The sequence below is a fragment of the Vitis vinifera genome, chromosome 12, assembly GCF_030704535.1.
Source record: "Vitis vinifera cultivar Pinot Noir 40024 chromosome 12, ASM3070453v1".
NCBI lineage: Eukaryota > Viridiplantae > Streptophyta > Magnoliopsida > Vitales > Vitaceae > Vitis > Vitis vinifera.
The window spans coordinates 22,738,064-22,794,492 of record NC_081816.1 but is presented as its reverse complement, the minus strand read 5'-3'; the positions used below and the strand labels follow the sequence as shown (position 1 = coordinate 22,794,492).

Here is a 56,429-nt window from a genome sequence, read left to right as displayed (position 1 = left end):
TTTTAAAACAAAAAAGAATATTAATCCTGATAACTACCGAGTTTTTATATTCTTAATATTTTGTAAAAAGTTAAATTCTTGTAAGCTTAATTTCCTTGGATTACTATATTGAACTTAATTAATTTGATCAAGTCTAATCCGATCAACTTAAACTTAATCGATGTTTAATTCGATCAATTCGAATTCAACTCGAGTTTAGAAACATGAGGTTGGTTGGACTTGACTTATGTATCTCGAGTTCTTGGTCAATTGGATTGCGTTTAGGTTGATTGTTTTTTAATTCAGATAGGGATCAACTTAGCTGTCTGAATAATCATCCAAATGGTTAGGTAGAGTAATTAAAGTAGATACTCCTACAAAGAATATACCCCTAATTTTACTTAAAATTACACTTAATGCCACTAAATATACAAGTATGAGCTTTCTAATTGTGATGAAATGATCCATGGAGTAGGTTTACCAATTATTCATATGACAAAAATGTTCTTTAAACTAACTCAAAATTACATCCAATGCCATTCAATAATATACCTGGCAATTTAGAATTTCAAAACCACCGTACGTACGGTCATGTGCTCGCGTGACCATAGCATTCAATTACAATTGGCATTGGAATAAATTATTAAAATCAAATTCATTTGTGTTTAAATTTAATCTTTTAATTTTTTTATTAGACAATATTACCCTTAAAATTATGTTTAAATATCAAATAAACTCTTCTTTTTAAATTTTCCTTTTAGTTGATGAAAAAAAATTATATGACATATTATGTAAAATCTTAATTTATTTTTTATTTCCGTAAAATTTTTTATAAGAAAAATAATTTTGTCATATTTAATTATACCATAAAAGATAAAAAAATATTAAATATAATTAAAATTGGATAAAATTTATGTATTTTTAAATTATTTAATCTTTATATAAAAATTTAAATTTTATGAGAATAAAAAATAATTAATAAAATAATTTACTTAATATTTGATATTGATATTATTTAAGAAAAAATAAAGTTTGGCACCAAATTAATTAAAGGACAACAATATAACGATGATTATTATCGTAATTTATCCTTAATTACAGTAAAATGATTTGTGATTTGTGAAATATTTAAAAACACTTCTTTTTATTTGTAAATATTTTAATTTATTTTTAAATTATAAATATCCAAACATCAAGGGTTGTTTGGTAATTGTTTTTGAAAATAATTTTAAAAAATAGTTTTTGAAAGCTGTTTTATAATGTTTTATAAAATAAAAATCTTTTTGAAAACTTAAAATGTTTTAAGCCTATTTTTAAAATTTTTAAATATGTTTTAAAAATAATTTTTATATTTTAAGTTTTATTTCTAATTATTTTACATATTTGTATAATAATTTTAAAAAATAGTTCTTAAAAAATAAATGAAAACAATCGAAAATAATTAAAATATATTATTTGAAAACATTTGATTTTTTTTTTTTGAGAATAGAAAATAAAAAATAGTTGAAAAATTCAATAATTAATATATTTTTTAAATTTAAAAAATCTAAAAAAAAAAATATAAATGTCTATTACTGGAGGTATGACTCAAGCATGTGACATATAAGAAAGCTACGTTGAGAGAGGGTGATATGGAGGTTGGGATGCTACTGAGGATGCTCAGTTGGAGAAACAGAGGGGCAATTTGGGCACATAAAATGGAGTCGGTTCAGAGTGCACAAAAATGATAAAACTTTTCATATTAAAAGTTGATTGTCATATTTCCCATTGTTGGGTTTTGAAAATGCTATTATGTTGGGATGGGAAACCCGAAGCACAACTTTCCCAATGAAATAAAAAAGAAAAAAAGGAAAGAGAAGGATAGTTAGGACCAAGGTTTGGGGTGAGTCTGGTGATAAAATGTTAGGCAAGACCCTTTGTCCATTCCACGAGGGTTAAGACTCTTTAAGCCCAGTTGTGAGCATATAAATGCAAGTTGTGCATTTGCTATTAAGAGATAATAGATTTTTTTTGTGTTGTGGGGATGATGTTGAAGAAATTAAGACATGATATAGTTTCTTAAGAGCACAAAATTGATGGAGAAATGAGTGATTTTTCTTTCCTCCTTTGTGAGGATACTAGGTGATTGTTTTCACAAGTTTCCTCTTTGGTAGAATATTAATATTATTCATTTCTAAAATTGAAGAAATGTTTTTTTCTAAAAGAAAAAAGATGCATTTTCATAATAGACTAATAAGGTTAAGTTTCTATTTCTAAAAATTAGGTTTAAGGAAGCCAATAGTAGTATGGTGGGATAGGAAGTTTGGGTGGTATTAGTTAGGTGAGTTACCATATTAGTAGAAATTGAAAAGAAAAATAGAATTTTCTTAGAAATTGAAAGAAAAGTAATCAAGTTGATGATAGAATTATCTAGGGAAAGAGGGTTACCTATGTTGAGTTCTAATCATGGTAATTTTTTTAGATTATGGTGACAGAAAGAGTGATTAAAGAGCTTGCTAAAAATTGGAATTTGTTAAGATAAGGATAATGGTTATTAATTCAAAATATTGAAAATTATTCCTAAAAATATAGCTACATGGCTAGAGTCAGTTTGATAATTATCAAACAATTTCCTTAATTAAAGCCATTTGAATTTTGAATTGCATATGTTATAATTATTAGTGGGACATTCCCTTGTCAGTCTAGTTCTTATTTTACTAGGTGAATGGCATGCATGGAAGGCCAAGGGTCAAACATGGGTCTTTCGTGTGCATGGAGTGGCCTTTTGGCAGTAAGCCAATTACAATTTTGATTGAAACATTTATACTAGTACCTATCTAAACCTAAAACATTATATTTGTGAGTGTTTTAGATAAGTGGATGATTTTGAATAAAAATTCCTAAGTGTCTCCTAACTTTAGTCTTCTAAATCCTTTTTTGAACTACTTAATGAAGATCAATGTGTTAAAAATGCTTAAAGGCTAAGGTATGAGTGGACAATTAAAATTACATTTTCAACCAAACATATTAATGCGATGAAAATGCTTTGACAATCAACTAGTTGTGTGGTTGGTTATTTCATACAAACTTTAAATTAGGCTTCAATCGGCTTTCTACCAGGGGCTCTTAAAATTTGGCCCTGTAAGACCGTATCTATTTAGCCTAAGAAGACAAAATTTGCAAGACCATGAATTATTAATAAACAAAGGGCTATATAGAGTTGTAAGGTTCTTCGTGTATTGGCGGCATTCAAACGTGCATTTGAATACTGTAGGTTTACCGATATTGAAACTCATTCTAAATCTCCACTCAAAATATTGGCCAGACCACAAAACATGCCTTCCAATATCATCGTCCAAAGACCAACAATGAATTTTAACACTTTCTGGTTTGCGAAACTCGTTGATAATTCTATATGTATGTTTCGGACTAATCTAATCGACGAATCCCTACTCTTTGTAGCCTTGTAGGGAATTTGCGAAGAGCATTGGAATATGTGAGAGAGTCATCATAAATGATATGAGCAATACCACATTGGTCATGCTTGGATTGGATTTGCCACCCATGCTTGGATTTGATTAATTGTTTCTATGTAATTTTCTCTACAACACCCCTTTACTTATATAGCCCAAAGAAAGTTTACAACTCATATAACACACTTGAATTTAAGATACTAAAACGTTATTTAGGGATTAATGCGAATAAAATGCAATGATAAATTAAAACATGGGGTTTACTTTTACGTTTATGTTTACGTCTATGTTCATTCATTTAATTATTATGTGATTCTTCTTCATTTTTATCAAATTTATATTCATTAATTCCTATTTCGATATATGCCAATTATTGGCCCTATGCTAAACATCAATTTGTTTTTATAATGCTATTTTCTTTGATATTGTACAATTTATGAAAAAGTTAATATTTTTTATAATAATGAATACAAGGATGAAAAATGAAGTAGGTTTAAATGCTTTTGCCTTGATGTATATTTATTCCTACATGAATTACCATTGATAAGTAGTATACAAAATTAATTGATTAATCAAAGTTATAGTAATTTTGTGTTATTAGTGAAGTAATTAAGTAGAAATTAATACTACATTCTTTCAAGTCTCCTCTCTCTCTCTCTCTCTCTCTCTCTCATAAACAATAAGTTTTGCATTCGGTCAAATTCGCAAACTAAATTTTTGAAAACAAATTATAAACCCGGATCATTTTATTTTCTCTCTTTCTCTCGTGGTCTCCGCCTCCTAGGGTTTCTTTCTCTCTCTCTCTAAAATCTCTCGCTCTCATTCTCCAGTCCTCTTCCCCACTCGCGCTCCCATTCTCTGCCGATGTTTCTCCATTTTGCTCTAATTTTACTGTAATTTCAGCTTAATGTGCTGGAAGTGGTGGAGATGATGTTCTTGATGTTGTTTTGGTGGTGGTGGTGATGTTCTGGAGATTTGATGGAGTATGCTTGAAATTGGGGTAATTTAATTATCGGCATTGATTTCTGTGATTTGAGCTTAATGTTGTTGAAGTGATGGGATGGTGTTATGTTTTGAAGGTTTTGGTTCTGGCTGTGAGAAATGTGTGAAATTGGGCTAATTTGGTTGTGAACCTTAGCTTCTCGGGATTTGTCTTGGATTTGCTTAATGTTGTATGAATGGTGGAGGTGATGTTGTTGTTGTGGTGTTTTAGAGATTTGATGAAAAACATGTGTGAAATTGGGATAATTTGATGCTCAATGTTGATTTTGGCTTGATTTTTCTTTAGTTTTAGTTTGTTCATGAATTGATGAACTAGAATTCCACTGTAGTTCGGTTGCCGAGAATTTTTAAAATTATGGTAATCTGATACTCAAAATTCATTTCTCCACCTAAGTTTTGGCTTGAAGTTCTATCAGTTTAATTGGAATTTCACTTCAATTTATGATGTGAAAATGTGTTATTTTTAGGTAATTTCAGCTTAATCTTAATGACGTGAAAATGTGTGACCTTTTGGTAATTTGATCCTCGAGATTCATTTCTGGGGTTTTGGCTTGAAACTATGAAGATAACACTGTTCATGATTTGTGATGTTTCGGAGCTTTGTTTTTATGAAAAATGTGTGAAGTTGGGTTAATCTCATTCTCAACATTTATTTCTCCAATTTCATCTTACTGTTTATTAAGTGATCTATTTATGATTGTGATGTTTTGGTGGTTTGATTCTTTGATTTGGTCCATGAAAAAGGGGTCAATTGGGTCTCAACATTTGTGAATCCACCTAGATTTCAGTCTAAATTTTTATCAATTCCACTGTGATTGCAAATCAATTGTCATTAACTGATGAACCTAGTATTCTTCTTGTGATGTTCAGAGCTCTAATTTAGTCCACAAAAAAAGTGTGAAGTGAAATTTGTTTCTCTACTTTCATTTCTCCTCTGAGGGTTTTAGCTTGTATTTGCATCAATTTTGCTGTCATTTCAGCTTGATTTTCATGACGGGATGAAGATAATACTTTTCATGATTTTTTGCTGCTTTAGAATTTTGATTCAGTATGATGCATGAAAAATTTGTGAAATTGGGGTGATTTTAATGTGAATATGGATATTTTGAGGGAGCATAGCATTTGGATTTGGTGTGGTTCTGAGCTCCTCTTTCTCTCTCTAAAATTCTCTCTCCATATCACCTTTATTCTATATCTTCTCTAGTCACCCTCCAATTGTATCATATCTACTGTAGTTTCAGTTTAATTGTTATGAACAGGTGAAGAGAATATTATTGAGGAATTATGCTGTTTTGGCACTTTCATTCACTGCAATGTGTTTGTGTGTCAATTAGGGGTAATCTTGATTTAAAATTTGCATATTTTTTAGTGGGTGCAGAGTGATGCTAGAGTAATGGCAGTTAAGGTTTCAGCTGAGAAAGCTGCTGAAATTGCAATTGGGTCAATTGGACGGGGGTATGATATTTCGGATGATTTGCGGCTCAAGTATTGTAAGGGAGATTTGGTTGATTCGCGGTTGATTGAGATTGATGAGGAGTCAGTTCGTGAAATTGTGTTGCCTGGTGGGATTTCGATTCCAAATGCATCCAAATCAATAAAGTGTGATAAAGGGGAACGAACCCGGTTTCGGTCTGATGTTCTTTCTTTCCAACAGGTATTAATATGCAGTTTTTTTTCTCATGATTGTCTCTTATTTGGGTTGATTGTGTCGCATAAATTATGGTTCTGTTGCTATCTTATATCAATGGTTTTGTGACTTGTCTGCTCTCCTTTCATACTGCTATTCATGTTTGAAAATGTTTTTGAAACAAATGTTGATTCCAATAGTTAAATATCATCCTATCAGCCTATTTTGTGAACAACTGGTTGTAAATAGGACTCATCAGATGAAGGGTTTTTACTTTTATTTTGTTGTTGCCATGTCTCGGTTGCAAAATTTGCTGGAGAGGACCCAAACTCAGTGAGTTAGGATTTAACTGTTTAATGAATAGGTACAGCTTTATCATATTCTCTCATGTTTAGAAGGTTTGAATTGGAATAATTGTCACCCAAAAAAACTTCATTATAACCAGCATCATCTCTCATGACAAATACTTATTTTCTGTGTCTCTCTATATGTGGTACTGTACCATCATTGATTACTTTGAGTATGATTGCACTATCATTGATCACTTTTAGTATAATGAGTAATTAACTGATATAGTATTTCTAGCACTGGATCTCCAATGAGGTCAGATTGCATACTGCTTAAGCTATCGTGCCAGTCTTTTTTTGTTTTACAGTTAATTCTAGGACAATGTTGATGCTGTAGCATATTAAATTCCTCTTTCATTGATTTCGGGTGCATTGATATTTCTTTACTTTGCTCCAGATGTCAGAGCAATTCAACCAGGAGATATCCTTGACTGGTAAAATTCCATCAGGCCTCTTCAATGCTATGTTTGAATTTTCAGGCTGTTGGCAGAAAGATGCAGCTAAGACAAAAACTCTTGCTTTTGATGGGGTATTCATCACACTCTACACTGTTGCACTAGAGAAATCACAGATGGTACTTCGTGAACATGTTAAGAACGCTGTTCCATCATCATGGGATCCTGCTGCCTTGGCAAGGTAGAGCTTGAATCTCCCAAAAAAAAGAGTATTTTCTATGGCATGATAAAAGTCTGGACATTTTATGTGCAAAGCTAAGTTTCAAAAGCTTCTATTTTTGTTAGGATTCTAGTTATGTATATAATAATTCCTTGGTCTCAAGGAGGTTTCTTGTTTTTAGCTTCTTATTATTTATTTGTTTTGCTTTATTTAATACGGCAATCAAGTCTTCTATAATACTTGTTATCTAGTTTTGATAGTTAATGCATCCGATAAGACTCTCAAGACATGTGAATTTGGCACATATTGTCAGCATAATTTCTAGGGTTTTTTTTAATTAATTAATTTATTTTTATCTAGTAGAATCGAATGCCAAACCCCTTGAAAGGTGTGAATTTCCACATTAGAATATATATATATATATATATATATATGAATTCCACAAGAAAAATTCCATTTTAAACTTATCTTGACAAGAAAGGCACAATCTTAGGTATTCTACTTTCTCAGCACCATCTATCCAAAGTCCAATGGGGCCTGTATGTTAACTCATAAACCTTATCTCTGTAGTACCCTGAGCATTATTGATAATGAATAGAATGAGGGAGGGGTCAAATTATGCATTCTAGGATATTATCTCTTTCTTCTTTCACCTATGTTTGGTGTTGGTATACCATGCTCAAGCTTGAGAACCATAATGAATTTTTGAGATGATTTTCTCTGTAATTCCAGGTTTATTGAAACATTTGGCACCCATATTATAGTTGGTGTGAAGATGGGCGGGAAGGATGTAATATATGTTAGACAGCAGCATGCTTCACCTCTTCAACCTGCTGATGTACAGAAAAGGGTAAAGGAGATGGCAGATAAGAGGTTTGTAGATGCAAGTGGTCAATATGGCATGAATTCTGGACATGTTTATCAGGATGACAAGGTTTGTGAAATTTTCTTCTGTGCTAGACTATGTAAACCTACAATGGAATTTTAAGCATATGAGTTGATGATATATCTGATGCTTGTGTTTTGTGGACTTAAGCAATTGTTCTTATATTAGAAAGGTTCTTTCTGAGTTTAAGATTGGTCAAAAGTTATAATCCAGAAGACATGGGAGAATCACTTCCAGAATAACCTGTGAGCTGACTTATATAAACCAAGCCCCCTCCCTCTCCACCTGTTCTACCCCACAACCCACATCCAACAGAAAACAAAAAAAACAAAAGAATTGTAAAAATCTAATGGGGCTTTAAAGTCGGAAACGGGAGAATGAGGCTCTAGAAAGAAGAGTTGTTTCATTTTTTGTTGTGTGATGTTTTTAACCCAACTGCTAGCTTTGAGAAGAGATGACTAGTTGGTTCCAAGAGTTTCTTAGACCCTGGTTTGGGGGGCCATGTTCACTGAATTGAACTGAAGATGTTTTTTCACTTTGATGAGGCTGGTTTGCTGGGTATGAGTGGCAGTAGCCTGTCTTTCAGGTGTTGGAGACTTGCTGATTATTATCACTTTTCCCATCACTTCTAGGCCTTTCATTCATTATATTCATAAGAGAAGGAAAGCTATGTATCAAATTTGTTTCCAAAAGGGGAAAGCTTCTTTGGTCATGAGATGGCTCTAAAATGTTTGTTCTGGTGCATTTGGATAGAGCATAACTGCCAAATCTTTAATGGTGAAGAGCTGTCAGATCAGAGGTTAAAGGAGAACTTCATTAGAGCCCTCTTGGAATAGATAAACGCTTTGCTAGATTTGGGAATTTTGTCAATGCTTGATTTGTTAAATAGTCTTAGCTGTCAGGTAGCTGTGGTTTTTTTGGTTGTTTTTTCTGTTACCTGTTGGTTTTTCATTGATTGGTTTTTCATTGTTTTTTCGAGTATACTTCCTGCATACATAGGGCGCCCCCCCCCCTTTCTTGACGTTCTTTTAATATATTTGCTTATAAAAAAAATAATAAATAAATAAATTGAAGGTCTTCCCACTATGATAAAGGATTACAAGTGATGTTTGAATAATAGAAGTTGTTGAGAGAGAGAGAAAGAAGAAAAACCTTAATTCTCATTCATTTAATCTCAACTTACAATTGAGAGATATATATACAAGGCTAGGAGTCCTAACTACCATACATGTGACCTATATTAACAAGGAAAGATAATATACTATAAATACATTATATTCAACACTCCCCCTCAAGCTGGAGCATATACGTCATATGCACCAAGCTTGTTACAAATATATTTAATCCTAGGACCTCTGAGAGATTTAGTGAAGATGTCTGCTAGTTGATCATTTGAATTAACAAAACTTGTAGCAACACATCCTGATGCGATCTTCTCTCTAATGAAATGACAGTCAACTTCAATATGCTTGGTCCTTTCATGAAAGACTGGATTGGATGCAATATGTAATGCGGCCTGGTTATCACAGATGAGTTTCATCTGTTCATCATTTCCAAATCTCAACTCCCGAAGAAGATGTCTCAACCATATGAGTTCACATGTTGCCAAAGCCATAGCTCGATACTCGGTTTCAGCGCTAGATCTGGCCACTACATCTTGTTTCTTACTCTTCCAAGATATTAGATTACCTCCAATAAAAACACAGTACCCTGAAGTGGAACGTCTATCTGTGGGTGAGCCAGCCCAATCTGCATCTGTGTAACCAACAACCTGAGTATGACCTCTATTCTCGTACAATACACCTTGGCCTGGTGTACTTTTGATATATCGAAGAATGCGGATTACGGCATCCCAATGACTATCACATGGTGACTGTAGGAATTGACTAACAACACTCACAGGAAAAGAAATGTCTGGACGAGTAATGGTGAGATAGTTCAATTTACCTACGAGCCGTCGATATCTCCCGGGGTCTCCTAAAGGCTCCCCCTGTCCTGGTACAAGTTTGACATTCGGATCCATAGGTGTGTCTACTGGTTTACAGTCTAACATACCGGTTTCTTCCAGGATGTCTAAAGCATACTTCCTTTGGGAAAGGACCACACCAGAACTGGATTGAGCTATCTCAATTCCCAAGAAATACTTGAGTTTCCCCAAGTCTTTGGTCTGAAAGTGGGTAAAAAGATGTTGCTTTAGTTTCTGAATACCATCCTGATCACTGCTTGTAATGACGATGTCGTCCACATAAACAACCAGATAAATACACTGCCCCAAGGAGTTATGATGATAGAAAACTGAATGGTCTGCTGTACTGCGAACCATGCCAAACTCTTGAACAACAGAACTAAAACGGCTAAACCATGCTCGAGGAGATTGTTTCAAGCCATATAGAGAACGGCGTAACCTGCACACTAAACCAGACTCCCCCTGAGCAACAAAACCAGGAGGTTGCTCCATATAAACTTCCTCGGCAAGATCACCATGAAGGAAGACATTTTTAATATCCAACTGATAAAGAGGCCAAGAACACATAGCAGCCATGGAGAGAAGCAAGCGGACAGAAGCAATCTTGGCAACAGGGGAGAATGTGTCACCATAATCAGAACCATAAACCTGAGTATAGCCTTTAGCAACTAAGCGGGCCTTAAGGCGATCAACCTGACCATCAGGACCAACCTTAACTGCATAGACCCAACGACAACCAACTGTAGATTTACCAAAGGGTAAAACAACAAGATCCCAAGTGCCATTAGAGTGCAGAGCAACCATTTCATCCACCATTGCCTGTCGCCAGCCTGGATGGGAAAGAGCTTCATGGGTGCTCTTTGGAAGAGAAACAGAGGATATAGCAGAAACAAAAGCAGAATAGGGTGAAGATAATCGATGATAACTCAAAAAATTGTAAATAGGATGAGGATTACGAGTAGAGCGAGTACCTTTCCGAGCAGCAATGGGTAAGTCATTAGGAGAAGGCAGAGCCGGGGCAGGTGAAGCCGAAGGGATAGGAAGTGAGTGAGCAGGTGCCTCAGCAAAAGGGAGAGGAGCAACGACAGGAGGGCGACGATGATAAACCTGAAGTGGTCGAGGAGGCATAGCATCAGGTGGGGAGACAATGGGAATGGGCAAGACTTCATGGCTTTGGCGGAAAAGAATGGTGAGTCCTCAAAGAAGGTGACATCAGCGGAGATAAAGTATCGATGAGTCTCAAGGGAATAACAACGATAACCCTTCTGAAGTTTGGAATATCCCAAGAAGAGGCACTTCATGGCTTTGGCGGAAAGCTTGTCCTGTCCAGGAGTGAGAATATGAACAAAACAAGTACAACCAAAGACACGAGGAGGAAGGAAATAAAGTGGTTGGTCAGGGAAGAGAAGGGAGTGAGGAATCTGATCGTGTAAAACAGAGGAGGGCATACGATTAATCAAATAACAAGCGGTAAGAACAGCGTCCCCCCAAAAACGAAAAGGAACATTACTATGGAGGAGGATAGTACGAGCTGTCTCAACAAGATGTCGATTCTTGCGTTCAGCTACCCCATTTTGTTGAGGAGTATGAGCACAAGAAGACTGATGAAGAATCCCATGATGAGACATAAACGAAGTAAATGGGGCTGAAAAATATTCTCTGGCATTGTCACTGCGTAACACACGAATAGAAATATTGAATTGGGTTTGGATTTCAGCATAAAATTTCTGGAAAATAGAGAATAACTCAGCTCGATTTTTCATTAAAAATAACCAAGTACATCGAGAATAGTCATCAATGAAAGTGACAAAATACTGAAATCCTAAAGTAGACGCAGTCCGACAAGGACCCCAAACATCAGTGTGGACAAGCTCAAAAGGAGACTTTGCCCGATTATTCAAATGCTTTGGGAACGAGACACTAGTATGTTTCCCAAGCTGACATGACTCACACGGAAGCGACGACAAAGTGGAAAAACGAGGGACCATCTTTTGGAACTTGGAGAGACTAGGATGACCCAGACGATTGTGAATGAGGAGAGGGGCATCAGTGGAAATGCAAACTGCAGCAGATGAATCCGAGGTGAGGTGATAGAGGCCTTGAGACTCACGTCCTATGCCAATCGTCTTCCCCGTACTCCGGTCCTGCAAGGTCACAAATTTATCAGAAAAGGTAATAGAGCAATTAAGAGTACGAGTGAGTTTGCTGATGGAGATAAGATTAAAAGGACATTCAGGAGTATAAAGGACAGAAGTGAGAGGTAGAGAAGGCAGAGGAAGGGCCAAACCAATACCTTTAGCCACAGTTTGAGAACCATTAGCTAAGGTAACAGTAGGTAAAGCAGAGGTAGTAGTAATAGAGGAGAAAAGATCCTTATTACCAGATAGGTGATCAGAAGCTCCAGAATCTAGAATCCAGGGTCCAAGAGAAGATGTGTGGGTAAGGCAGGCAGAGGCATTACCAGGCTGGGCAACAGAGGCAATAGAAGCCTGAGATGCAGAGGAGCTCGGAGGCTGAGGCAGCGGAGAATCAGAGGACTGGGCCATATCCACTTATCTGGAGAATGAAGTATGTTTGGATCGAAGAGAGCCCTAATACGGCTTCAGATTGCGGCGTGGCACCACCGACAAAGGGAGACGGCCTCAGATCGCAGCGTGGTACCACCAGAAAGGTAGACGAACACTTCCCAAGGCCCGTGCAGGGATTGGGATGGAGAAAAAGTAGCCGGAGCTTCGCCGGAAAGACTGTTTGGAGGGCCGACGGAGACAAAAATCCCCAAAAGAGGTACGTGCAGGGCTCGGATGGGAAAACCAAGGAGGTAGGGAGGCTGGTCGGCGTCAGGCGAAGCTGGAGGAGGAGGCGCGTCGCCGGAAAATTCCTCACGCGCCCTCACGCGCCGGCGCGTGAGATGCAGCCGCCGACTGGAAAATGGCGCGTGGCCGGCGCGTGGATGCTCTTTTGGTGCTGGTGGCTTCACAAAAGTTGGAGATCTCCTCCAGGCGCTCCTTTTGGTATGGTCGGTGTCGAAAAAATAGGTCGCCGGAAAATTTCGCCGGCGGTGAGTGGTTTCTAACGACGTTCCGACTGACCGGAAAGTATTGGGAGATGGGGAAGGTGACCGGAATGAAACACGGTCACCGGAAGGTTTCCCGGAGTTGATGACACGGGAAACAGGAAAGAATTAGGTTTTCTTCCCTAGCTCTGATACCATGTTGAGAGAGAGAGAAAGAAGAAAAACCTTAATTCTCATTCATTTAATCTCAACTTACAATTGAGAGATATATATACAAGGCTAGGAGTCCTAACTACCATACATGTGACCTATATTAACAAGGAAAGATAATATACTATAAATACATTATATTCAACAGAAGTGATTTTCTAAATTTCACTATGCTTTTACTCCCTAATAAGCGGGGTGTTTAGACTATGCATAATTTGAGTTCACAGCTCTGATCAAAATTTTTCCCCCTCATATTCATTATGTTAATTTGAATTACTGCAAAACATGAAAATTTGATATCCTAACAACGCATGCTGCCTCTTAACTAGGCAACTTTTTTAGATTTTTAACTAATGTTTAATTGGGATTGCATTGTTATTGCCCAGCCTGCCTGCAAGTAATGACATAATTGATCATCATTTTATGACTACATGTCTATGGTGTTGATTTCTGGTTGTTCAGCTCAAGTAAGTTGCCAAAGTAGTCATTACCTACTTTTTCTATTTTAATCAACTTCATAGAGGTGATCAGTCTTATACTTACTTTTTGTGAAGGATTAAGGACTTCATATGATATGATCTTTTCATGTGTACAAACTTCAAAATAAAGTGTTTCTTTGGTCCAGATATTGTCTACATATTTTTCCTTGGTTTAGAATTACTACAGTAGTGGACTTCGCAGTCATGGTTTGTTGTTTAAAGTTGGTAAGGGAAGGTCTTTTTGTTTCATCTGCCAATTGTGAGCCACCTGGAAAGAAACCTAGCTGTATCTTATCTAATCATTTTTATTTCAGTTTGAAATCAGGGAGCAGCGGCTGAGGTTTGCAGATACCAGTCCGTCAAGTTCTTATTCACATAAGGATGTATGTGTTATCATATCATTTTCTTGAAGTCCTCTGGAAACGTGTTTTAGGAAATCTAGAATTGATATTACCTTTTATTAAAAATTTTCATTTTGTCATTTAATTAATTTAAATGCAGGATATTGTGAGCATTTGCAAAAGGAGAGGTGGAAGCGATAACAAGAACCTATCCCATAATGAGTGGTTGCAAACTGTTCAGTCTGCACCTGATGTGATATCAATGTCCTTTATCCCAATTACCTCTTTGTTGAATGGAGTCCAAGGGAGTGGATTCTTGAGCCATGCCATAAATCTCTATTTACGATGTGAGCAATATCCTTTGGTTGGTTGGTTTATTTGTTGGATTTTGTCTATTATCATATTATATAAATAAAAGTATCTATTCATCCATATCGTTCTTTGAGTAAATTTTTTTTCTATAGTTTGACTAGTGGCACCTCAATAATATTAGATCTGGCAAAAAGGGTGGGTGAACTGGCTGTATGCATGCAAGAGGTCTTATGCAATCTGATTTCCATTGGGCAAAATAAAATAGGGTTATGTTATGAATGTAGGTAAATGCTTAGAACAAGATATAAGACATGTGAAGCGTATTTTAGGATATGGAGTTATGGAAATACAGCTCTTTTAAATGACATAGAACAAGATCTAAGACATGCTATTTATAGACATAGGGTCACTAGTGTGTATGCAACCACCTTTTTTCGGTTCCTTTAATAACCAAAGTTCAGATATGAAGTTCTGGTTTGAAAGGGAAGGATCATTCATAACAAGAGAAAAAATAAATAACACTAGAAGAACGAATTATATTGATTTTATGAAAAACTAAAAATCCAAAAACTTTGTTGAAGAAGAAAAAAAAATGAAAAACTAGACACCCAAAAGCTGAGGAATCTTAAGGGGCATGTAGCCCACTGCAAACAGTTCCATTTAAAAGACCAAATCTCCAGTCTTTTAATTCTTGCTTTTATCATTTGCACCTTTGATCACATTGGAATATTATGAGTGACCTCGTACTCATTTTTCTCTCCAATAATCACATTATAGTTATCACCTTCCAAGTCACTCAAGTTCCTCTATTCTCTGCCAAGCTTAACAGCAGAAGGGGAGGAGGCAACTTTTGCTCGAGATTGAATCTTTCAAGTCGTGATGTTATAGTTAGAATATGAGGAACTATGCGTGGTTAAAATTTTGGAGTGGTTCCTTTGGCTTCAAAACATGAGATTTTGTTGGCTTTGGTGCAATTTCACAATATAAGTGTAGAAAAAGGCAGCGTTCACATTCTTTTGCTTATTGCTGCTGAATCGGTCAAAATCATTTGAACTAACCATCTGTAACATTTTCATTGTCCTTGCAGATAAACCACCCATTGAAGAACTACGCCAGTTTTTGGAATTTCAACTGCCAAGGCAGTGGGCACCAGTGTTCAGTGAACTTCCTCTTGGTCCACAAAGGAGGCAACAAAACAGTGCATTTTTGCAGTTCAGCTTCATGGGTCCCAAGCTTTATGTGAATACCAATCCGGTAAACCTTCTTTTTTCAGATATTCTTGTCCTATTCTTATCAAAAAGAGATTAATCCTGCTATTTTATTCCCTAGTGTTTGGGCTCAGAAGTGTGCTTCTTCTTTATCCATTGATTCAGATTTTGCATCCTTGAGCTAGACTAAAATATGGCCTACCTGACTTTACAATTTGACCTTAACAAATAAGTTGCATATATTGAGACTGAGCAGCCATGCCATCGAGAAAAGTCGTTCTTCTGGGTTTCTGGAGAATTAGTTTCAGGAGATTGTTACAGAAAACTCATGTTACCCATGTTGTTCCAAATTTGAGAAATTGGGATTTCCGAGTACCAATTACGGCCCTAAAAAACTGAGACTTTGTTTAATCAGTTGATCAATCCCTTTACAGGTTGATGTGGGTAAGCGGCCAGTGACAGGCCTCAGGCTCTATCTAGAAGGTAAAAGAAGCAACCGATTAGCGATCCACTTGCAGCACCTCTCTTCCCTCCCAAAAATCTTCCAACTCGAAGATGATCCTAGTGCCAACTTCCGTCATGAGACCTACGACCACAAGTACTACGAGAAAGTTCAATGGAAGAACTTTTCACATGTATGCACTGCTCCTGTTCAGGCTGACGATGACTTTTCTATAGTAACTGGAGCCCAACTACAAGTTGGGGGTTACGGCTTTAAAAAGGTCCTCTTCCTACGACTCCGCTTCTCAACTGTTTCAGGAGCCATGCTGGTAAAGGCTCCAGAGTGGGATGGATCACCGGGCTTGGCTCAGAAGTCTGGACTCATATCCACTCTAATCAGCCATCCCTTCACAACAGTTCAAAAGCCGCCTCCACGGCCTGCTGATGTGAACATAAACTCTGCCGTCTACCCAGGGGGCCCACCAGTGCCTGTCCAAGCACCGAGGCTTCTGAAGTTTGTCGATGCAACAGAGATGACAAGAGGACCACAGGAAACTCCTGGCTACTGGGTTGTTTCTGGAGCAAGACTTATGCTCGAAAAGGGCAGGATCTCACTCAAGGTTAAATTTTCTTTACTAACTGTACTCTTATCTGATGAAGAAGCACCCGAGGAACCCTAGCAGAGTGTACTATCTTCCCTTTTAAACGGCAAATGAGTTTTACATTGAGGCATGGGTGACAAGCATCGAAACTGAAAGCAACATACGGGTGAAGGAGGAGCTTACAAGGTGGGGAAGATGAGGGAGAGAGCTTGGAAGCGAGTCGGAATTTGTTCTGTTGGTTGTGTCAACAGTTTTCATTGTCCTTCATCAGTGTTGGTGGTTGTGTTTGTAACCTTGTGTTTCCATTGTAGATTCTTCGCACTGCTGCCTGTGATTGGGTTACAAGGTATTTTTACACCTTTCTGCATTTCTCCCCGGTTTACACAATTGCAGTAATCCCTGGACTCCCCGAAACTACGATTCGTTGTATCCAGCAGTCCTACCTCTATCCAACCCAACAGGTATGTAAATTGGTCCATGATCACAGTGTTGTTTTGGGTTCATTACTAATAAGATTGATAGGAAAGCCTGCTCATTTTTTTTCCTGGGAACTCTGGATTATGCAATAGCACAAAATTCCCAGATCTCTGAAAACAAAATTTTAGGGTTTTAGGAAACTTGGCTTGTACTTACCATCATCTGGGGCATGATTTTGTTTGTTTGTTTGAACCTTTTATTCTTTTAGGACAACCAACCCTACAGGAGAGGCCTTTAGGCGTAGTTATGAAGCTCAAGGATGTTTACTATCCATTAATGTTGTGAAAAGGTTTTAAGGCTGGTTTGATTGGATTCAATTTTTATTAGTAAAGGGATAAAAGAAACTAAAAGTTGAACCAAGTCTGTCTCATTCGTACTAAGCGAGTTTCCTAAAAAAGGAACTTTGAAAAAAAGTTTGGCGTGTCCTTGGAATGTTCTCCTTATTTTCGTGTTTTCACATTGGTTTTTTGGGAAAACCCAATGAAGTTGTTTGTTTCCTGTGTTTTTTGGTATTGTTAACTAAACAAAAAATCCACTAGAAAAAAAGATGGAATAATTTTGAAAAAGAAAAACGCACATCCAAACACACACCGACAACAAATCCTCAAACCTTTAAGCCTTGCATAATACAAAAAAATTGAACTAAACCCTGAATTCATTTAAGCTCACCATCCTTGTTCGACTATACGGAAAATGGTAACAGTTTTTTGTTTTTCAAAATGATAAAATAGGAAAACACGTTTGATTATTAAAAACTGTTTTATATTTTTAAGAATAGGAAACAAGGTGTTTTTAAAGAATATTTTTTAGTTGTTTTTATTTGTTTTATGAGGTTGTTTAAAAAAATAATTATATAAGTATATAGAATGATTAAAAGTAAAACATTAGACAAAATTATTTTTAGAATATATTTAAAAATATTAAAAATGGGTTAGAAATCTTTTAGGTATCTAAATAAACTTTTGTTCTACAAAATTGACAAAAGTTGTGGAATAAAGGTTGAAAATTTTTTATTCTCCAGAATGTGAAACACGTACAACTTATATAGGAAGAGAGGTGGATATTTACATAAAGAGTCCTACTTCCAGTTTAACTAAAAGGATAAACATTCCTACTTCTAGTTTAACTAAAAAGATAAACATTATAACTGATAAACGTTTACAACAGATGAACATTATCACTTAGTGGCTGAGCATTATCTTTTTTGTTACTTCCCCTCAAGTTGGTGCATGAAGATCTCGAATGCCCAACTTGCTTGATAAGAAAAGGAATTGTTGTCTTCCAAGTGCTTTGGTGAACAGGTTTGCTACTTGTAGCTTTGAAGGAAGATATGTTGTCACTATCTCACCTGATTGCACCTTCTCTCGAACAAAATGACAGTCTATTTCGATGTGTTTGGTCCTCTCATGGAATACGAGATTTGCTGCAATGTGTAAAGCAGTCTTATTATCACAGTATAATTTCATTGGCTTATCATGAAGCACTCCTAATGATGCAAGAAGTGATTTTAGCTACGTTAACTCGCTTGCTGCCATTGCCATGGAACGGTACTCTGCTTCTGTTGAAGATCTTGATATAGTTCCTTGCTTTTTGCACCTCCACAAAATTGGTGATGTCCTAAGTTTAACGCAACATCCGCTAATTGATCGTCTTGTTAATGGACAACTTACCTAGTCCGAATCTGAATAACAATAAAGCTGAAGGTCATTTTCTACTTTCATAACTATTCCTTGACCTGGTCATTTCTTCAGATATCGAACGACTCTATAAGCTGCATCTAGGTGTTCTTCCCGTGGACTTTGCATGAATTGTGACAAAACATGAACAACATACGTCAGGTCTGGCCTTGTTACAGTCAAGTATATCAATCGTCCTACAAGTCGCCTGTACATTCCTGGGTCTTTTAGCAATCTCCCATTAGCAAGTGCTAGTTTGTGGTTTTCTTCCATTGGAAATTCCACTGGTCTCGCTCCTAACAGCCCACATTCCTCTATAATGTTTAAAGCATATTTTTGTTGTGATAAAAATAATCCATCCTTGCCTATTGCCACCTCGATTCCAAGAATGTATTTCAATTGTCCCAGATTCTTGATTCCAAATTTTCTGTCAAGAAAGTTTTTGAAAGCTTCGCATACTTTGTTGTCATTCCCAACCAATATTAAATCATCCACATATACCAATAGGTTCATCACTATGTTTCCACGTCAATAAGTAAAGAGTGAATAATCAGCCAATGATTGTTGAAAACCATATTCTTTCAAAGCTGTTGTGAGTTTCACAAACCATTGTCTCGATGCCTATTTCAATCCATACAACGATTTTTGTAACTTGCAAACTTTGTTCTTTCTAGTGGCCTTGAACCCTTCTGGCAGCTTCATATACACTTTTTCTTCAAGGTCTCCGTGTAGAAATGCGTTGTTTACGTCCATTTGGTGTAATTCCCATCTTTTCGCCACTACTACAGCTAGAAAGCACCTTACACTTGTCATTTTTGCCACTGGAGCAAACGTCTCTTGATAGTCTATTCCTTCAATCTGTGTAAATCCTTGCACCACTAACCTTGCTTTGTATTGCTCGATTGATCCATCTGCGTTGTATTTTATTTTGTATATCCACTTGCATCCTATTGCTTTCTTTTCTGGCGGTAGGTCAACTACTTTCCATGTTTGATTAGTCTCCAATGTTTCAATTTCCTTTGCCATGGCTTCTCTCCATCTGTTGTCTGTAACCGCTTCTTTGTAAGTTCTTGGTTCCTTTTCAATATTTATTGCTGCAATAAAAGCTCGATGGCCAACAAAAAATATTGTATAAGTCACACAATTCGCAATAGGATAAGGCTCACCTGAGGGCACCTTTTGGATTGAGCTTGCCTTGGAACAAAGTGTACTTAAGCTTCTAGCTGAATAACATATATAATCTTGGAGATGTCTCAGTTCTTTGTGTTGTCTATGTCCCCTACCAAGCATCTCCCCCTGGCTTTGATCCTTTCCTATCTCCATATTTTCTTCCCCTTTCTCCCTTTCACTATTTTTCTCACTCTCTCTTTCACATGTTTTCTTTACTATGACATCATCATCTTCAATGTAAGATTCTATGTTCCCATTGTTATGGAATTTTTGTTCCTTATCTCCCTTACTGCTTTGACAAAAAGGAAAAATTGTTTCATGAAATATTACATCCCTACTCTCAAACTGTTCTTTGGTTTCTAGATCGTGAAGTTTCCATCCTTTCTTTCCATAGGGATAACCTGCAAATACGCATCGCCGGCTTCTAGCATCAAACTTATCATTACTACGTGACTTTTTATGGGCATAACACAAACTACCAAAGACTCTCAGGTGCTCATAATTCGGTTTCTCACCAAATAATATTTCATAAGGCGTCTTTCCATCTAATATAGGTGTGGGGGTTCGATTTATCAAGTATGCTGCCGTTAAAACACATTCTCCCCAAAAATCTATTGGTAGACAAGCTTGAAATTGCAATGTCCTAGCAATATTTAATATGTGTTGGTGTTTTATCTCCACTCTCCCATTTTGTTGTGGGGTGTTTACTAGGCTACTCTCCCTTAATATTCCTTTTCTTATAGAAACTCATCATTTGTCCTGAGCAAAATTCTAATCCATTATCACTTCTAATGCATTTAATCGGTTTATCAAATTGCGTTTTGGTCATAAAACAAAAATTTTGTAAAATATATTTGGTTTTGCTCTTTTCTTTCATGAGATATATCCACACCCCTCTACTATGATCATCTACAATGGTAAGAAAATAATGTGCCCCTGAAGTAGTGGGAGTTTGATATGGACCCCATATATCTACATGTATAAGATTAAAAATTTCAGATGCTCTTTTATTACTCGACTGAAAAGAATTTCGTACTTGTTTTCCACGACAACATGAATCACAAACATAGTCCTTAATTCCTTTCATCACATTATTTCCTAAACTATGAATGGAAGCTAAAACACGATCTGAAGGATGCCTTAACCTCTTGTGCCACAATTCGTACTTTTCTTCTACTTTCACTGCATTCACCTTCTCTTCTTGTAATGGCTTGTAGTAGTACACTCCATTCCTCAGCTCACCCACTCCAATTGGATTCCTCGAAGTGCGGTCATGTATCACACAAAACAAATCAGTAAATATGATTATATAATATTTTTCTTTTAATAATTGGCCTATAGAGATTAAATTGCATTTCAAGGTAAGGACATATAGAACATCTTTTAAGCATAAATCTTTAAAGAGCTTCACATATCCCATTTCATTTGCTACGGTTTTTGTTCCATCAGGCAGTCCCACACATGTTGTCTCCCCTTTACGTAGCTAATCGAACAAATCTCTCCTTCCTGTTATATGCATGGATGCATCACTATCCAATATCCATTCTTCCACAATTTTATTCTTATCGATCAGTTTTTCTGCATTACTGCTTCCATTTCTGAGTAGAGCTATGAGTTTTTGGAAGTTGTCATCATTCAGTCCTGGGATCATACTACATTCCACATCATGTCCAACGTACTGTCCTTTTTCTTGCGTTTCTGCTTCAGCAACTGCATTTGCATAATGAACGCGTCCTAAAGTTGCTCATCTTCTAGCATAACTGTTGTGGCCACGTCCATGTCCCCTTCCTCGTCCCATTTGGCGTGTTGGCCACCAGTCGAGGTATCCTTTTAGTTGAAATCAATCTGCAACATCATGTCTCGTCTTTCCGCAATATGTACAACTCCCACTTTTATTTGTTTGTCCTCCAGCTTTCTCTGTCTACGCTGTAAAAGCTGTTATTTTAGCACGATCGGCTCCTCTGGCCATGCTATGATGGCGTTCTTCTTGTGTAACCATTGCATATATTTTTCCAATGTAGGTAAGGCATCAAGGGCTAAGATAGACGATCTCACGGTCCCGAATGTAGTGTCATCTAGACCCATGAGAAACTGATGTGCCTTCTCATCTTCTCTACTTTTCATTATTGCTTGAGCTGCTCCACAAGTGCACTCAGGTATCTCGATGTATTGATTTAATTCATCCCACATGCCTTTTATTTTGGCATAATATGCAGCAACTGTCATTCCTTCTTGTTTCAAGTTCACGATTTCACTTTTGAGTTGATGAACCCTCGGAGCATTTCCAACAACATATCTTTCTTTGAGATCCTCCCACATGTCTTTTGTAGTCAGCGCATAGGCTACACTTGAATGTAAACTCTTGTTGATCACATTAAACATCCATGATATAATCATCGGGTTACATGCTTCCCATGCATTCAATTCGTTTCCATTTTCTCCTTTTGGTTTGTTTACTGTCCCATCAATGATCCCAAGCTTGTTTTTCGCTCTCAATGCATTTCTAACAACCTTCTTTCACATATCATAATTTTCACCATTGAACACACATGTCGTGATGGTTGCCCCTAGATTATCAGATGGATGTAGGTAAAGAGGTGAAGATGGTTCTATCATCTTTGTGTGAGTATATTTTCTTCAGGTATCTGGCTCTGATACCATGACAAAAGTTGTGGAATAAAGGCTGAAAATTTTTTATTCTCCAGAATGTGAAATACGTACAACTTATATAGGAAGAGAGGTGGATATTTACATAAAGAGTCCTACTCCCAGTTTAACTAAAAGGATAAACATTCCTACTCCTAGTTTAATTAAAAAGATAAACATTATAACTGATAAACGTTTACAACAGATGGACATTATCACTTAACAGATGGACATTATCACTTAGTGGTCGAGCATTATCTTTTCTGTTAAAAATATTATAAAACAATTTTAAAAAATTGTTGTTAAAAACTATATTTTTAGAATTGCTTTTGAAAACATTTATCAAAACAGGCGCTTATATATATATATATATGTATATGTATTTTCTTCTTTCCAAATTAGAGAATAAATTGGTGGTGGTGATCATGGAGGATGATAGCGACGTTGCAACATGGACTCTACATAGATGGGGCAATGGAGGTTTGTATGGAGGAGGGTATGACTATGGGCTATTTTTAGATGAGAAAATATGTGGGAAAGTGAGGGAAGAGAGAGGAGTGGGGAAATGGAGGTGATAAGAAGAGGGAGGAAGAGAGGAGTGAGAAATGGAGTTGATGAGAAGAGGGAGGGAGAGAAGAGTTAGAGAAATGGAGTTGATGAGAAGAGAGAGAGAGAGAGTCGAAGAGATATCTACGAGAGGGGAGAAAGAAGTGTTATTGGAAAAAAACAATTGAGGGTAAGGGATGTATGGTGCAAAAAGATTAAAACAAAAAAGAAAGAAAAAAAAAAAAAGGAGGAAAAACAAATTTTATATTTTAAAATGGATACAATTTTTTAAAATTTAAAATTATGAAAATTATTCTAAAAATGGATATAATTTTTTATCTAAAAATTATTTATATTTACAATATTATATTGTTAAAAGAAAATACAATTTTATTTATTATTTTTTTATAAAACTATTTTTTTTATTAATTCAATCAAACATGTATTTTTAATTTTTTAATTTTTTAATTTTTGTTTTTAAAAACAAAAACTGTTTTTTGAATTCATTTCCCAATCTTTATTTTGTTTTTGAAAACAAAAATGGTTCTTTATAAAACAATTCCCAAATAAGTCCTTTTGATTTTTTTTTTTTTTTGTTAAAACTCAAGTTAATTAAAAAAAATTATTTTATGTTTAATAAACATTTCATAATATCAATATTTTTTCACTTTTAACTATAATAATAATAATAAAAAAAAGATCTCATGATTGAAGAATTTGTTTGGAATGAAAATTTGGACCAACCCTTTCTTGGGCAATATTTGGAAATCAATAAAAAATGGTAATGGTTTTCTTTTTTTCTTTTTTCTTTTTTAACAATAGTTTTATTTCATCCTATGTTATCCCACTTATTTATATCTTTGTTTACCGATTCAAATTTAGTCATACACATCAAGGGCTCAGATTAAAAGTTTATCATGATATGATTTAGTCACACTTGAAAAGCTCAGATTTAAAGTTGGGTATGATGGGATAAAATATCTTGTAAAATTGAAAGGGGGCAAGCACTCAAGAAGAGTGAGTATAAGCTTGACCCATTTGTGAAAAATAGATACATTCACATTGATATGCTTGAAATTCAAGTATCATATAGTCTAAGCAAATACAAAATTATTTTCATGTTGAGGCCAATACACTCCTTCTCTTGGGCATGGCAGGGGAGCTGGTTGGGCAATGTGGGTTGGGTACCTCTCCCCTGGCATCAATACCGAAAAATCCGATGAATACGATGTCGACACCTGTCACAAAAAACCCATCCAATTAAGACTAGTTTGGCTTAACAAACATATAAAGAATAATGAAGGAGATAAATTTAGCCAAGTATTTTCTTCTTATAGACTCTCTTCAAAGCAATTATCTTAAACCCTAATTTTACAAAGGCTTCAAATTTTTTGCACTTTAAAGTGATTTAGTGCGTAATCAAACTCAAGCCCCATATAAAGTATTTTAATCATGTTTTTGTGGGGAAAAATTGGGCTAAAAGGCATATTTGGCTACTTCACATGGAAAAAAGCTTTTAATTGGTTGATAGCTGAACTTGAAGCCGAAATAATAGCATTTAAAAAATAATATTAATATCATAAAAGTTTCATTAAATATAAAATATCTCTTTATATTAGTTAGAATAATTTTTTTTTAAATTTTATTATAAATTTAAACTAAAATTTGAATTAAATGATAACCGAAGCGGAAATTCAAAATATTTTGAGAAGATATGAAGTGGGAAAATTGATTCTCTCAAATCTTAAGAAAACAGGGCTAGAGAATAAAAAACACAAATTCATAGAACACGAGGCAATAGTAAAGAAACTGCAGCACGAAAAGCATATTCTATATGAACTAACATGAAGCTCAGGTATGCCAAAATGAATTGAATTCAGGAGGTAGATGACTCACTGCTTCTAGGCTTCTGAGTTTATGGATCGATCCTGATTCCAAAGACCCACCGTTCATGTCCTGAGGCGAGGAAAATGAAGCTGTGGGCCTGAACAAATGTTCGAAGATGGCCATGATAAGGAACATTGAAATTAAGATTGCGGTAGCAACGAATCCAAAGGAAATGGCATTCATGGATGTTCCAAAGTTCTTCCATGGAGCTTCCCTGTCGATTCCTGGCTGAGACGGGCTCGGGTTTGAGCTGGTGTAGATGTTCCAGGGCTTTGATCTTTCAGAATCATACTCATTCATGGTTGCCTTCTGGGAAGATACAGCTGGGGGGGGTGAGTACTGTGAGTAGTCAGTAAGGTTCTTGGAGCTAAGCTAACTGAAAATTGCTGCAGCTATTAGTTGTTGTAGGTCCATCAGCCCTGCCAAGACAAAAACCAGTCAATAAAACCAAGAAAATTCTGGGATTTGTATAGGGTTTAAGGAAAGAAAGGCATGTTGAAGAGTTCCTTGGGCTGCCCCTTGGAAGCTTATAGATGATCCAACCAATGATGAAATTCCCATTTCTAGGCTCATCCTATGTTTCCTTGACACTTTCCTCCCATTCAAACAGGCTAATTTTTTCCATGAAGAATCACATTCTTAACAGTGCCTCCTACAGAGACTTGGAAACTAGTAAAAGACAGACTATACTGTGAAAAAAGTGTACACGAAATCTCAAGATTGAAAAGGAAGAAACACTCAAAACTTTGTCTCTGAATACACTGGTGAGCTCCTAGGAGATGCTTCAGAAACTGAAAAGGGGGGAAATGGAAAAGCATTTTTCGGAAACCACCTGAAAATGACACTACTGTCTGTTTCTGAAACAGTCAGAGGCTCAAATTGAGTGTTTAGGACAACCACATTACTGAAAGGGAAGGAAAAAACTAGAGAAGAAGCAAATCATATAACCACAAGAGAAATCCATTCCCTATACTCTGAAGAAAGACTTGAATCAAATGCAATGAAACCCAACTGGAACACCTTTGGTTGTTTCAGCATATCTACAAGTCAAATCTAATGTAATGAACTAGTTCAATTGATCTGCATTCACAGAAATGAAGTCATGAGCTCTTCATCTGGAGAAAAACTACAGGATGATGAAAACAACTGACCCTTTTCTTTGGGTTGTAGTTCGCAGTCTAGAAAAGCTAGAGCACAAGCCAGAAAATTCGACGGTTATCTGGTGTAGAATCAGAAAAACAGGATCTCAAGACCAGAATTGTGAATATTGGTGCCTTGAGAGGTTGAACTATTCACAGGCAGGGCCTAAAAGGGCAATGACATGAGGGGAAAAATGGGGATGGGGGGACTTTTGGGTGGGTTCTCAACAAGGAATCACACTTGTGTTGTTGGGGAGACCGAACTGAATTGATAAAGCATGAGTTTATGACCATAGAAATATGAACTCACCTGCTCTTAGGAGAAGCTGTAAGGCATTTGGATGTGGTCCTGAGAAGCAGGAACACCAATTTTTTAGTCTCTTTTTTCTCTGTACTCTATGGCTTACTTGCCATGGAAGAACAAGACACCCACATATCTCCAAGCATTATTTAAAGAATTGTGGCTCACCCCCATTTAGCTTTATACACAATAGAAAAATGTAAAAGACAGTTACATGATAATACCAGTAGTACACTCTCTTTTATGTTTTGGTGTGCATCATCTTGATGCCTAACTTAATAGATACTATACCTTGTCTGAAGAAGCAAGCTTAAAAGAAATCAAAAGAATGGCCCTTCCTGTCTGGACAGCCAAGGCCAAGTCTGGCCTATGCTTGCTTTTAAAAGTGGTCACTTTTGAAACACCATTGAGACTCCTAGATCCTTGACCCCCTTGAGCCTTCTCCTAGCACCAATCAATCCATTAGCCTAAATTGGAGGATCTTGTATATTTTGTTGTATGCACTACTACTCAACCCATTTGGGTGTCATCATAGAAAGGCCGACATATCTCATATACTCACATTTAGTAAATCAACTTAATGACTTAAGATGACTTAATACACTATGCATGTTAAGTATATTCGTCATCATAGAAAGGTGGGTGCTATCATATATAATCTCATTCAGATATCATTCAACATGTTAAGTATATTTGGTAAAATAACTTAAAACCAATTCAAACCCGGAATGGCAGAATCCAACAAAACCCAACAAAACCATTTGGGTGTCATCATTAGAAAGGTGGGCAAGATCTCACATAATCTCACTTAATCTCCTAGTTAAAGGAAGGTGAAGGGCAAAGAGGAAAAAGGCTGCCATAGAAGATATAAAAAGGAAAAACTAAATAACAAGGCTGATGCAGTCTAGTATTTTATACTTTAGCTTTTGTGGGATTGGAGTTTGGGAAGGTACATGATCAAAAATCCCATAGAAAGAACAACCAGAGGAAATCAAAACACAAGAAAACATGAAAAATAACCAAAGAAAAAAATATTAAAAGTGAGAATCAATGTTGGATATCTTACAGCTATGCAGTACCAAACCTGCCATGATTGAAGAGAAGAAAGAAGGAAATGGGTCTGCAACAAAAAGAAAGAGAGCTACACAGAAAAGAGAGTGTGATGTAGACCTCAACAACAACCCACATTTATTCCTCACAATTTGTCTTAAAAAAATAAACCTGGTGACAGCAACCCACAACTTTTGTCACAGAGACTAAAGCTAAAATTTAGAGGAAAATTCTATCCTAACACTTGGCATAATTAAATTTGAACCATTAAACATAAATAAATTCAAAGAAAAAAATAATTAAATTAAAGTATAAAGAAATGACATTCACAACTTTTAATTAATCATCACTTTTTATGGTAGTTACCATAAAAAAAATTAAATTTAAAATATTTTCAAAAAATCACTTACACAAAAAGTATTATACCATTCTATACTAGGTTCTCCCTTTCACACAAACACAAGCACATAGAGGGCTTTACTTCACAAGCATTAAAGCACTTCTAGAAAGAAATGAAGCAATAATTACAGCATAAATGATATTTAAAAAAAAAAAAAGAAATAGTGAGTGAGAGAGAGAGAGAGAGCTTTTTGGCTCCAATGCACTGAGTGAGTGTCTTTTTTTTCAACAAGACAATCACCATGTCTGAGAAAGATTCAAAGGCCCAATCTACTACCTATTTCAAATAAAACCCTCAAATTCTCTATAGGAAATCAGAGCCATTTCACTGATTTTGGGAAGAAAAATATGAGAATTTACATGCAATAAGAAGAAAATTTTCAAATTTTCAATATCCCATATGATCAAATAAAACCTAAGTAAGATGGAGAAAAAAAAACAAAAACAAAAACAAATATACTTTGCTTTTTGTTGAAATTTTGAGTTGAAACAAACAAATACCCCATTCATAGAAAAGGGTCACTTCAAGGAAAAGTTGATCATTTTTTTTCTATATCCATTTAAGACAATTCCAAAAGAGAAGGGACCCATGAAAAGAAATGACATTGCACTAAAGCATATGTTGAAAATTACATTGGAGCATACATATATATATATATATATATATATATTTTTATTCAACCTAATTGTCTACCTCAAGCCACCCTTCATCTTCCCCACAAGTTATTTCAACTTTTTCTGGGTCTTTTATTTGTACTGCTTTTATAAATAAAAAAAATTACATATAAATTTTAAAAAGTATTTTGATTATATCACTAATAATGCATCATATCACAAAAAATAATTTTTGGCTTAGATATTTTCTAAGCGGTTGTAATATCTCATTCGAGAATAACTTTAAAAAGATTAGAAATATGTCGTAGTATTTATAAATGTTTTTTTATACACATTAAATGTTTGATAGAATTTTTGAAAATTATTTTTAAAATAATTATTTAAAATATATATATTAATTTATAAAGTTAATATGTTGGTTAAATAAATGAGAATCTCATAATTTTCTGAAAATTTAAAATTTAATAATTTGAAAAGTTTGAATTATTATATCAAGTCAATTTAAAACAAAGAAATGGATGGAAGCTAGGGATATTCATAGTCTATGGATGGTGTAGGCCTTTTTAAAATTTTCTTTCTTTTTTCTCTCACCTGCCAATCTGCCACTTTATCTCAGGCATGGAGGCATGATAGCAGTGACTGAGGTAAAGAAAAGAGAGGGAGAGAAAAAGAAAATCAATTTATCTATTTGTTGGGTTGTTTCAGTGTCAGGTGACTCTCATCTCTAGAGAAGGAAGATTTTGGGATGTGCCCTCCTGCAATTTCAGTGCCATACTGCCACTTCACTTCCACTCAGGTTATTTATTTTTTTAAAAAAAATTTTAATTTAAATTTACATTATTTTTTTGAAATATAAAGTTAATAAGGGATTTGGTGTGCTCCCTTTAGATTAATTTAAAGAAAAAGGAATTGTATGAGAAAGCATGGGTAAATAAAAAAAAAAATCACTACTATACTTTTACTAATATTAATTTATTTAAAAAAAAATCATATTAATAATAAAAAGGCTATGGTTTTTATAATTATACCTTGTTTTTACAATATGCTCTTGACATCTACTTTCCTTACATGTGGATGCAAAATACTTTCATTTATTTAAAATTTTAAAATTAATCATACCTTCCTACCATTAAAAGCAAGATTAAAATTATATATCAATGGACCTTTGTGAATGATATATAGTACCTAATTAGTAATACATAACGGTGCATCGGGTTTTATTTTGATATCACATTTTAGATTTAGTGGATGTTTGATAAACCAATTTAATAAATTAAAATGATTTAATAATTTAATTTAGGTTATTAAATAAATTAAGTATATTTGATAAAATAACTTAATAATATGACTTAAAACTCAAAACCAATTTTAAAGAATAAATAAAAACAATTAACTTATTCTTAAATCAATATCTTCATTTTATCTTTTTATCATTTTTTATCCTAATTATCTCAATGATCTCTTTTGTTATTTTACAATCACCTTAATCCTAATTATAATTTATGAAGATAAATATGTCCATTTGATGATTTAGAATCAATTTTAAGTTAATTTTATCAAACAACTTTAATACTTAAAATAAAAATTAAATAATAAATTTTAAATCAACTTAAATATAATTTAACTTAAAGTCAATTTAAGTTATTAAATAATAAATATAAAATTTTATCAAACACTCCTTTAATGTCTTATTATTTTATATCTTATACTTGATTTCATTATTTTGTACTTTATTTTTGTTACTTTGCATCCTAGTTTTATTTATTCATAATTTGATTTCATTTATTTTTATACGATTCAACAATTCGAATTAAACATTTGATATAATACTGAATGATCATCGTAGGTTTCTGGTTTATAAAACTTTTAGGTTATTCTATAAATTATGAGTAATTTTATATCTTAGTTTTAATATATTAAAAAAAAGTAAAAAGAAGAAAATATGGAGTTTTTATTTTTTTATTTTTGATAATTTACTAAAAAAAATTGGATGGGATTGGTTGACAAATGTTAACCAATCCAATGATGAATTTACCTGATTTTGATGGCCCATAGGGTGTCTCATAGCTGGCATAATTTTCCATCCATTTGATTAGATTGCTTTTGATTGATAAAATGTATAAGATGTAGATTCCACTTGCTAATAATTCTCAAGATGGAATGTCAAATCAATTCCAAATCCAAAATAATTCAACTTGATCATGTTAATTATATGATTAATACTCATTCAACCAAGTTTAAATTTTCATCATTAATTTCCTTCCAATATGATTAGATGTGAGTGATGTACATGACTTGTTCACAAGTCAAATTCCCACTTTTCTATGGCCATTTTATATCTTTATTTTGCTAGTACGAGTAAAATTTAAATTTATGTTAAAGACGATGAGATATTATCTACGATAATATAAGGACAAGGACGTAATCATTATCAGTTTTTAATATCAAAGAGAGAAAATAAATTATTGTGCTTATAATAATGATACAAAGACAAAAACGTAGTCATTATCAATAAAACATCATCGCATTATCTATAGTTTAAGGGGATAACACATCGGGACCAAAAATATATTATAAAAGTACGTGAGTATTTGGATAGAAATGAGTTAGGAAGGACTATCCGATTATTAACTAAACTTGTGAAATCATCCTTTTATTCAAAGTTCATTAAGGGTACAAGAGAAAAGAAAGAGAAATCTCTAAGTCAAGAGGTGAAATTTGATTGAAGTTTCCTAAAAGTTGCCTTTTAGTTACAATAGGAAACCCTAAATAATAATTAGCATGAAGGCAACCCTTCAACCACAAATAGAGTTTTCAAAGTTCACATCATTTCTTGGATGGAAAGACACAAGTTGTTGAAGGACACAAGTTTCAACACAAAAAGGAAGGAAAATGAAGACAAACATTGACCATCTCTCAACAACACCTAACTATATAATTAAAGAGCCTCTAAACCATGTATGTATGTATTACATTGGATTCTCCATATAGCATTTGACCTATCATGTCATATGTGTACCATTTCAAAGGTTTGGACTCCTAATTAATCCCATGAGAAAATGGATCAATGACTAAATTTATTTCGAATTTTATGACTAGAAAATGATTGAATTTAGAAAGTTTCACGTACAACATTGATTTGATACCTATAAGAAAGCTTTATTAAGTAATTTGACATTTGAATTTATCGTAGTTTGTAGACTCTGTCTTTTCATATTTAAGAGTTTCGTTGATTTGTTCATAAAATGCTATTTTCATTATTATTTCGTAACACGTATGAAAAAGTTATTATTTTTTGTTTTTTTTTACAATAATAAATGTAACAATAAAAAAATATTTAAATGCTTTTACCTCATCATATATTATGATCGCCAGAGTGGCATGAATATAAATCATGTATCATTCTCGAAACCAAATTTATTGATGTGAAATATCGTAAGTTAAGGGATATAATTGAAGAAAAAACAGCTCAACTCGAGCAAATTCACATAGATAAAAATGCCTTGGGAATCAACCGAGGCGATTGTGTGTTTGGCTGTTAATGACTTTCAATTAACAACTTGATTACAGTTTAACCAATTGTTTCAATTTTTTGGCCATTTGATGATAAGATCTGGGTACGGCCATAAACCCTCTCCAACAATTGAATCTTTTGACACACTCCAAACACACTGCATGCAACGGTTGGTATTACTACCACTATCCCTCCAAAAATCATAAGCATCAAAGCTCACTGAGTGCTGCCCCCATGTTACATTACAATTGAAGGGTGTGTAGAAGAACTTTGAAGGTGGAAATCTCCACTGAATAGACTCCTTGGGCCTTAAAATATGAGTCCCAAGATCATCTTTTTGGGATTTGCAATGAACACTGATCTGCTCTCCTGATCCATTACCCATGATGTTTTGGATTTTGACTCCAATTTTTGGATCAATCATATCCACGAAGGACTCCTCTTTGTAGGCTTGATGGGTGTCTGCAAGATGGATTGGTATTTGTGAAAGAGCCACCACAAATGATGCAAGCAATATCATGGTGGTGTTGGAGATACCCATGCTTGGATTGATTTTTATTATAAACCCTTTATTTATAGTTGAAAGAATAAGTCTATAAATCAGTTGAATTTAAGATGCTAAAGCGTTATTTAAGTATTAATGTGAAGAAAATGCAATAATGAAAAAATGGGGTTTGCTTTTTCATTTATGTTCATTCATTTAATTAACGTCTAGGGGCGTATTTTGTTAAAATAATCTGGTTTGTTTGGGACCTACACTCTAACTAACCTAGGAATTAATGAATAAAGCTTTATTTGCTTCTCCCCTCGTTCTTGACATAGGCTGCAATTTGGATGGGTAGAGGCTGCAATTTGGATGGGTAGATTGAGTCGATGACTAACCCAAACGGTAGGTCGAGTTGATGGCTAACCCAAACTAAATCCAAATTAAAAAATAATCAATTTAAGCTTAACTCAACCCAAACTCTAACCTACGTAACTCAAACCTCAATTTATTTATTTTTAAAATTTCCAATTGATTTTGGGTTGTTTTAATTAGACTCGTGTTGATCAAGTTAAACTCAAATTGATCGAATTAAACTTGAATTGGAGTTGCATAATTTCAAATCCATTTATAGTATTTTTTTTAAAAACCTTTAATAAAATATATATGATATAATAAATAAGATAATATGCATTATAAATATTTTAAAACCGAATCTTAGTCCCAACCTAATCCAAATTAAGGTCAGGTTAAAATTCAAACAATATTAAATAATAATAAAATTTCATACTTTTTCTAATAATGTAACATAAATTTTATTTTAAATAAATATAAAATATGTTTTCCATATTTCACATTTTATTTCTTATACTCCCAATCAAACATAGCCTAAAAACCTTGATTAGAATGGCATTATCAAAAACCTAAATAGATAAGCCAGCACAACTACATAAGCCAGGATCATCCAACCCCAACCACCAAACAGCCTAAAAATCTTGAGATCTTAGTCACTTTGGTCCAGAGATCCAACATGAATCCATTTTAGTTTTTCCATCATCACTACTCTCCGCATACCCATCATCACTACTCAATCCAATGTATAAAAGCTAAAACAGCTAACCTCTGTGTTCTTTATTAAATATAAAGAATAGCTTAGGCAAGAAGTTCAGAGCAAAATTGGCTTTTATGGAAGCAATAGTGACAAAATCCAAAATCCACAATCCAAGTAACAGCAACAGAATCTGAAATCCCAGCACATAATAGAGAATTTTGGAAGAGGGGAATGATGTCTTAAAAACCTTGGTATGCAGGTAACAATTGAAAGAAAGAAGATGAATGTTCTCTTCAACCTTGGAGGCTGGTTTCAAGCCTTGAGCCGTCCAAAGAACTTGGCCTTCTCCTGGGTTGTCTGGAAGCGACCATGGCCAAACTTAGAGGATGTATCAATGAACTTGAGTTTAATCTCCTCCATAGCAACCCTAGATGTTTGCTTCAACAGTGACTGCCTCAATGTGACAACTCGCTTCTTTGGTCCCACGCAACATCCTTTGATCAGCAGGTAATCGTCTTTCACCACCCCATAATGTGGGAATCCTCCCATTGGGGTAATATCCTTCTCGGTCCTAATTACCACAAATCAGTCTCACTTAAATTCGTAACTTGGTTTAAGGATCTGTTCAAAAGTTTTGCCTTATAAAGCCCTAGTGTGGACATAATAATGTTCTTTTGGATAGAATTTTTTCTGACCACATTCCATGTTGAATTTGCAATGGGTATATGATTTTAACAAGCTTTAAAATCAATTGGTTCAAATCAAATGTTTCCAAAACAACCTATAGGATTAAGGAAAATGATTTCATTTTCTAAAATATGTTTCAAAACCTTGAAGTCTGGTAAGCTACCAATCTAAAGTGTGCTTCACCCAAAACTGATGAACAAAGGGGAAACAGAAAGCGAAGTTCATTAAAGGGTCACTTAAAAAACAGCTTTTGGCTTTCAAAAGAAAAGGACTGAAAATGTCTAACCTGTCAAACTCGGTCATGGCAGAATGGGACTCTTGGCCAGTCTTTCCAACCTTGTAAATCTTCTTGTTCATCTCTGTGCGATGATGGTAACCATTCTGCCCAGCTCTGGCAACTGTAAATGATACCCTAGCTGGATGCCAGGCACCAATACAGGCCACCTTGCGAAGCCCACGGTGGGTCTTACGAGGAAGGCGAGTTACACCCCAACGGGTAACAACACCCTCATATCCCTTACCCTTAGTTACTCCAATGATATCAATCATCTCATCTTTCTGGAATATAGCATCAATTGGAATCTGCTTCTCAAAGAAACCATAGGCATAGTCAACCTTCTTAGCAACATCTCCACCATTCACCTGAATCTCCATAAGGTGAGCCTTTTTCTGCTTCAGGCCCTTCATTTTTCTAATCTACAAATCCATTCCATATAGGATATGTCAGTGCCAAATAATTGGTAACTTGCATTTATAAATGTGAAACCTAAAGTCTTTGAATCCCAAATATTGGTGATGGAAAACTACCTGGGTATGGGCCAAAACACGAATCACATTGCAGTACTTCTTCATTTTCTCCAATTGAGCTTGAATATCCTTCTTCCCATCTTCAGATTCATATTTCTTAGAATATTTGGTGAAAGCCTTCTTCTTGGACTTGCACCAGTTCTTATAGAATCTCCTCTTCACCTCCTCACTAAGATGCTGGGCCCAAACAGTATTCAGAGAACGAAGGCCACGCGGTGTCTTGAGATAACCAACAACACCAACAACCACCATTGGTGGCGTTTCTATGATAGTTACTGCTTCGCATGTTTCTTTCTTGTGTAGTTCTGTTAGGGAGGGAGTGATTCATGAATACAGTGATGCAGCATGACAAAATTAAATTAAAAAATAATAATGCTTTAGATGTGCAAACCACATTTTTCCTGGAGCTGTCAAGTGTGGTTTCCTCCTATTCAATTATAATCAGTTGCCCACAAAATTAGAGCACATCCAGGCTTAATTACCATGCATTTGCTTTACAAAAGGAACCATCTGAACATACATGCACTACTCATCAAAGTGAGGTGGAGTTACTTGGTAACTATTGTCTTACCAATCATAACATTTTTCCAGCAGATTATGATTAGAGTTTCACATGTGAATTCATTTTTTTTTTTGTTCTACCAATTAGAGTGGCAGATGACTTATGGATGGACTTTGAATTATGCATAGAGGTAGAGAAACTCACTTGACCCTGGTTTCTCAACTTCTCTGACGATATGGGTCATGCCAGCTTTGTATCCAAGGAAAGCAGTTAATCTGCAAGGGTTTGTTGGATCATCCTTGGGAAAGGCCTTCACTGCATAAACCCCACAAAGAAAATAATTAATAAACCAAAATAGTATTACAGCACAAACAATGAAACTATACAAGCCACAATCTATTCAACAGCTATTAAGTGGAAGCCAAGCAAGGAATTTAATTCAGAAGAAAAACGATGTATTAAGTTGGCTCACAAGCAAAATAATTTCCCAGAAATTATAAAAAAGAACCATATATAATTCTAAGGGCTAATTTCAAGAGAACAATGGATTAAAATTAAAAAAAATATATTTTAACCAATTCAACATTGTTAATTCCTTCCTTTCACAGTGGTCAGAGCATCTCCAATGAGGATGCTAACGTGGATGCCATCCTCGAAAGTATATCATTTGCATTTAGAATTGTTGCTCCAACATGCAAAGATATTTCATGTGGCAAAGTAATAGTAAAATTGTGTTTAGCATTATGCATTGGAGATGCTCTTATATGAAGACATGTTTTTTCAACATAACATGGTGAGACACCACCCCAATTTCCAAGCACCATTTTTCTAGTTCACAAATACAGAAAATCAATCAGTGAGATAAAGCATGGATCAGAAGTTGCCACAACAAAATCATGAAAGCAGCCACTGCACCGAAGAGTGTGAGGATGCAAATGCTCCATTCATTTGCTCCACAGGCAAACTGCGGTTCAAACGATCTAAAGCTTCCTACCAAATTGGCCCTAGAAACCTATCATTAACACTCTAACAAAATAAGAACACCACAAGCATTCCTGTTCCAGCCAAATAAGAAACCACCACAACAGACTTTAAAAATTCTTTGTTTCACCGCACAGCATGGATACTAGCAGAGCACACTCAACTTTAAAATAATCCACTTCATGCCCATCATCAATACTCCATGGGATTCAATATAATATTAGTCCATTTTCGGAATATTAAATAAAAATGTTCTGTACAACAATTGAAATGAAGATCAACAGCATTTTGCAAATGTTTCCTTTTTCCCATCTTGGACATGCACTTTACACCATTCCCAAATGAAAACAATATGGTACAACACGACAAAATATGGACCAGAGATCATTTGAAATAAGTATTAGCCGCCATACCCACCAGCTAAAACATGAGCTTTAGTAACAAGCAAATATAAAACAATGAGAAAACACAATATATGATAATGACAAAGTTAGAATAATTCAATAACAGATTCTAATTTAGAAATTGGTACATGTAAAACTGAAAATTATACATCATGAATGATAAATTAAGGTGAATTTGAAACCTTTTCCTCTGTGACGGGCAGCTCTTTTCCTGGGAAGAAATCCCAAAGAGCCATGTCTTGGGTGCTCAAACTTGCGATGAGACATGCTGCCTTATGTTTCTTCTCTGCAAAACTTATAGACCTCATATTTATTTTCTTATTAAGTAAATGGAAGATAAATCACTGGTTGATCAGCATTAGCTAGATGCTTATTAAAGAATATGAAAGCATTTAACCACAACAAAAGATTAAATTCATAATAAAAAAACTTATCAACTGATTTTTATTCATAAAAATGAATAAAAAAAACCTATTTTTTTGTAATAAAAAAAATCTAAATCTGTAAATTTGAAAACACCAAGAAAACCATCAAATTGAAAATTTGCAAATTATTAAATCCTAAATCAACCAAAATATAAAATTGTCAGTTCACAAAGTGCAATAGTACACATTTCATATTAGAAAATTTTCAATTCCAAACAAAATTTCATACTTAAAACCAAATTTAGGTCTAAAAATTCGATTTTATTAAGGGAAAAATACATCTCTGATCCGCAAACATATATCATTGCCATCATATCCAACAGATGACAAAAAATGGTCCCCAACCAAAGGCCTATGGCAGCCATTCCGCCAAATCTCGGGCTCATTGATGTTTCTTTCCAAAAACCCTAATTAGGGATTTGGCAAAGAGCCCTTTTGAGACTCCAGCCTTGATTACTCATTCTGTTGTTTTGGGGAGAGCATTTCAATCATTATTTGGAAATGGGCAACTTCAACATATTCAGATCAGCACAAGACCATCCAATTATTCATAAAATAGGAGAAAACTTATACACAAAAAAATAATCAAATACAATTAATACCCAGAAAGGGAAAATCATACTCAAGCATGTAAAAAAAATCAGAAAATAGAAGTAAATAATATCAAACTCTCATAAAAATAAAAGGCAAAATATCATCAATGTACAACTCATGTACACAAAGATATGATCTTTAAGGTCTTAAACAAAGAGATTTAGGGAAGAATAAGCGTCACAGTCTAAAAACCCGTTCGGCTGCTGAGAAAAAGTAAGGAAATGATATTACGGAACATGGAAAAACAAGATCCAAAAATAAGAGGTAATAATTTTCGTTCTATTTTCCTCTGTTTTCTTAGCAACCAAATACACAGATTCTGAGAATTTCAATAAGAAACAAACCCATTTGGAATTCACCGATGTTACCTCGAAGACAAACTTTGAGAAAGGAGATCAGTCGAGGGAGCAGCTCTGATTCTGAAACCCTAGGTACTTATCGCTTAGGGATTTTATAGGGATTTGGATGTGATTGGACGGATGGGATTGATTTGAAAGGCTCATAGTGTCCGTTGGATCATTTTATTCATGGACACTAGGGTTTTGTAAACCTAACCCTAGCTGCGGGCATGTGGGCCGTTTTTGTCATGGGCCAGATCGGCCTCCATTGTCCCATCAACTATTGGGTCTGGCCTAAGCCCATGTAAATCCCGACCCTGCTTGATGGGGGTGGCCTCAATGGTAATTAACTTGCGGAATTTATCGATTATCTTATGTTTGGCTTCAAGAAAGTATCAAGGAAAAGAAATTTTACAACAAAAAGATAAACAAGATAAGTATATAACAAAAAGAAATAATATGCCTCAAAGATGATCAAAATAATGTACAACAAAGAGAATCGACATATCAAGATGAACGAGATGAACAACAATAAGAATATATATGTCAAGATAAGCAAGACAAACATACTAAGATAAGCAAAAGATTCAATCGATATAATCATGTCAATAATTCAAATGAACGTAATATCTAAATATGTATCATCAATAAGCATAATATCATAACTCTTGATGTGCTATCGACACTTAAACATACAAAAGCACAAAGACGAGGTGTTTACTGATTGACTAATCAAATGTTATATTTATTTCAACTTAAGTTTAAGCTCGATCCTCATATTTTTGAATACCAAAAATAGCATAACTTACGTTTAACAAAATATGATCATATAATATAAAGCATGATCAAAATTATCATAAGTGCATAATTATGGGTAGGATATAAATTAAATTCAAAATTTTCAAGGCCTCAACTCATGTCCATTAATATGCAACTCTAGATGGAATTAGAATTTCCCAACTTACAACTTTTTTTTTTTTTTTTTGTAGCATATTAATTAATTACTAAATGATCTCTTTGCAAAGCAAAAAACACGACAATGGTTGGAGAAACGTTGTTCTTCTCTATGCAAAACAAACAATTTGATTATCTTAATTTTAGGACCTTTTCCTATATGTTAGAAATACTCATGTTGAAGATTTAAAAAATAAATTTAGGTTATCTTTGGTTCCTGGAAAGTATTAAGGAAAGAAAGAAATCATAAGAAAAATGATTTTTATCATATTTGGTTTTATTATGAAAAATATGAAATATGTTAGTCTTTTTCTTGAATTTGCCTTTCTTGGATTCGGGGATAGCCTCAATTCTTTTAATTAGCTTTTAACACCATTATTATTATGATTATTATTATTATTATTAATTATTATTATTTTTTAATGGAACTCTCTAAGAGTTCTTATATCTTATATAATAGTTACCGCTACTTTCTGATTTGAAGAATAGAAAATAAGATATGTATCCAAAAGCATACTCAGTATTTTAAATAACACTAATTACTATCTTGCAAAGACTCTAATGAAATATTCATGTAATTTTATTTCAATACCTATTATCTTTAAAATCAATTCTCGTCTTCATTTCACTTGAGACCTTGTCCCCCCCCCCCCTCCCCCTAAAAATGTTAAGTGCCTTCTTGAAAATGTTAAAAATGTAAATCTCCATTTCTTGGTACAGGAATTGAACCTAAGACTCAAGGCTAAGTCATTAAGCTAAGGCTCACATTCTTTATAAGTGACATAATTTATATATATTTTAAAAGTTGTCACCCTTAAACTAAAGAAGCTAGTCTTTTTTGACAATTGTAACACCCCACACACACACATAGAGAAAAAGTACTTGTGGTATAATGTGAAAGATAGAGTGATATGAATTTAAACAAGGTAGCACCATGTATTATTCTCAAACCAAACATATTAATGCGATGAAAATGCCTCGACAATCAACCAGTTGTGTGATTGGTTATTCCATACTTAGGCCTCAATAGGCTTTATCCAGTGGGTCACAAAATTTGGCCCATAAAGACCATCTCTAGTTGCCCTCAGAAGACAAAATACGCAAGCAATATTATCAACAATATCCCTTCTGCTATAAAAAACTGCAAACTTCTTCCTGAATTGGCGATATTCAAACGTGCAAGTGAACTTTGTAGAATTAGTGATTACATCCAACATAGTAATTCTAAATCTCCACTCAAAATATTGGCCAGATCACAAAACATGAATCCCAAGACCATCGTCGTAAGACCAACAATGAATTTTAAGACTCTCTTGTCCGCCCATCTCGTTTATAATTCTATATATACGTTTCAGATTAATCCAATCGACGAATCCTTGCTCTTTTTAGCCTTGCAAGGAATTTGCGAAAAGGATTGGAATATGTGAGAGAGTCAGCACAAATGATATGAGCAATACCATGTTGGTCATGCTTGGATTGGATTAGGCACCCATGCTTGGATTTGATTAATTATTTCTATGTAATTTTCTCTACAACACCCCTTTACTTATATAGCTTAAAGAAAGTTTACAACTTATATAATGCACTTGAATTTAAGATACTAAAACGTTATTTAGGGATTAATGTGAAGCAAATGCAATGATAAATTAAAACATGGAGTTTACTTTTATGTTTATGTTTACGTCTATGTTAATTCATTTAGTTATTGTGTGATTCTTCTTCATTTTTATCAAATTTATATTTATTAATTCCAATTATTGGCCCTATGCTACGCATTAATTTGTTTTTATTATGCTATTTTCATTGATATTCTACAATTTATGAAAAGGTTAATATTTTTTATAATAATGAATACAAGGATGAAAAATGAAGTCGGTTTAAATGCTTTTGCCTTGATGTATATTTATTCCTACATGAATTACCATTGATAAGTAGTATACAAAATTAATTGATTAATAAAAGTTCTAGTAATTTTGTGTTATTGAATTTTAAGGTTAGTGAAGTAATTAAGTAAAAATTAATACTACATTCTTTCAAGTTTTACTAGACATTTAATTTTAGAAATTAACAGTTTATTCAATGGGGGTGAGATAATACCTATATTTGGAAAAAATAGCTTCTATGCATTGAAAATTACACATATAGCCTTATTTTGACATTTTTTACCCTAACTTTTTATTCAAAAAATGCTTGATGTGAGATAGTGATTAAAATATTATTGAAGACTAGTTTTGTCCAATAGAGGTTTTTAAAAAATGGAGGTCATTCTTTTGTATTTGCCTTTTTAATGTCACTTTTAATCAAATAACCTTTAATCTTATGGTGTGAGTTAAAAATAAAAATGAATAAAATAAAACCTTTCAATCACAAGAACAATTTTCCTTCAAAAAAAAAAAAGAAAAAAAAAAGATAGAAAACTGTAAAGATGAAAACAAGTAAGTATATAAAAAAGAATTTATCATGCCCCCTGCACGTGCACATACACACTCCTAATACTAATAAAATAATTTTAATATATTAAGAAAACATGATCTTGGTTTAATTAGGACTCCTACACTATCTCCCTTAAACCAAGGTCTTCAAATTTCATGATGCTCATCATGTTCTTCATCTTGAACAATGTTTTCATCTTGATTGGTTTCGTAAAAATGTTCATAATTTGATATTTTGAAGAACAAGACTTTAAGTATAATTTTTTTGTTTTTTATTTTTTATTTATCTTTCCTCAACTTATGAATATAGTGAAACATGATTTTGCTTCTTCCATGAAAAATTGGATTCTTGGTCAATGTGATAGTTGATTTACTATAATAATAATAGTAAAAAAATCTTTGTGAAAACTTCTTGAGTATGCTTTAAATAAGATTTGACACAATCATACCCTTTGTAGTTCTAATATACTCAATTTCTTTTGTTGACAAAAAAAGAACTAATTTGTTATGCATAACCTAAAGTATTTTTTCACTTCTTTATATCACTTACTCAACTTTATTTGTGTATCTAAGAAATTCAATGTTGTTAACATATGCATAAAAAATATTATTATTTTTGTACTTTTAATATATCATAGGATATTGTTTTGCTGTATGTAAGTAAAATTGATGCGGAGACTCCATGAACCTACTTGCAATATAACTCCATGTATATATATATTGAACTTTATGATTTAGCTAGTATAGAAATAATGTTATTGTATGTAGATTTTTTGTTCATGTAGAATTTATTTGTTTGTTATATCCTGAAATATAGCTAATTGGATCAAAATATTAATAGAACAACCTATTTAATATTTATGTACTTTTGTGATTTACCAAAAAAACAAAGCTTGTAAAAAAGAAAGGAAATGGAAGAAAAGGAAATGAAAAAAGAAAAAAGAAAAAAGGGAACGAGAAGGAGAGTTAGGACCAAGGTTTGGGGTGAGTGCGGTGATAAAAATGTTAGGCAAGACCCTTTGTCCATTCCATGAAGGTTAAGACTCTTTAAGCCTAGTTGTGGGCATATAAATGCAAGTTGTGCATTTGCTATTAAGAGATAATAGGTTTTTTTGTGTTGTGGGGATGATGTTGAAGAAATTAAGACATGCTATAGTTTCTTAAGAGCACAAAATTGATGGAGAAATGACTGATTTTTCTTTCCTCTTCTGTGAGGATACTAAGTGGTTGTTTTCACAAGTTTTCTCTTTGATAGAATATTAATATTATTCATTTGTTAAATTGAAGAAATGTTTTTTTCTAAAAGATAAAAAGATGCAATTTCATAATAGACTAATAAGGTTAAGTTTCTATTTCCAAAGATTAGGTTTAAAGAAGCCAATAGTAGTATGGAGGGATAGGAAGTTTGGGTGGTTCTAGTTAAGTGGGTTTCCATATTAGTAGAAATTGAAATGAAAAATAGAATTTCCTTAGAAATTGAACAAAAAAGTAATCGAGTTGATGATAGAATTATCTAGGGAAAGAGGGTTACCTATGTTGAGTTCTAATTATGGTAATTTTTTTAGATTATGGTGACAGAAAGAGTGATTAACGAGCTTGCTAAAAATTGGAATTTGTTAAGATATGGATAATGGTTATTAATTCAAAATATTGAAAATTATTCCTAAAAATATAGTTGCATGGCTGGAATCGGTTTGATAATTATCAAACAATTGTCTCAATTAAGGCCATTTGAATTTTGAATTGCATAGGTTATAATTATTAATGGGACATTTCGTTGTCAGTCTAGTTCTTATATTACTAGGTGAATGACGTGCATGGAAGGCCAAGGCTCAAACATGGGTCTTTCATGTGCATGGAGTGGCCTGTTGGCCATTAAGCCAATTGCAATTTTAATTGAAACATATATACTAGTACCTATCTAAACCTAAAACATTATATTTGTGAGTGTTTTTAGATAAGTGGGCGATTTTGAATAAAAATTCCTAAGTGTCCCCTAACTTCGGTCTTCTAAATCCTTTTTTGAACTACCTAATGAAGATCAAGGTGTTAAAAATGCTTAAAGGCCAAGGTATAAGTGGACAATTAAAATTATATTTTCAACCAAACATATTGATGCGATGAAAATGCCTCGACAATCAACCAGTTTTGTGGTTGGTTATTCCATACAAACTTTAAATTAGGCTTTAGTATGCTTTGCCCAGTGCTTCACCACATTTAGCCCATAAATACCGTCTCTATTTGCCTTGACAGGACAAAATTTGCAAGCCCAACGATTAATAATATCCACAGAGTTAAATACAACTCTAACCTCACTTCTGAATTGGCGCCATTCAAACTTGCAATCGAACCTTGTAGGAAAAAAGATTATATCCACCATAGCAATTCTAAAGCTCCACTCAAAATATTGGCCAGGCCACAAAACATGAATCCCAAGATCATCGTCGATAGACGAGCAATGAACTTTAATACTCTCTCGTCCGCCCATCTCGTTTATAATTCTAACTGTACGTTTCGGATTAATCCACTCGATGAGTCCTCCCTGCTCTTTGTAGCCTTGTAGGGAGTTTGCGAAGAGCATTGGAATATGTGAGAGAGTCATCACAAATGATATGAGCAATACCTTGTTGGTCATGCTTGGATTGGATTTGCCACCCATGCTTGGATTTGATTAATTGTTTCTATGTAATTTTCTCTACAACACCCCTTTACTTATATAACCCAAAGAAAGTTTACAACTCATATAACAAACTTGAATTTAAGATACTAAAACGTTATTTAGGGATTAATGTGAATCAAATGCAATGATAAATTAAAACATGAGGTTTACTTTTACGTTTATGTTTACGTCTATATTCATTCATTTAATTATTATGTGATTCTTCTTTATTTTTATCAAATTTATATTCATTAATTCCTATTTCGGTGTATGTCAATTATTGGCCCTATGTTTTTATTATGCTATTTTCATTGATATTGTACAATTTATGAAAAAGGTTAATATTTTTTATAATAATGAATACAAGGATGAAATGAAGTCGGTTTAAATGCTTTTGCCTTGATGTATATTTATTCCTACATGAATTACCATTGATAAGTAGTATACAAAATTAATTAATTAATCAAAGGTCCAGTAATTTTGTGTTATTCAATTTTAAGGTTAGTGAAGTAATTAAGTAAAAATTAATACTACATTCTTTCAAGTTTTACTAGACATTTAATTTTAGAAATTAATATTTTATTCAAAGGGGGTGAGATAATACCTATATTTGGAAAAAATAGCTTCTATGCATTGAAAATTACACATATAGCCTTATTTTGACATTTTTTACCCTAACTTTTTATTCAAAAAATGCTTGATGTGAGATAGTGATTAAAATATTATTGAAGACTAGTTTTGTCTAATAGAGGTTTTTAAAAAATGGAGGTCATTCTTTTGTATTTGCCTTTTTAATGTCACTTTTAATCAAATAACCTTTAATCTTATGGTGTGAGTTAAAAATAAAATAAAATAAAATAAAACCTTTCAACCATAAGAAAAAAAAAAAAAAGAAGATAGAAAACTATGAAGATGAAAGCAAGTAAGTATATGAAAAAGAATTTATCATGCCCCCTGCACGCGCACATACACACTCCTAATACTAATAAAATGATTTTAATATATTAAGGAAACATGATCTTGATTTAATTAGGACTCCTACACTATCTCCCTTAAACCAAGGTCTTCAAATTTCATGATGCTCATCATGTTCTTCATCTTGAACAATGTTTTCATCTTGATTGGTTTCGTAAAAATGTTCATAACTTCATATTTTGAAGAACAAGACTTTAAGCATAATTTTTTTATTTTTTATTTTTTATTTATCTTTCCTCAACTTATGAATATAGTGAAACATGACTTTGCTTCTTCCATGAAAAATTGGATTCTTGGTCAATGTGATAGTTAATTTACTATAATAATAATAGTAAAAAAAATCTTTGTGAAAACTTCTTGAGTATGCTTTAAATAAGATTTGACACAATCATACCCTTTTTAGTTCTAATATACTCAATTTCTTTTATTGACAAAAAAAGAACTAATTTGTTATGCATAACCTAAAGTATTTTTTCACTTCTTTATATCACTTACTCAACTTTATTTGTGTATCTAAGAAATTCAATGTTGTTTACATATGCATAAAAAATATTATTATTTTTGTACTTTTAATATATCATAGGATATTGTTTTGCTGTATGTAAGTGAAATTGATGTGGGGTGAGTTAGGACCAAGGTTTGGGGTGAGTGCGGTGATAAAGATGTTAGGCAAGACCCTTTGTCCATTCCATGAAGGTTAAGACTCTTTAAGCCTAGTTGTGGGCATATAAATGCAAGTTGTGCATTTGCTATTAAGAGATAATAGGGTTTTTTTTGTGTTGTGGGGATGATGTTGAAGAAATTAAGACATGCTATAGTTTCTTAAGAGCACAAAATTGATTGAGAAATGACTGATTTTTCTTTCCTCATCTGTGAGGATACTAAGTGGTTGTTTTCACAAGTTTTCTCTTTGATAGAATATTAATATTATTCATTTGTGAAATTGAAGAAATGTTTTTTTCTAAAAGATAAAAAGATGCAATTTCATAATAGACTAATAAGGTTAAGTTTCTATTTCCAAAGATTAGGTTTATGGAAAGCCAATAGTAGTATGGAGGGATAGGAAGTTTGGGTGGTTCTAGTTAAGTGGGTTTCCATATTAGTAGAAATTGAAACGAAAAATAGAATTTCCTTAGAAATTGAAAAAAAAAAAGTAATCGAGTTGATGATAGAATTATCTAGGGAAAGAGGGTTACCTATGTTGAGTTCTAATTATGGTAATTTTTTTAGATTATGGTGACAGAAAGAGTGATTAAAGAGCTTGCTAAAAATTGGAATTTGTTAAGATAAGGATAATGGTTATTAATTCAAAATATTGAAAATTATTCCTAAAAATATAGCTACATGGCTGGAATCGGTTTGATAATTGTCAAACAATTGTTTCAATTAAGGCCATTTGAATTTTGAATTGCATAGGTTATAAGGAGAATTGGGCTTTAGACCCATTTGGCTTTGATAATTAATAAAGAGTCTTTCAAACACCCATAATTGATTACAAGGATATGAGATAGGAATAGACAAAAATACCCACTTGACTCATTTTTGTCTTTATTCTACCACCCTTCACATGCCACCATTCTTTCTTATTTAACTATTTTTGGATTTTTCATTATTTTTTTAAACTCTTTTATAAATAATTGAAAAATCAAAATTATTTTTTTATTTTTAAATTATTAATAAACAAAAATTATATTAATGATTCAAAGACCATTTTGGAAAATACTTTCTAAAAAAAATATTAATTTAAATAAATAAAAATTATATTTTACATTTATTTTTATCTTTTACATTTGAGAAGTAAATAATTTAATGATTAAAATACTATTTAAAATAAATATATTCACTATTTTAATTTTTTTTATTTTAAAAATTATTTTAAAGTTTTTTTTTATTATTATAAAATAAAAAGTTTAATTTTTAAAAATTTTTTTCTTCCTTATTTTAATAACTTTTTGAACATGACTTTTAGTAATAAGTTATATGAAATGTTACAAATTTATTTATTAAGGATTTTTTTTAATGATTTGAATTAATTGAAAATTTATTAAAATAAGAAAAAGGAAAAGAAAGAAAGAGGATGGATGAAAAGTTTTTAATTTAAGTACTCAATTAAAAATTGTTTTCATATGACCTAATTTTAGAAGTGGATTATATCAATACATAGTAGAGATTGAATTTTTCTTATATAAAATGGTTGAAAAATATATTTACTTATTTTAGATGAAAACAAGTAGTTAAAAATTATATAAATTATATTTGAATTTGGTTTTAAAATATTTTTCTAGTTTTTATTTTTTATTTTTAAAAATAATTTTTATTTTCTATATTGTCTATTTTTGAAAATATTTTTAATTAAAAAATGAAAACTATTTTTTAAAATGAAAATTGAAAACCTTGTTTAGTACTATTTTTTTATATGAAAATAAAAAAATAATAAATTTTATTTATTCATTTATTGCGCCACTGTACAATTGTATTACACTAACTGTATAAGGGAAATGTACTAAGTGTACAAAGGTGTACAAGGCTACCCTTTGTGAAATATTATAATTGATTATGAGTCATTCCTTTATTTTTTTTATCACTCACGAATTGTACACATATGTCATACACTTTATTTAATTCCTGCATGGAAATTCCAATATTTTTCCTAATAATAATATTTGGAGAAATTTTTTTTTGACCTTAAATCATCTATCATCTTCTCGACTAAATAATTGGAAATATGGTTAAACACTCCTACGTGGATACATAACTTAGGAGGAATATAAAATTCGTGTCATTGTACAAGGGTCTTACACTAACTATACAAGGGAAATGTACTAATTGTACAAAGGTGTACAAGATTACCCTTTGTGAATGATTTTAATTGATTCTAAACTACTTTTTTATTTTCCTTGTCACCCAATGATTGTACACTTATGTCATGCACTTTATTTAACTCTCACATGAAAATTTCAATATTTTTCCTAATAATGATATTTGGGGAAAAAAATTGACCCTAAGTCATCCACCATTTTCTTAACCAAACCATTGAAAATATAATTAATACACCTACATGGACATATAAATTAGGAGATATATGAAATTTGTGTCATTGTACAAGGGTATTACACTAACTGTACAAGGATATTACACTAACTATACAAGGGATATGTGCTAAGTGTATAAAGGCGTACAAGACTTTTAATAAGTTTTGTACGATTTTTAAACAACTTGAATTTGACATTAAGACGATTAATGATAGTTTGTTTTTCTTTTTTTACCAAACTATGTCATTAAGACATTCACTACAAAAATTAACACATAGGAAATAAAATTAAAATCAATCATGTTTGAATTGTTCATTATAAGTAAACTAAATGATTTTTTATTTATTTATTATTTTGCCTTTATAAATATAATTTAATTGTTATCAATAGAGATTAAAAAAATCATATTTAAATGGCATTAAAAATAAACAAAAATTATTTTTACAGCATTTTTATTTTTTTAAATCATTAATTTAAATCATGAAATTAGTTTTAAAGTTAAAAATATTTGTTGTAATTATAGTTTTGAAGATTTCATGATTTTTATGTTATTACTTTGAAAAAATTGCTTTAATAAAAAGTATTTATTTTAATGGTTTTAAATATTTAAATCTTTATTGAAAAATATTTAGGATTAGTGTGGAGAGCAATTAGGTAATTTTGGAATTGAGTGAGTGTTTACATTATTTACGAAAAAATAATAAACACCATGTGTTTAATTTGCAAGTTAGAAAAAAAAAATTAATAATATTTTATGAGGTATTTAAAAAGTAATTATTATATGTTTGATAAATTTGAAAAAATATAATATTTGATTATATCTAATTTACAAGTTAAAACAAACAAATAATATTAATATTTTATGAGGTGTTTAAAAATTATTTAATATATATGAGAAATAATATAAGTTTGAAATAAAGAATAATATTTATTATATATTATGTAAGTTTGAAAAAAAAGAATAATATTTGATGAGGTATTTAAAAGTTATTCACTTCAAAAATACATTTGGTAATAATAATTTTTAACCATCTTTCATATTTGATGAAGAAAAATGATTCAAGTTGGTTTCACTATTAAATAGGTGAGAGAAGGACAAAAGAGTCAAAGAGAGAATAAGAAAGGTGATGATGTGATTTGTTAGTTTTTTCATTTAATGGCTAAGGGTATTTTAGGGATTTTTTTAAGACAATATCCTTACTCTCAATTTCTACTCTTTCATTGGGTGTTGGGCTTAAATATGGAACATATATGGACCATAACTTAATTTTTGGGCCCAGTTGGGCCCAAAACATAATTTTCCCTAATTATTAGTGGGACATTTCATTGTCAGTCTAGTTCTTATGTTACTAGGTGAATGACATGCATGGAAGGCCAAGACTCAAACATGGGTCTTTCGTGTGCATGGAGTGGCCTGTTGGCCATTAAGCCAATTGCAATTTTAATTGAAACATATATACTAGTACCTATCTAAACCTAAAACATTATATTTGTGAGTGTTTTTAGATAAGTGGGCGATTTTGAATAAAAATTCCTAAGTGTCCCCTAATTTCGGTCTTCTAAATCCTTTTTTGAACTACCTAATGAAGATCAAGGTGTTAAAAATGCTTAAAGGCCAAGGTATAAGTGGACAATTAAAATTATATTTTCAACCAAACATATTGATGCGATGAAAATGCCTCGACAATCAACCAGTTTTGTGGTTGGTTATTCCATACAAACTTTAAATTAGGCTTTAGTATGCTTTGCCCAGTGCTTCACCACATTTAGCCCATAAATACCGTCTCTATTTGCCTTGACAGGACAAAATTTGCAAGCCCAACGATTAATAATATCCACAGAGTTAAATACAACTCTAACCTCACTTCTGAATTGGCGCCATTCAAACTTGCAATCGAACCTTGTAGGAAAAAAGATTATATCCACCATAGCAATTCTAAAGCTCCACTCAAAATATTGGCCAGGCCACAAAACATGAATCCCAAGATCATCGTCGATAGACGAGCAATGAACTTTAATACTCTCTCGTCCGCCCATCTCGTTTATAATTCTAACTGTACGTTTCGGATTAATCCACTCGATGAGTCCTCCCTGCTCTTTGTAGCCTTGTAGGGAGTTTGCGAAGAGCATTGGAATATGTGAGAGAGTCATCACAAATGATATGAGCAATACCTTGTTGGTCATGCTTGGATTGGATTTGCCACCCATGCTTGGATTTGATTAATTGTTTGTATGTAATTTTCTCTACAACACCCCTTTACTTATATAGCCCAAAGAAAGTTTACAACTCATATAACAAACTTGAATTTAAGATACTAAAACGTTATTTAGGGATTAATGTGAATCAAATGCAATGATAAATTAAAACATGAGGTTTACTTTTACGTTTATGTTTACGTCTATATTCATTCATTTAATTATTATGTGATTCTTCTTTATTTTTATCAAATTTATATTCATTAATTCCTATTTCGGTGTATGTCAATTATTGGCCCTATGTTTTTATTATGCTATTTTCATTGATATTGTACAATTTATGAAAAAGGTTAATATTTTTTATAATAATGAATACAAGGATGAAATGAAGTCGGTTTAAATGCTTTTGCCTTGATGTATATTTATTCCTACATGAATTACCATTGATAAGTAGTATACAAAATTAATTAATTAATCAAAGGTCTAGTAATTTTGTGTTATTGAATTTTAAGGTTAGTGAAGTAATTAAGTAAAAATTAATACTACATTCTTTCAAGTTTTACTAGACATTTAATTTTAGAAATTAACATTTTATTCAAAGGGGGTGAGATAATACCTATATTTGGAAAAAATAGCTTCTATGCATTGAAAATTAAACATATAGCCTTATTTTGACATTTTTACCCTAACTTTTTATTCAAAAAATGCTTGATGTGAGATAGTGATTAAAATATTATTGAAGACTAGTTTTGTCCAATAGAGGTTTTTAAAAAATGGAGGTCATTCTTTTGTATTTGCCTTTTTAATGTCACTTTTAATCAAATAACCTTTAATCTTATGGTGTGAGTTAAAAATAAAATAAAATAAAATAAAACCTTTCAACCATAAGAAAAAAAAAAAAAAAAGAAGATAGAAAACTATGAAGATGAAAGCAAGTAAGTATATGAAAAAGAATTTATCATGCCCCCTGCACGCGCACATACACACTCCTAATACTAATAAAATGATTTTAATATATTAAGGAAACATGATTTTGATTTAATTAGGACTCCTACACTATCTCCCTTAAACCAAGGTCTTCAAATTTCATGATGCTCATCATGTTCTTCATCTTGAACAATGTTTTCATCTTGATTGGTTTCGTAAAAATGTTCATAACTTCATATTTTGAAGAACAAGACTTTAAGCATAATTTTTTTATTTTTTATTTTTTATTTATCTTTCCTCAACTTATGAATATAGTGAAACATGACTTTGCTTCTTCCATGAAAAATTGGATTCTTGGTCAATGTGATAGTTAATTTACTATAATAATAATAGTAAAAAAATCTTTGTGAAAACTTCTTGAGTATGCTTTAAATAAGATTTGACACAATCATACCCTTTGTAGTTCTAATATACTCAATTTCTTTTGTTGACAAAAAAAGAACTAATTTGTTATGCATAACCTAAAGTATTTTTTCACTTCTTTACATCACTTACTCAACTTTATTTGTGTATCTAAGAAATTCAATGTTGTTAACATATGCATAAAAAATATCATTATTTTTTGTACTTTTAATATATCATAGGATATTGTTTTACTGTTTGTAAGTGAAATTGATGTGGAGACTCCATATATACATATATATATATATATATATATATATATATATATATATATATATATATAGCTAGTATAGAAATAATGTTATTGTATGTAGATTTTTTGTTCATGTAGAATTTATTTGTTTGTTATATCCTGAACTGTAGCTAATTGGATCAAAATATTAATAGAACAACCTATTCAATATTTATGTACTTTTATGATTTACCAAAAAAACAAAGTTTGTAAAAAAGAAAGGAAATGGAAGAAAATGAAATGAAAAAAGAAAAAAGAAAAAAGAAAAAAGGGAACGAGAAGGAGAGTTAGGACCAAGGTTTGGGGTGAATGCGGTGATAAAGATGTTAGGCAAGACCCTTTGTCCATTCCATGAAGGTTAAAACTCTTTAAGCCTAGTTGTGGGCATATAAATGCAAGTTGTGCATTTGCTATTAAGAGATAATAGGTTTTTTTGTGTTGTGGGGATGATGTTGAAGAAATTAAGACATGCTATAGTTTCTTAAGAGCACAAAATTGATTGAGAAATGACTGATTTTTCTTTCCTCATCTGTGAGGATACTAAGTGGTTGTTTTCACAAGTTTTCTCTTTGATAGAATATTAACATTATTCATTTGTGAAATTGAAGAAATGTTTTTTTCTAAAAGAAAAAGATGCAATTTCATAATAGACTAATAAGGTTAAGTTTCTATTTCCAATGATTAGGTTTAAGGAAGCCAATAGTAGTATGGAGGGATAGGAAGTTTGGGTGGTTCTAGTTAAGTGGGTTTCCATATTAGTAGAAATTGAAATGAAAAATAGAATTTCCTTAGAAATTGAAAAAAAAAAAAGTAATTGAGTTGATGATAGAATTATCTAGGGAAAGAGGGTTACCTATGTTGAGTTCTAATTATGGTAATTTTTTTGAGATTATGGTGACAGAAAGAGTGATTAAAGAGCTTGCTAAAAATTGGAATTTGTTAAGATAAGGATAATGGTTATTAATTCAAAATATTGAAAATTATTCCTAAAAATATAGCTACATGCTGGAATCCGTTTGATAATTATCAAACAATTGCCTCAATTAAAGCTATTTGAGTTTTGAATTGCATAGGTTATAATTATTAGTGGGACATTTCGTTGTCAGTCTAGTTCTTATATTACTAGGCAAATGACATGCATGGAAGGCCAAGGCTCAAACATGGGTCTTTTGTGTGCATGGAGTGGCCTCTTGGCCATTAGGCCAATTACAATTTTAATTGAAACATATATACTAGTACATATTGTAGTCCCTCCATTTTGTCCTACTAGCACATGTTCTATTACGTGTCTATTTGATATTTTACAATAATTCTCTGGTGACTCATTAGGCACCACCTTAAGCCCACTTTGGCACCCTAGGCCCATTTAGATGCACGTGGCCCATTAGGTACACTCCTAGGTCACTTGACACATATCTAATCACCCTATATCACTTAGACATTTTTTCACCTAGGTCACTTAGATGCTTTTTTGGGTTTAATTCCCTAAGATTAATTTATTGATTGTTAGATGTTTGAGATTAGGTGAGTATTTGACTTGATTTTGATTTTGATTGCTTGAGATGAATTTTCGATATTTAATTGTGTCAATTTGATTTATATATATATATATATATATATATTTAAATTAAATTTTTATTGTGTTTTAGTTTAATATTTAGATTATTAATTATATGCATTTGCTATTTATTTATTTTTCTTATTTTATTTATTTATTCACTTATTTATTTTCAGAAAATTTGCATGTGATTATTGATCTTATCTTATTATTATTATTATTATTTTGGTAAATTATTTTTTGATTTTATTTTTATTTATTTATTTATTTTATTTTTTGAAATGTTTAAATATAATTTTTTTTATGAATAGTTTTTTTATGTAATTTATTATTATTATTATTATTATTATTATTATTATTATTATTATTGTTATTATTATTATTTATTTATTTACTTTATGTTTTTTTTATTTTATTCAATTTATTTTATTTTCATTTCTTTTCTTAAATGTTTATTTTATTTTAATTTATTTAGTTAAAAAAAAAAGAGTTGGAAAAGTAAAAACCGAGTGCATAAAAAAAAAAGAGGCTTATATTTTTTAAAATGGAAGGGTGCAGAAAATGTGGCTTAATAATAATAATAATAAAAATAAATAAATAAAAATTCCAAGGGTCGTTGGCTCAAAGAAGAAAAACAGAGGTTTTGAAAAAGAAAAAAAAAAAAAGGGTTTAAGAGCATTTTGGAAAATGAGAAAAGCAGGTGGATGATCTGGAGGGGGAAGGAAAACCAAGAAAATGGGAAGAAAAGAAGGGAAATGAAGAGGTAGAAGGAAGGATTTGGATATAAACAAGAGAGATTGAGAAGTAGGAGAAGTAAGTGGAGAGGTTTGGAAAGGGGAGAATCAGTTGCAGAGGAAGAGAAGACGGAGGAAAACCAGCAGAAAAACGAGGGATAGGAGAAAGCATAACAAAGAAAAGGAGCGGCCGTAGGTAAGCTGATTGTGAGTTTTCTTGCTTACTTTGATTAATATACTTGTCCTCTTTTTCTCATTTATTTGCTTTGCATTGCTTGTTGATTTGGGTGCGGGTAAGATGGGTTACATGCTGAACTTTGTTGATTTATGGATTATTTTTTTATATTTAGTTGTTGTTGATCTCACTGCCATTCTTGAGGATTGGCTCGGTGCTAGTGTGACTCTGTTTCATATATATTGTGTAAATCTAGCTTAAGGTCTCCTTACCTGTCTCAAGCCCATGGAGAATATATGAAATGAGGTTTCATACATTTAACATTTGCTTGATATTCTGTTGGCCTTCCTCTGTTTTTTACTCTGTTTTTGTCTTTGCTCTCTGTCTCTCTGTACACTTTCTTGGGGGAGTCCTATGTTTTTCTATGTTTAGGAGAATTGATGGTTCTAGCATTGGATTCTTTTAGATTTTCATTTGTTGCTCTATCCGAGTCTGAGGATTTTCCATTTTCCAGAAATTGGCTGTTGCTTAGAGAATTGGTGAGGCTTTGGTTAGCAAGTTTGGACATTATTTCTCTTTTTCGGATTCCATGAGTCTTAGTGGGTTTTCAATTCTTGGATCCAAGCATTGTTTTTCTTTTCAATTTAATGAAAATTATCATTTTGGGTACTTGGGTGGTGGTGGTGGAAGTTGAAGCTTAAGTTTGTGAGCAGTGGAGGTCGGAGTAGAGAGAGAGAGAGAGAGGGGGGGAGGGGGGGGGGGAGGGAGAAAAAGAGAAAACAGAGAGAGGATCGTTGGCGAAAAGAAGAAAAACAGAGGTTTGGAGATTATGTGATTGGTGCACTGAGAAAGGACCCCTTCAAAAAAGAAAAACTTAAAAGTTATTGAAATAATTGGTGTTTCTTTCTCTTAATCTGGATCGTTGTTCCTTGGATTCAGATTGGTGAGCTTTGATATATAATAGTAAAAAAAAAAAAAAACCAAATGATTTTTAGGGACTGGGGTGCTTCAGTTATTGATTTTTGTCTGCCGATTCATTGTGGTAAAGAAGAAAAAAGGCTTTGGATTGGATTGGCTTCATGAATTTGAAGCTGTTCCAATGCTGAATTACAGAGATATGTTAGAGGGTCGATCGTGTCTGTTTTCAAGGGCATTATCGAGCTCCTTGCGCGAACAAGAAAGCAACTGGTCTTACATGACTTATCGGGTCGAGAAAAAAGAGAAACGCCCATTAGAAATTGACGCAGAAGAAGAACTCCAAGTTGAAGATGCAAATGGAAAGTGCCTACCACATATTGATGCCCAAATATTCCTTTCGATTCTTTATGCCCACGTATAAAATTTGGTCTTCACAAATTCTCTTTTAAATAATTTTGATTTTAAAAAAAAAATCTTATTTTTATTTAGATTCTCAAAATAATTTTTTCAAAATTTCATTGTTACGAAATTTAATTTTTCGAAGTTCCATTTTCAAAAATTCCAAATTTTCCAAAAGTTCAATTTTTAAATTCAATGTTCCAAAATTTCATTCTCAAAATAATTTTATAAAATTCTAATTTCAAATTTATTTATTTATTTTAATTTCCATTCTCAAAATAATTTCTCCAAAATTTCATTTTTTCGAAATTTAATTTTCCGAAATTCCATTTTCGAAATTTCCAATTTTTCCTAAAGTTCAAATTTTAAATTCAATGTTCCAAAATTTCATTCTCAAAATAATTTTCTAAAATTCCAATTTAAAATTTATTTATTTATTTTTATTCACATTCTCAAAATGATTTTTCCAAAATTTAAGTTTTTCAAAATTTAATCTTTTCAAAATTTAATTTTTTCAAAATTTAATTTTCCGAAATTCCATTTTCGAAATTTCCAATTTTTTTAAATGTTCAATTTTTAATTTCAATGTTCCAAAATTTCATT

General features: G+C 32.7%; 3 protein-coding genes across 6 annotated transcripts; 1 reads left to right on the top strand and 2 right to left on the bottom strand.

The window, feature by feature from the left end:
* Positions 1-4,141: 4,141 nt before the first annotated feature.
* Positions 4,142-17,031, top strand: LOC100262558 (MACPF domain-containing protein At4g24290). Of its 2 annotated transcripts, none has more exons than XM_002263187.4 (8): positions 4,142-4,431; positions 5,812-6,087; positions 6,805-7,043; positions 7,755-7,956; positions 13,891-13,959; positions 14,078-14,264; positions 15,317-15,483; positions 15,872-17,031. In XM_002263187.4, exons 1-8 carry the CDS (start codon positions 4,417-4,419, stop codon positions 16,556-16,558), a joined length of 1,842 nt encoding a protein of 613 aa, XP_002263223.2. In that variant the 5' UTR covers positions 4,142-4,416; the 3' UTR covers positions 16,559-17,031. The 2 variants fall into 2 exon arrangements, with proteins under 2 accessions (XP_002263223.2, XP_010657979.1); XM_010659677.3 differs by having other exon boundaries at positions 5,803-6,087.
* A 6,910-nt stretch (positions 17,032-23,941) lies between these two features.
* On the bottom strand, positions 23,942-27,496 carry LOC100255705 (uncharacterized). Of its 2 annotated transcripts, none has more exons than XM_010659679.3 (3): positions 27,389-27,496; positions 24,892-25,301; positions 23,942-24,233 (listed from the first exon to the last, which is right to left on the bottom strand). In XM_010659679.3, exons 2-3 carry the CDS (start codon positions 25,180-25,182, stop codon positions 24,090-24,092), a joined length of 435 nt encoding a protein of 144 aa, XP_010657981.1. In that variant the 5' UTR covers positions 25,183-25,301; positions 27,389-27,496; the 3' UTR covers positions 23,942-24,089. The 2 variants fall into 2 exon arrangements, with proteins under 2 accessions (XP_010657981.1, XP_010657980.1); XM_010659678.2 differs by lacking the exon at positions 27,389-27,496 and adding an exon at positions 26,034-26,325.
* A 5,988-nt stretch (positions 27,497-33,484) lies between these two features.
* On the bottom strand, positions 33,485-38,327 carry LOC100267716 (large ribosomal subunit protein uL3y). 2 transcript variants are annotated; one of them, XM_002263017.4, is made up of 6 exons: positions 38,204-38,327; positions 36,999-37,102; positions 35,636-35,746; positions 34,930-35,234; positions 34,409-34,818; positions 33,485-34,006 (listed from the first exon to the last, which is right to left on the bottom strand). In XM_002263017.4, the coding sequence occupies exons 2-6, from the start codon at positions 37,081-37,083 to the stop codon at positions 33,748-33,750; spliced, it is 1,170 nt and encodes a 389-aa protein (XP_002263053.2). In that variant the 5' UTR covers positions 37,084-37,102; positions 38,204-38,327; the 3' UTR covers positions 33,485-33,747. The 2 variants fall into 2 exon arrangements, with proteins under 2 accessions (XP_002263053.2, XP_010657984.1); XM_010659682.3 differs by having other exon boundaries at positions 36,999-37,110; positions 38,204-38,259.
* Between the last annotated feature and the right edge of the window lie 18,102 nt (positions 38,328-56,429).

Excerpts from the sequence above, each read along its gene's own strand:
- LOC100262558 (XM_010659677.3), top strand. Across the intron at positions 13,960-14,077 it reads GTTCTTATTCACATAAGGAT|GATATTGTGAGCATTTGCAA; the intron begins GTATGTGTTATC and ends ATTTAAATGCAG. Across the intron at positions 14,265-15,316 it reads CATAAATCTCTATTTACGAT|ATAAACCACCCATTGAAGAA; the intron begins GTGAGCAATATC and ends TTGTCCTTGCAG.
- LOC100267716 (XM_002263017.4), bottom strand. The coding sequence starts at position 37,083 with ATGTCTCATCGCAAGTTTGAGCACCCAAGACATGGCTCTTTGGGATTT. Across the intron at positions 35,235-35,635 it reads AGTTGAGAAACCAGGGTCAA|AACTACACAAGAAAGAAACA; the intron begins GTGAGTTTCTCT and ends CCTCCCTAACAG. Across the intron at positions 34,819-34,929 it reads GTGTTTTGGCCCATACCCAG|ATTAGAAAAATGAAGGGCCT; the intron begins GTAGTTTTCCAT and ends ATGGATTTGTAG.
- LOC100255705 (XM_010659679.3), bottom strand. The coding sequence starts at position 25,182 with ATGAATGAGTATGATTCTGAAAGATCAAAGCCCTGGAACATCTACACC. Across the intron at positions 24,234-24,891 it reads AACTCAGAAGCCTAGAAGCA|GTGTCGACATCGTATTCATC; the intron begins GTGAGTCATCTA and ends TTTTTGTGACAG.